The sequence below is a fragment of the Schistocerca americana genome, chromosome 2 (genome assembly GCF_021461395.2).
Source record: "Schistocerca americana isolate TAMUIC-IGC-003095 chromosome 2, iqSchAmer2.1, whole genome shotgun sequence".
In the NCBI taxonomy this organism is placed as follows: Eukaryota; Metazoa; Arthropoda; class Insecta; order Orthoptera; family Acrididae; genus Schistocerca; species Schistocerca americana.
The window spans coordinates 1,055,399,165-1,055,471,253 of NC_060120.1; positions in this window are offsets into that span (position 1 = coordinate 1,055,399,165).

The window sequence follows — 72,089 nt, forward strand, 5'->3', positions numbered from 1 at the left end:
TCCTACCCAATTTCAGTTGGTCATATTTATGCTCTTGGCTTACATTTAAAGAAAAAAAAAAAAATTCCATAAAGTGATTGACGAAGACTAGCGTTTCCCTAACGTGTGTACTCTTTAAACATTTCCAAAATCTTATGTTCTAGAGCGTTCTTTGACAAATTGCATTTACATTTACTGTGACAGCTAATATTTGTAATAAGAGTTGTGATCGACCACCGGTTTTAACTAACGTATTTGTTCACAGTGTGTAAAATGTAATGCGTAAAAAGCATTAAAACCCATAGCATCATTAACAAAAAAGTGACAAACAATAACCTCTCATAAATACATACACAAATAAAATTCTGGAAATGCACAAGTACATAAAAACAATGAAAGTCAATTATTTATTTCTAATTTCTGCTACCAGTCACTTTTTCATTTTATTCTTAATCTAACATAATACAACCCGTTTCGAACATGTTCCGTTCATCTGCAGGCGTTTATACATACATACATGCATACGTACAGAGATATGTTACTTAAAAAGAAACAATCTTAAACTATATTAATCTAGAGCTCTTTGTCCATTGTTTGTTACTGTAGCGGCTGGTGTGGCATTTAGCAGGGAGGAGGGGGGCAGTGTATGGCTTGAAATCGAAATCAGTGATGTCTTCTGCTGATTTTCTTCGTTGTGGTTGACTATGTATGGTATCACAGCCTGTATAGGATGCAAATAGATTTACATCAGTTATGTGTTACGAAAATAGTGTGAAAGTCTTTTATATGACGGTTGAGCACTTACGATTTCATCATCTTGCTGCTTCACTTGCATCACTGGTGTAATGGCAGAGCCTTTAATTGACACTACACTACTGCACATTGTATTTTGTCACTGATTGCCAACGTAAATCACTGCACAGATTGCTTCGACGTTATGCACACAACATAAGATGGCGGACTGTAGCATGTGAGTCTGTATCGATTATCGAGGTTTTGTATCGATATTCTTGGTACTGAGAGATTTTTTGTCAGTTAATCAAAATATCCACGGGTGTACTGCCAGTGTACTGTGTCCAACGGGCACAATATTTCGGCGATCATACATGTCGCCATCATCCGGTGAACTGACGGACTGAGCTCCTGTGAACGTGCCGGTACAGAGATCCGTACGCTATGGCTGCTCAGAGGGAACTGGCTTCAGTCGCGGCGGCAGCAGATTTAAATACCCTCCGCCCGCGGCGCGCTCCTCCCGCCGTCCGTGCCCCACGCCGCGGTCGTGCGGTAGAAGAGATTGCGACGGCGTCTGAGATGACGTCGGTGTGATGGCTCTGTCCGCCGTGGTCGTCACAACTATACGTTTGCTCGATTTACTCTTGATTAACCCAATCGCTGGTTCCCAAGCCTTGCTGAGATTATAGCCAAAGTCACGGTTTATGAGGTCGTCATTGGTGCGAATTTCGATGGCCTCTCTAACAACGCTGTCCCAGTATCTCGACGTCTGTACCAGAATCCTCGTGCATTCATACTCCATAGCGTGATTTTCCGACAAACAATGTTCAGCGACCGCCGACTTGCTCGGATACATCAGTCGAGTGTGCCTATGGTGTTCACGGCATCGATCCTCGACGGTACGCATCGTCTGACCAATATACGACTTGCCACATTGACACGGAATGTGGTACACGCCGGCCTTCCTCAAACTGAGGTCATCTTTGGGGCTCCTCACCAGTGCACGAGTTTTATTCGGAGGACAAAACACAGTTCCGACCCGGTGTTTCTTCAAAATGCGGGCGATTTTCCCCGAGAGTGCGCCTGTATGTGGAATAAACGCAGTGCCTAGCTCCTCCCTCGTGATTTCATCCATCTCCACAGGTTGTGCTGTAGTGGTTGGGCGGAGAGCACGTTGAATCTGCCACTCTGAGTACCCATTTTTCGAAATACGTTTCTGAGATGTTCCAAGTCCTGGGGTAGACTCTCTGCGTCAGAGATAGTGCGCGCCCTATGTTTTAAATACCCCATTCCTCTGTGAAGGGTGGTGGCAACTGTCTGTGTGCAAATACATATCAGTGTGCGTTGTCTTCCGATACATCCCATGACCTAGGGTGCCGTCAGCCCTTCTCTTGTCCAAGGCGTCAAGGAAAGGTAATTTACCCTCCGTTTCAGTCTCCATAGTGAATTTGATGTTGGGGTGTATGGAGTTCAGATGTGTAAGGAGGTCAAGGAGTTTATCCATACCATGTGGCCAGATTACGAACGTGTCGTCCACGTAACGGAAAAAGCAAGTAGGTTTCCATTCGGATGACGACAGGGCTTCCTCCTCGAAGTTCTCCATGTACAAATTCACTACCACCGGTGAGAGTGGGCTACCCATGGCGACTCCCTCCGTTTGTTCGTAGTATTCTCCATTAAAAAGAAAATACGTGGATGTCAAGACATGCCTAAAACGTCTTCTCGTCAAACTTCTGACTAATCAATTCTAGTGACTCTCGCAGGGGTACCCTCGTAAACAAGGAAACGACGTCAAAACTCACCATGATATCTGACTCATCCAACCTGAAGCTATCAAGGCGTTTAACAAAATCCACGGAATTACGGATGTGATGACGGCATTTACCCACATAACGACCTAATATTCCCGTCAGCTATTTGGCCAACAAATATGTAGGTGCCCTGATGTTGCTGAGAATGGGGCGTAATAGTACCCCCTCTTTGTGAACTTTCGGGAGTCCATATAGTCTAGGCGGTACCGGACCTTGGGGTAACAATTTCTTAGCGTCACCCTCCGGTAAATCTGCGTCCTTGAGAAGCGAACTCGTTCTCCACCTTCTTTGTAGGGTCAACGCTGATCTTCCGGTATGAATCGTCATTTAGCAGGCTCTGCATCTTATCAGTGTAGTCCTTATGGGAGACAACAACTGTAGCATTGCCTTTGACAGTCGGTAAGACAACAATTTCAGAGAGCTCCCTCACATCAGGAACGGCCGCCCTCTCTTTACTGGTGATATTTGACTTCATCGCCTTGGATTTCGTCAACGCACGACAAGTTTCATGACGTATTTCCTCAGCTGATTCAGGCGGAAGTCGAGCTGCAACCTGTTCAACAGCACTAACAATTTCTGCGACCGGAGTGAACTTGGGGGTGGGAGCGAAGTTGAGACCTTTTTGCAAAGTCCTATATTGGTCAGACGATTCGTACCGTTGAGGATCGATGCCGTGAACACCAGAGGCACACTCGACTGATGTATCCGAGCAGGTCGACGGTCGCTGAATATTGTTTGTCGGAAAATCACGCTATGGAGTATGAACGCACGAGGATTCTGGTACAGACGTCGAGATACTGGGACAGCGTTGTTAGAGAGGCCATCGAAATTCGCACCAATGACGACCTCATAAACCGTGACTGTGGCTATAATCTCAGCAAGGCTTGGGAACCAGCGATTGGGTTAATCAAGAGTAAATCGAGCAAACGTATAGTTGTGACGACCACGGCGGACAGAGCCATCACACCGACGTCATCTCAGACGCCGTCGCAATCTGTTCCACCGCGTGACCGTGGCGCGGGCGCGGACGGCGGAGGGAGTGCGCCGCGGGCGGAGGGTATTTAAATAGGCTGCCGCCGCGACCGAACCCAGTTCCACCCGAGCAGCCATAGCGTACGGATCTCCGCACCGGCACGTTCACAGGAGCTCAGTCCGTCAGTTCACCTGATAATGGCGACATGTATGATCGCCGAAATATTGTGCGCGTTGGACACTGTAGACCGGCAGTACACCCGTGGATATTTTGATTATCAAATACGCCGGGAGAAGCTCAAGAATCACATTGTAGTCTGTTATTTACATTGACATATCTAGAATCTATTGAGATAGAACGGGCTTAAGACTGTTGAAGAATTCTGAGTTTTTTTGAATTCGATTATTTCATTAATATTATCTCCATGCTTTGTATTATGTATGAAATTTTCCATTTCTTCCATGATATCCATTCTTTTACTTTTTCCTATTTTGTGTAAAATTTCGAGGTTGTTTTCGATTTACAAAGGGTGACCTGTGTCTTTAATGTGAGTTGCTACTGCTGATTTGTTACATTTATCAAGCTTCTAGCAGTCTAAATGTTCTTTGAATCGTGTTCTGAAATTTCTGCCTGTTTGGCCAATATAATATTTATTACATTTGGTGCAGGTAATTTTGTAAATGCCAGATGCATCAAGACTTGTATCTGGTGGTTTTATATTGTGAATAAGCTTCCTACTTAGGTTGTTGGTGGTGCTGAAGCGGATTTTTACTTCTGTGTTTTTGAATAGTCTTGCTAATTTGTCAGATATTGTTCCAAATTATGGCATTTTTACACATTTGACTGCTGTGGCACTGTCAGTTGTGAGTGTAGTTTGATGGTGTTTCCTCAGTTTATTTTTTATCTGTTGTGACATGTTATTAATTAGAGAAGAATCATATACATTTTTTATTGTAATATATGTAATGGTTTCTATTTCTTGTTGGAGTTCAGTATGTTGAAGTGGACAGTTGTGTGCTCTGTACATCATTGATCTATAAGCAACTTTTTTGTGGGAGGAGGGTGTCTAGAGAAGTTTGGTATTGTGGTGTCGGTGACAGTAGGTTTTCTGTAAAGATTGAAACCCTTTGGTTCTGTTTTGATATTTTTATTTCAAGAAAAGGTATGGTGTTGTTTTATTCGTGTTCAAGGGTATGTATATGTATATAAACGTCTGAAGATGAACAGAACATGTTCAAAACGGATTGTATTTTGTTGGATTAAACACAAAATAAAAAAGTGACCGGTAGCAGAAATTAGAAATAAATAATTATCACACACAGTCGCAGTTCACACACATAGCCATGATGGCCGAAAATAAGGGTGAAGGACATCGCATCATTACCAAAGAGAATATCAAACAATACTTTTACATGAATAGATTCACGAATATTTTCTTAAGACTACCGTGACAAATAAGTACAAAATGTTTGCACAGTGACAGACATCGGAAACTGTTAGTTTGTGGGTGTAACTGTTCAGTGTTCACTACATCATGCACCTTTTTTTTTTTTTAATCAAGAGTCACACACTGATTCAGATTTCATAACACACTTTCATCTTCATTTGGGTACGGGATGGAAGCTACAGTTTTTGTGAAGTTTGCGACGCGAAGATTGTTCGAGATCGAACGTGTTGCCTTTACAAGTCTGCCTTTGGACCTTCAGCCCATTGTGATCCCGTCAGGTTACCAGCCTAAGTGGGTGTATGTTTTCAAACAGCCAAGTTTTCGTCAAATTTACACACAGTATGATCGAGTTACAGTCAGGTAGGATCATTATATGTTGCCTAGAATACTTCTGCGTCGGCTAGGAGAAGTGTAATTGCATCTAGTTTTCAGTTCTTTGTGTTTCTTCTTTTACTATGTTTGTGTTCCTACTCATCTGTTCTTCATGTCGCTTCTTTACCTTGGTATAACTATTGTATTTTGGATAAGGATATCGGTAATTGTGGACAGGTAGGTTACCTGTTTGGTGACACTATACATGGAACTTGAGTCACGGTGTGAGACTCAGATCCCTCAGGAGAGAATGCCAGGTTACTGACTACTACAGATTTCGACGTTTATCAGCCTCTGTCTGGTGAAGAACTGCAGAAGAAAAGCAAACATAGTTGACAGTTCCGAACAGCTATTAGCAGTTGCACTGCAGGCTTAAGTGACTGCATTATGTGTGCAGTTGGTTTACCTCGTCTCCATCGTATAGTACAACAGTAGAGAAAAGTCATCAGTGGCCGTTTAAACACCACCCCTGCTGCTCTGGTCACATTACCTGGTACACCATTGTCTGCAGGTCTCCAGTTAGCCGATGAATAGCCCGAGTCCGCATCCTGCTTGGCAGCGTCCCTTGCTTCCGGTCCATTCCATCCTCACCTCGCATTGTTGCTTCCAGTGTGTCTCACAAAGTTTTTTGTTTGTGCATCTTGTGCCCACTAATGCCCACAATTAGTTCCTGATTTACAAAAATACTATACAATACATAACACAAAATTATTGACATTTATGAAATATAAGATATTAAGATACATTCACTAGTGAGGTCATTTACCTTTACATTCATTATTTTTCGAGTTGTACAATTAGCCAAGACACTCAAATATTTACTATTATCATTTTGATCCAAATTTCATTTGCAAAGTTAATGCTATTTATAAATGCACATACTTCACCCTATGTCAATGAATTAGTAAGTATCTGTCAGCACCTGTATACCAATAAAATACATGTTCATTAGTTGTTAATACAATAATATAATTATACTCATCACCAGATCCAATGTTAATAATTGCAAATACTACTTGTTACTATTTGTTAAACTACTGGCCAGTAGCATATTTATGCTAGCCTAACTACTACACTATTGAAAAAGCTACTCTGTCGTTGCGCATCACAAGATCGTCCGATCTCATGGCTCTTGGTTTCGTCGTGGATGTCGTCATGAATATTTGTGAACAATAAAGTGCACGTCTGCATATACAAATATACACAAATGAATGATTAGTAAGTCCACTTCTTCATTTCATGCTTCTGGCGTGCTTCCTGTGGACAATCATACTACATAGCAAGTTTAGTGCAATTACTGATAGCTTATTTAATCACACTTTTACGTACCGTTTCTCATGGTTCTTCTCAGTAATACCTTCTCTGTCGCTGTCCTTTCTTCCGGAGCTGCTGCTATTACCTTTCTTGGTGTCCTCTTCTTATATTGCTACTAAAGTTATTTTTTATTTTGACTAGTGGTACCTGCAAATATAAAGATTTTAGTGCAATATATAAAATCACTGCTCATCAACACGACTCCCATGTCCTTATGTATTCCCTCTGTGTCATGTGCTTTGAACGTACAGCTTCGTATTTTCCTTTATTACATTTTTCGTTTCTATCCCCTTATTACACTTCCATTTCATGTCGCTCTAACATTCAAATAATATTTCCGTGCGCTCATACGGAATTCCGCATAACTGAAAACCAAGTACACAAGTATTCCGTCTCTTTGAACAGCATAAATACATCATTCACATACAAATAACGGTGCGCTCTCGCGTAGACACGTGGAGCTGGTTACCTATTAAACTCCCATTTCTCTGAATGGAGACAAATCATACTTGGACATCACAGCTGCGAGTCACCGCAAACCCTACTAGCAAGTAACTCATTTATGATCCCCCTTCTAAAGTTGTACACTCAGCTTGCTGTGCACATAGTTACAGCCTACACAAAGTGACATATCCTAATTTTCTTACCCACGACGTCCTGCACTTTTATATACTGTAGTACCTCTTTTAACACGATAATATTACAGAAAATTTGATAAATCTACATATCCCATCAGTGTCATGACTTACTAACTGTATAGATTGTACTTTACTTTCGCCATACAAGCTCATTTCAATTCTCCCTACTTATTGTATGCCATTTTGGTATACTCTCCCAGGGTTAGGTGGTCTAAGTTCAATTGATCGTTCCCGATTTCTGATGTTATTCACTCCACCCCATCATTGGTCAGACCTTTGCCGAGTTCATCTATTGACGCCCCTCAATGCGCCATTCTTTTGTGGCTCCCATCTGCCTTCATTTTGTTGCCTATATTCTCTGCCATTGTTCTTCCACTCCACACCGTTCCCACTACGATATTTATGGTTCATGTTTTGGTGAGGCGGCCGATTTACATTGTTTTGACAATTATGGTCTCTATTATTCCCTCCGTTATTCTCCGTTCTTTCACTTTGAACGTCTCAGTGTCTGCGTTTCTCTCGCGCCTGATGCTCGTTGAAAGCGATTTCCAGCTATCTTAGGATACCCTTGAATCCTTCTATATCACTTCAACATCAGCCGACGAGCGTTTGCTGGTAGGAAATTGACAACTTCGTGTAACACAATCTTATGACCTCAGGCGGCGTGGATGGGTCGTCCTAATGCTGATTTCTTGGTAAGTTTTCGAAATACTGCACTGGACTACGGAACCCTGAACTCTCCAAGTCTCTGTTTTTATTTCCTGCTTGATCCTGTCCTGTGTCTCCTTCGACCAGTATTTGTTTAAAAATCCGTCAGGAAACTCTTCGTATGACGTGTACGTTTTTGCAATGTTCCGCGTGCATTCGGCCAATGTTCCCTCGATATGTAAACATACGAAGTCCAGTTGGTACATCAGAGGCCAGTGAGGAGGTAATGATAAATCAAATTGTGCAATGAAAGTTTTCAGGTGCAAAACATTACTCTCGTCCTTGTAATGCTGAAATTGTCGTACAGAGATAAAATGCTTAAAATCAAAAATTTCATTAAACTTTCTTCCCGCTCGGCCTACCACATTCTCACTTGGCGCTAAGGTTTGCTGTCTACCTTTACCTTGGTTATCCCCTCTTCTATTCCCTGTCACGTTTTCCTCACTGGAAAAATGTTCCGTGGTGCGCATTATCGGATAACAATTATGCATATGAAATATTTCATTGCTGTTCTCTCTTTTCGCAATTTGCGATCCAGTTGTGCACTGTGTAGACGCGGGCCCATATCTCTAGCGATATTTCTTTGCTGTGCAGATACGCTTTCAGTCAGTAGTTGAGGATCAACTCTTACATTCGAGCACATTCTAATATCGTCTGAGCTTGGATATGATCGTGAAGAGTTTGAACTGGCTCATTCGGTTTTTGTTGTTTCCAAATCGCCTACAATTTTTTTTCTGAGAAGTGAGTTTTGCCTTAGTTGCAACCTGACTTCCTGATATAATTGCTTAATTTTGCTTTCTATGTTCTGTTTAAATTGGGAGAACTACGCGGCCAATGCCTTATTTGGTGCAATTTCTATCTTTTGCAGCTGCGTTTTTTCGGCTTGTTTCACGCGCCTCTGCAACTTCGTTAATGCGCCACTACCTATCTTTGTCATGTTTTCTGTCTTCTCTGATGTTTCAATAGCAATCAGCTTTGCACCCCTTGCTAATAATTGTGCCTCGTTCGCGGTTCTTCTAACCTCCGCAATCTCTCGTTCTAGTTTTGTTTGGGGCGTCACTACCTCACTTTCCACTTCCCTTGTCTCAAGTTTTATTGACTGAACTTCGACACTCAAGTTCTGAATTTTGCTTTCTATTTCGGCACTATCGTTCTGAATTTTACTTCCCATTACTGAGCTCATCGTCTGCATTTCAGAACTAACGTTTTGAATTTTACTTCCCATTTCTGAGAGTATTTCATGATTCCCTCTTTTTATTTGTTGTGATAATTCAGCGCGTACTTCATCATTCCCCCTCTTTATTTGCTCTCCCAATTCACAGCTGACCCCTTGAATTTTATTTCTCATTTCTTTTAGGTATGCAATGATGTCCAACACACCTGTTTTACCTAAATCTTCTCTCTTATTGTGGCTTTCAGTTTCTCTACTCGTAGGTGATCTTCTGCCCTTTTCCCCTTCCATTTCTTGGTATTCAAAAAAGTCGTCCCCGCGTTCCCTTGATATGCTGCCTCGTGACGATGTCACTGACGGCGATCTTCCACAATTCTTGTTTGTTCTGCGTTCTCTTGGACTCCCTACATTATAGTCCCGTATTTTTACGATTGCCTCAGTGTGTCTCTGTTCCTCGTCTCTGCTATCAGATTGCCCACCACGGGCTTGACCGTGTCTATCATCCTCACAAAAATCCATTGGATCGGTACTCGCTTCACCAGTGCCTTTTTCTGCTAACATAGCTTACTCTTTGTGATCCCATAGGCTTTCTTGACTATTCCGTGTATCGGCCATTTCTATATTGTTACAACTAGTGCTCTGTTGTGCTACTAAGCGCGCTTTCGCGCTTTCACTCGGTGCCGCCACCAGTTCGGAGTCATCACTGCATCGCAGTTATTGTAATATTCATCTTTGTAACGCAGGTCATCGCCTAGGAGGTGCCAGATTGACGCTACTGCCATAGTCATCACATAGCAGCCTCCTGTAATGCGAGTCATCGCATGGGGTACGATTTGGCAACGCACTGTCATCAGCGTCCTGGGGCGCTGCATTCAAAAACATAGTGACTGGGGCCAGAATAGGGCACGCTAGCTGACGCCAGGGGATGGTGGCTGATCCAGGTCGCTGCCCCCCCCCCTCCCCCGCCGCCCCCACCACTCCACGGCAAAAGGCGTGATCACAACAGAGGCCCGTTGTGCTTGGTTCCAGCAGCCACAGTACGATCGAGAGCAAGGCCGTAGCGCCGCTCAAGAAGCAGCGGTCTCCGGTAAAGACAGCGGGAGCGCCTGTGGGCGTCCGCCAACCACCTTCGTCACAGCCAAGAATATTACAAGGGGAAGCAAACCTCATCCAGAGGGCCCACAACCGGTGTATTGTAGCTGATTAATAGATGTTGTTATTCTGTCATAAGGAGCCATCCGTGGAGACACCCCCACCATCCTATTCCTCACGCCTAGCAGAGAATCCATGTTCGAATCGGCGATGGGCAGTGGAGTCCTGCGCCTGTGTACAGTAACGGCTACCAACAGCTGTATTGTTGGAAATTAATTCAATTAATTCTGAGGTTAGCTGAATCATTTTATGGGTTTCTATCAACCTGAAGGTAGTCTCTTGAAGTGGCAAGCGAAAGCATTCACGGAAGAGGATGTTGATCACAAGGGGTTTGTGTTTTTAATAAGCATGTTAATAAATGTGTCATTCTGCATCCTTCCATTTACCACTAGCTCCCTACCACACTGCAGTGGTGGCAGAGCGTGGTTCTGATCGAGTGGCAAGGTTCTGATCCTGTCTAGTGATAGGGCTAGATTTCAGGATTAAGACTGTATGGGACAGTTTACTGTGTCACACATTTTTATCACAACTTTATACCTTACCGGAGGTGGGTACTGGATGTGAGACCGGTCGTTGGAGTTTCTTATTTGACAAAGGAACAAATTAAACATGAGATGTCTATCCGTAGGAAAAATCGGGAAGGCACCGTGTCGTGGTTGGCGCAGGGTCTGTGCGGCGAGCTGGATCGTACGCTCGGTGTCAAGGCTCACTTCGTAGGCGAGATATTTGGACAGCATGCATCAAAACATACAGCTATTGCAGGGCAGTGTGCCCACATGCGTGCAAGTATTTCACGTTCAAGCGCTGATAAATCATCTTGTTAATCGTGTTGGAAACCTTAGCATCATTAATTCGGACCGTAAGCAGAAAGCACTGACTGAAATGTTGAAGGATAAAGTAATTAAGCTTCAGCTTGAAGGGAGTCTTTTGAATTGGCAAGTGAAGGCAGCCAAGGAAGAGGATTCTAATCCCAAGGAAGATTATGGTTCTAAGGTAGTCGATACTGTGGACGAGAATCGTTTGCATAAATGGGATTTGTTTAGTAAATTGCCTAATTCTCGTATGAGTGGGCTTCAGAGCAGTTTGTCCAGTAGATTTCGTTATGAGCTTGTTAATCACTATGTTTACCGCGTCCAATGGCATGGGGATAGTGTGGCCCAATACACTGAGGAGTTTAGAATAGCAGTTACTGCATTTTGTCTTAATGTTCCCAAAGTAGATGTCGTGTAGAGCATTATTGAATGAATGTGTCCTGAAGATCGGTGACGAGTACTCTTTGTTGATAGGCTACAAAGTTTTTCGGATCTACATATGTTAGTGGTCAACATTGAGAAGTTTCGTTTTAGCGACGAGAGGCGTGGTGACATTCGTAATGATCCTGGATTAGTGGTTGGAAAAACTGTACGTAGGGAGACCCTACCAGAGTATAGAGCCACTAGGACAGGGGCATGTATTCCTTGCTAAAAGATGGCACAGTTCCTGCGTGAATGTCCAGTGCGGTGGGAGGAAGGAAAGCAGAGCTAACACCAGAAGCGTGCCGGTTTCTGCGGACTTCTGCTCTAATTAAAAGAAAGAGAAAAAGCAGAGCGTCTAGTCATTCTAATCTGCCCTCTGTGTGCGCCACGCTAGCTCAGGAGCCTATTTGTGGTCTGTTAGATTTTATGAGCTGCCTCTTGCCCTATCCGTGAATCCTGTTATTGTAGGTTACCTCGAATTTCCGAATTTCCTAGGCTTAAAAAGTGTCACCTTAAATGTCGGGGGGCCAACGGCGACGTAAGCTCAATTCTAGGGAATGGTTAAGCCGACGAAGGATAACCTAGCGAAGAAGGAAATTTCCTTCCTGAGTCACTTTGTTTCTGCCAATGAAGTAATGATTGACCAAGAGCGCACCAAAGCCAGTTTCCAGTGCTCAATAATAAGGAGGACATTGCTAGATTCGTCGGGGTTACAAACTTTTTTCGAAAAATTGTGCAGAATTTCGCACAACAGGCATCTCACCCTCCTCCCCCCTCCCCCACTTCCCCCGCATTCCCCCTCATCAACTGAAGCATTTATTTGGGTTGAATTATCCGAAGCGTCAAATTTCTGTGGGCATTATAATTTCGCAACCATCTCACTCCTCATAAAACTCCAGGACGTAACTAAATTGTAGAGGCAGAACGGTGACTATTCAGTTGATGAAAGCACTCTGGATGTTCGCAGGAGAGCTTCTGTAAAGTTTGGAAGGTAGGAGACGAGGTACTGGCAGAAGTAAAGCTGTGGGTACCGGGCGTGAGTCGTACTTCGGTAGCTCAGTTGGTAGAGCACTTGCCCGCGAAAGGGAAAGGTCCCGAGTTCGAGTCTCGGTCGGGCACACAGATTTAATCTGCCAGGAAGTTTCATATCAGCGCACACTCCGCTGCAGAGTGAAAATCTCATTCTGGAAACTCTGGATGTTGATAATGCGATCCAGAAGAAAAAGATGAGCGTGAAAGCAACGCTCAGAACAAAAAACGAAAGCAAAATGTAGCTGGAGCCCTCTACATTTCAAAATTAATGTCATCGAACCAGACCTGCAGATTTGCTTTTACACTTCGAAGGAGAGAAGCAACACTTTGTATGCATAAAATGTCCAGCTACTTTCTGCCCAGTTGTTAAAACTTTGTGGTACAAGACATTTTTGCCATAGGTGCCTCATGTCTTTTGCCAACGGAGATAATTTTGAACTTCACGTCTCAGACCGCTCAAATCAGGAACCGGTAGGTCTAAAAATGCCTACTGAGTGTAAAATACTCTTACACTTTAAGGCAGCTCTCTTTGTCGTATGGGCTGACTTGCAGTTCCTCCTAGCTCTTGTGGTGCCTAGTGAAGGAGATCCCACTGCTTCCCATTGTTCCTTCACAGAAAGACTTGTACTGTATACTCGTATAATACCAGTTGCAACAATATTCGTCAGGATAGATGTCAGGAGCGGAAAATTGTGGGCGTTGCAATAATTAAAAGTAATTAAGCTTGAATGGACCCTATTTATTCATGTAAAGATGGTACGTGGGTGCCTACGTAGGGCTGAGCAGCCCTCAAGAGGGGTTGCCGTGTGTTCATCAGGAGGTCTGAGGAGAGAGGCAGAGGCTAGAGGAGCGACTACTCGGGGCCGAGGTCTGAAGCTAAGAGAGCGCGGAGCTGTTTCCAAGCCGCCCTCGCCACTCCCGGCCGCATCCCCACGTGATACACGACTAGTCTCCGATTGGAGGGTCGATTCCGCCAACGTGCCTTGCTAGTAGCGTACCCTCGTCAGCGCAACCAACCCGTGGGACTAGAGCCTGACCGAGGAGCACGTGGCGGGAATGTGCCGACCACGGTCTTCCGGCCAGCACCTTCCACCACAGTATGCCCAAGCCGGCTACGGCCGTACATTATGAATGGAAAAAAAAATTATTTAATAAAATTTTAACGGCAATGATCCCTCTTTGGGGGTTTTCTCCCTGCACAACGAAATCGAATCATATGCCGGGTATAATATGGAGAGGTGGTGGGTCTCTGAACCCGAAAATCTCGAATAGGAAGCTGATGGATTTCTGTGCATTTATCGCAACATTTCCATGACAGAACAGCAGGAGACTGACGCATAAGCAGGCAGTTAACATTCGGACTGCCATTGCGTAGAAAAGCGGAGACTCCTCATAGAGACCGCTGTTATCTATGAGAGAAGTTCTGCAACGGAGCTTACAACACCTGCTCTTTGAAGCACCCACTGCCAAGTTACTTACCGGCATCCTTTCACATTTGGAGCAGGTACGATGCTCACTTTCTCGTCGAGAAATTGGATGAGTTCGGCTTGAAAGATGAGAAGGTCTACGTCGTTCCTGGCACCGTTCAAAAGTACATCCCGTGTTCAAAGAAATCTCACCAATAATACTGCTCTGCAATCTGGGTTTACTAGGTTTGATGCACGTGTCTCGTCAGAAACATGCTGAGACATTTTATCAGGAGAACATACAAATTACCAGAGAGATATATCCCAATGGTGCCTACTTTCAGCTTGTGATGAAGAAGGGAGCCTTCTCATACGAATATGTGGATTTAATGGAGAGACTCCACGAAACCACACTCTTCAGTAAACTAAGAAGCAGCGCTACAGCAGGTGTAGTGTATGAGCACTGAATATTTAGCAGGCTTTCAGCACCCTTATTTAGGAACATATGCAAGATTATACATGATCACCAATGTACGGTTGCTCATAGAAGTTTCTGAGATATTCCAGAAAATATGGCTGCACAGACTCTCTCTGGATCCTACTTCACCGTGCCAGGGTTTTCATGGAATGAAATGTTAAGACGAAGACGCTGCAGTATTAGACTGATGTTACATGCTGCTCTTCTTGAAACACAGAATTAATAGGAGACTTCGCCAGAGCGTGGATAGGCATGCCAACGAGAATTATCTACGAGTGAGCGTAGAGGAGCACCGGCCATCTGACGTTTTCAGTGAGGTTCTTTAATTGGATGTAAACTACCTGTACGGGCACACCTTGTAACAACCTCTGTCACTCAGAGGGTTCCAATGGCTGCCTGAAGAGGAAATCTTCAGAATTTCGGAGAGTAATATGTTCTTGTTGTATTTGCATGATGCGTATTGCGACTTGCTACTGTGTTCAGAACCCCTACTTTTGTGAAACCTACAGGTATGTCTCAGGCTGCTGATGGAACTTGCTAGAATCACCTGTAGCACCTCCTTTAAGCGTCGTTGCTGATTGAAGGAGAACATTGGTGTAAAGACGGCGACGCGTAGCTTTGAAAAATACCTTTGCAAATTAATGAACAAGTCAGTTTTCGAAAAAACCATGCAAAATGTTACAGAAAACACCTAAATTAAATTAGTTTACCTGTGGGTGCATCGTTAATGGGCAAGGGAATACACTGCCAGGCCAAATTTTGCGGGCCAACATCTTCAATGAAGGACTAGTCACTGTGGAGATGGCCAATGTTTCAATGGACTTCACGAAGCCTTTCTATTTCAGTATGTGTATTTTTGACGTGTCCAAACGCCACATTTGCTGATTCCACACCGAGTATGCGTAACCTATCTTTGGTAGTCCCAAGTTACTTTCTATGGATAGAGAAAGTTCCATCTACTGGGTGAAAGGCTGCGAGCCATTAGGTACAACAACGAAAAATTCGGCACATCTGTATGTGCGTTCCATAACTCTTTTGAAAGAACACCATAAAACAAGGACGAGGTGAATGGTTCTCAGATTGTGGAGTTTGTAGGAGTCAGGTCGAAAATGTATCCACAGCGTGACACCCAGAGGTGGCATAAAGCTGTACATCATGTGGTCTCAAAGGGTCTGATGATCGAGGACAGCAAGTCGTGCCTGTTCGAAGGCGTTCTTCTGATCAGAGGGCCATGAGGTACATACTGTCCTGCAGCCGAAAGCAGTGCTGTTGCGTGATGACAACAAATGGTTCATGTGTGGTGACGGATTGAAACCTTCCCACACCAGTACTATTTATTGAGTGAATGAGTTTGTCAATGTGTTTCTATTTATTTGTTAATGTGTGTGTGTGTGTGTGTGTGTGTGTGTGTGTGTGTGTAGGACATTTGAATGAAGTGGTTGTCATTAGTCGTGTGTGTGTGTGTGTGTGTGTGTGTGTGTGTGTGTGTGTGTGTGTGTATGGTTTTCCTTTTATCTTACCCATATATATCGTATATAGAAAAATATCAGAAACAAAAGTATAAATGGATAAATATCATGTACAGAATGCTCACAAAGAATATGATTAAAAGGTTAATACTTTATAAAATAGAGATAGGTGTGACACAAACAAAATGACAAACGGTATCTAAGTTCTTCTTCTCCCTACAAGTTTAATGAAATTGAATATACGTGACTAGATTAGTAATGCAGGTAGGTCATTAGAAAGTGTTTAAAAATTATAGCTATGCAAGTAAACAAATTGGTATAAGCCATCATAAAATAAATATTTATTGTACAACGATGTTAAGAAAACACGAAATCTTATTAATAAATAACAAAAAGATATTGTAAAACATTGTATTCTAAAAACAATTTTACTGACAAAAAATATTAGTTTATTTCTTGAATAGTTGTTATTGTTTCCAAGCCCTGCCACTGTAGAATTATTGTTAATAATAAACTTTTTTAAGTAATCTGACCTACCTCCATGATTCATACGTCTCGAATGGAGAAGGCTATACAACTGAACTCGTTAAAAGATGATAACGCGGATGGGAACTCTGATCAACCTCGAAGTCATGAGGTTGTAAAATAGACTTTTTTCACATGGAACAAGGCCACGTGACTTCAGAAGAAGTCAGGAAGGTGGCGTAGCAGGTACTGCGAGGCATTAAATGAGTCAATAGCTGTTGTTGCCCATTCAGGACTTGTGTGTTTTTGTAGAATTTATTTATTTATGTTTTTATTTATTTGCCAGATACGAATGAGCACTGTTCAAGAAGCCATAGAGCATTATAATTTGAGTTCATGTGACTGACGTTAGATAGTAATGAGATGACGAGGATTTAAGAGTAGCAGATGGGCAGGATTGCCACACAGTGAGGATTTTATAGACGTGTAAGAACGCTGCGATATGAGGCCAATTGATCAGCAAGAAATACCCTGAGTTACATGGATATATGCTAGCTTGATGACAGTATGATGCAGTAATCTTTGCACATATCCATATACTCAAGACAGGACAGAGAGCTGAAATTTTGGAGGAAAACCATAACGAAAACAAAACAATGAGAGATGATAAAAGAGTGATCTTGACATGATCCAGGTTGAAGGAAGGAGGTAGTTAATCAAGAATTTTCAATGAAAGATATACAGACCACGCATCATTGCAAATGTGAAATGAGATAAACGTTGGGGGTGAGACATTATAAGTTAGGTCAAAAGAAAACTGCGGGTAACATAAGATTTTACTTTGTAAACTTACAGGTATTAATTGGGAACCACATTATCCCTCTGTTTATGTTTCAGTTAGCAATCTTCACCACTTAGCAATAGAAATGTGATTAAAATTTAAATGTTATGAAACAAATCAAATGTAAGTGTGAATCTTGGAAAGATTTAAGAATTAACAGCAACAGGGGATAATAACTTCTAATGTAACTGTCCAAATTAGAAGTATAAACATAATCCCTTTAAAGGATAAAAAGATATTTAAGATTAAGTATAAACATTGTTAAAACCGTTGAGTTAAATTAAAAAGGAATTTAAAATATTTTATTATTGAAGGAAGGATAATAAGAAGGGAAGATGTATGTATTTTATGCTAAATGTAGTATTAATACAACTGTTGTACACTCTTTGAGGTTGCACCAGTCGTCTGTTGGAGGGAGTCATGAGAGAGAAAGAGGTGGCACACAGGACGGGAGAGGTGGAACAAATAAATGATGGTAAATGATGCGCAATGGCCGAGCAGTTATCAGAGGCACTCCCAGTCGCACAGGAGACTAGTGGAGTAGTTGAGCAGCCCAGGCGCTTGCTGTGGTTTGCTCACTGCCCCCCAGCTGTGATTAGATTGTGTCAGTACAATACGGTCTCCACCTGCATGCTTGCCTGCGAATAAATCTGACATGCAAGCTGAGGTCGCAAGGTATTTACTTCGCCATGAGCAGACACATTGTTGGGCATTCTGAGACTGAACTGGTATAGGTCTGACGTGTTCTAGCAGCCCTTTCATTCATTCAAAATTATGGTGTCATATAGCGATGGCATGTAGGCCGTCAATGAACCACTATGTGTTGCCCACGTGGTAAATTTACTGTGAATTTTATGCAGAATGATCTCCAAGACAATTGCAGTCTTTCACATGATTTCCAAGGGTGCCTTACGTGAAGGTCAGGTCCTTTGAACTTTAATATAGGACCGTCTGGATGAAGTGAAACAAATTTGTTAAGTGAGAGGATGTCACTGACCGCTTCTCAAGTAAATATCAATGACTATTCGCAAGTCAGAAACCACCTATTTTACTAAGGTTTGAAGCTCCTCTTGGTGTCTTTTCGTGTTTGCGATTTAAGAATTTGGTTGGTTTTTGAAGTTCAGGCTTATGAAAACACAGTTGATTTATTTTTATATTTGCCCAGATATGTTTCGACACCTATGTGTCATCTTCAGTGGCACAAATTTTTATGTCTGCAAAGTACAGTGTCAAATTCATAATAATTTATCTATTATAGACCTAAGGATTATAATATGTGCATTTTGGTGTATTTTATTTCAGACACTCAGCTTAAAATTACATCACTAAATGAACTGCATTATTATACATCGGTTTTAGTGCCCTTTCTTGTCGTTTCTTTGACAGTATGTCATCTTCAATCTAGCCATGAAGAAAATTATTGTGTATTTGTGAGGAACTGTTTCGTGGGTAGAGGCTATGTGCGTTTCTGTTCTTACATTTTTCGTCTTCTTGTGTGTCTCTAGTTGATGTTTCGATAAGAGCACTGTTTCCTCACAGTTTTTCACAAAATTTTCGCTCACTAGTTCACCTGCCATGTACTTTTACAAAATGTGGCAAAACGCAGACACTGTTGACTCCATAATCAATGAGAGGTGTTACGTTATTGTCGCTGTCCACTTGTTCATCGTTGGTCTTGTGTTTGTTGTGGCCCTAATTTTGAATGTTTCGTCAGAACTAATATGGTGCGGCTACTGGGAGAGGGCAGAATGCATTTAATGTGTATAAGTGTGTGTGTGTGTGTGTGTGTGTGTGTGTGTGTGTGCGGAATAAGAGAGAGAGAGAGAGAGAGTGAGAAAGCGAGAGAGAGAGAGAGAGTGAGAAAGAGAGAGAGAGAGAGTGAGAAAGAGAGAGAGAGAGAGAGAGAGACAGAGAGGGGGGGGGGGGGGGGGAGGGAGGGCTGGAAAGAGGGGTGAGGAGGCAACCGAGGAAACAGAAACTTTTTTTTTCTGTAACTGTTTGATTGCTATGTTTCATGTGAGGAGGTGCCTCTGTATAGTTCCTTGAGTGTTCGGAACTGAGTTTTGTTGCACAGTGTTTTGTTTTTATTAAGGACTCTTTCCTTGCTTTGCTTTTTGTATGTGACAATTCTGCTCTATTGTGAGTTTTTTTATAGAGACTGTCGCTTTTTCTTAAGACCAGTCTCCATGTTTTTTGGATGGTGGCTTTCTTGTATTAGATGAACTGCAACAGTGGAGTGTATAATATCACTTCTTGGGGCTCTCAGGTGTTCAAGAGTACCTCGTTTTGAAGTTTCTGCATGTTTGGCCTGTATAGACCGACTGGCGTGAACTACATGTTAACTGATATATTCCAGCTTGGGAGAATTTGTCTGCTGAGGTTTTCTTAGTGCTTGTATTTTTCTGTACCGTGTTATTTGTGAGAAATGACATTTTTAGACCTTGTTTGTTCAATATGTTTCTCACCCTGCTGACTTTTCGTTACTGTATGTTAGTATACGCTAAGCTGTATACTTTGTAGCGTTTTCCTGGTTCCCAGTGTTTGCCTGGAGTTTGTGTTCTTGGTTCTCCATGACTGCTGGTGGTTTGTTCACGGTTTGTTCTCTTTTAATTTGTTTTTTTTTTTTTAATTTTGTTGCTCAGTTTGTTTATCATCTGTGTGTTGTGGCTATCTGGTGTATCGTGTCTAGTTCCTGTGTGTGGCTGAGTTTGTCCAGTGGTGTTCTGTTGAGCCTGCGTAGCATCTGTCTGAAACTTTAGAGTTCGTGTGCTTGGGGTGGTTGTAGATGATGTGAATGGTTGTACTTGTGGCTGTAGGTTTCCTTAAAACTTCAGAAATGTGTTTGTTGTTGATTCTGCGTATGGCGATGTCTAAGAAATTAAGTCTTATATCCTCTTCTCTCTCAATGGTGAATTTTATTTTTGGATGAACTGTATTTATATCAATGTGTGAATATAGTGTCTGTTTCATCAGTCAAATAAATTATGGCATCCACATATCGGTACCAGTATATAATCTTGCCCTGTTTTCTGGGTGTGTGATTTCACTAAATATTTTGTTTCCAATATGGTTTAGAAATATGGCTGGAAGTAGACCACTGATGGGTGAGCCCATTGGAAGGCCATCATTTTGTAGCTAGAACTCCATCTTGAAAGCGAGGTAATTCTGTTTTGTTATGATCTTCAGGGTGATTTCTATTTCATCTATGTGTGCACTAGTTATGTCCTCTTGATGCTGCAGTTTTTTTTTTAAGAATGCTGATTGCTTCTTCTACTGGCACATTTGTGTACATGGATGTGATATCAAAAGATACCAAGGATACTGTTGATGGTATGTTTAGATGAAAAAGATGAAAGTTATACAGTTTCTTGCACTGATCTGCAAGGAAACGTAAATAAGAAGTCTTCATGAAAGCACCTTGCACTTAGGTTGAGAAGAAGGATTGCGCGACGGACCTTAAAAGCAGACAGATAAGCAGTTCTAGCAGAATCTGCGGAGGTCTGCTGGGCCACTTGAACACGTGCGAGGAGCCGCTGCAGGCGGTCGGACAGGACAGTGCTTTAAGCAAAGCCATCCGACACTCCAATGTCCCAATGCAGATAATGTCTACAGGTTATGCCGTGACAATGGAGACTGTTTTTAGCGAGCTGTGAGTGGTCTAGGGATCCGTGCTGTTTTGGCAGAGTCACGGAAGAACTATTGTTGACAATTCTGCAGTCAGGCAGAATTTGTGGATACACGCAGACCATTAAGATAACATTTGAGAGAGTAGAATATGAGCAAGAAAGTTTGTGGCACCCTTGAAGTTTGTGAGATAACGCCACCGTGCTCAGGTCCCGTAAGAAAATATGTTTAACGTACTGTAAGAACAGCTACCACTGGTTAAGCTAAACAGTTTAGAAGTGGGAGTAAGAAATACAGCTGTGCTCACAGAGGTCCACCCACATGGGCCGACATGCGAATGTAGATAAAAGGGTGAGAGAGACGGCTACAATTGTATCACCAAATGTAACTTTGCATGTGGCTAACCACATATAATGAGAGCATGCGAGGGAAACCAAGATTTTTTTAAGACAGCACTCGCAATATTTATCACTCAGGCAATCAAAGTTACGTGACACCATGAAAACGCAGAGAAACGAGTATTCCTATTCTGTAGTGCACTGTAGAAAGTTACTTCTCCAGCAGACTTAGAAAGTATACTTCCCACTGCAGCATCTCAACAGCTGGGTGCCACTTCGGGTGGACTTCGCTTAGGCAGCCTTAGGCTCACATCCGACTAAGTCGAATTTAGACGCAGGTTGTTGGTACAGTACCACTGACTCTTTCTGCAGCTACTTCAGTCACTACTTTCAGGTTAGCACCGCGGTGAGCTCCCACCGCAACAGTGATACGAAGTGTATCGAAAGTAGAGTCATTTTGAACAACGTACAATAATTTCCGTCTTCAGTCTTCACTTTGAAGACTTGCTTGTAGTCAGAGGCTCAACGTGCTTTCAGAACCGGCCATAGACGCAAATAAGTATATTATCTATCTCTACGCACTAACCTTCAGCCATCACCACACTACTTAAGCTAATACAACTGTTTTATCCAGATAACCGTTCTTTTGAATCGCATCATGGATTCCATGTCCAGGGTTACTAAGGACTGAATTATTAGTGTCAATGATTGTCAATCAAAATTTTGCGTTTTCATGTTGTAAAATGAGTCAGTTGAGATCCTGTTTTGATTTCACAGGTAAAAGATTCCTTGATTGTGATTCTGGTGGCTCAGCAATTTAAAAATGTAAGATATACGCAGCCATTGTAGTACATCCAATTAAAGAATCACATTTTTAAACTACCGATTAAACATAACAGGAATAGCTTATAGCATTTCCCTGTTTCAGAAACACTCTTCTTGGCATTGCCAGACTCCATTTTAAACCTCCTCCTCTACACTACGTCTCCGCTCGAATAGCAAAACTCCTTTATAACTTTCAGTCTCTCAATTACTTATTTGATTCCGTCAGCATATCATGGTTTAATCCCACTACGTTCCATTACCTTTGTTTTATACTTGTTGATGTTCACTTTATATTCTCTTTAGAAGTCGATATCCATTATTTTCAGCTGCCCTATCAAATTCTCATCCATCTCTGACAGATTTACAATGTCGTTCGGTAAACCTGTGTTGTAAATCTATTTCCAAATTTCTCCTTGGTCTTCTTTACTGCTTTCTCAACGTACAGACTGAGCAACATCGGTGACAGAACACAACCGTGTCTCACTCCCTTTCCAAACACTGCTTCCCTTTCACGTGCATTTTTATTCTTGCAACTACAGTTTCGCTTCTGTACAACTTATGAGTGACTTTTCGCCCCTTGTAATACATCGCATATCCCTGGAGCCTTTAAAATTCCAAATAGAGTATTCCAATGAATACTGTAAAAACTTTTGTGTATCTTGTCCTCTAAAGTAAGTCAGTATTCATGGTGTTTTCCGACACTTCTTCGGAATCAAAACTAATGTCCTGCGTTGCCTCTCAACAGCTTTTGCACTCCTCTATAAACAATTCGCTTAATTATATTACGATAATAACTTGTTAAATTGATATTTCGGTAATATTGACACACTTTACCGCCTGCCTTCTTTGTAATTGGTGTTATAACATTCTTTTAAATATCTGGGGCTATTCCACAAGCGTCATATACCACGTACAGTACGTGGAATAGTTTCGCCTGCTTCATTTACTGCATTTTCATTTTCTACTTCCGTAAATTTTGTCAATTAAACATTAGTTATTGCTCATAAAGTCTGTGTAAGGCTCCTGAATATTTTCTGATTAAGTAAATTCAATCAACTCAGCATTCTTTACTGTGCAAAAGTCTGTCTAAGGTAGCTGAGTGAATCTTGGGTTATCATCCTCAGAATTTTGCTTTATCATTCTGTCTACAATGTTATTATGGTGTCTGCCTCTGCGAGCATTAATACATACCTGGTTAATTGGTTTTCGGCTAGGTTTTGCTTCCTCGATTAGTGCCAGAACGTTGTAAGTACGGAGTGGTCAGAAACAGACTGAAAAGCTTGTAGGGGTGTTATAGACTGAGTTGTTCTGAGAAATAATTGTTAAGAAAAAAAAATCCTTACTTTGCGTACGAGAGTGGTAAGAGTCTTATCCCCTTATTGCTCTTAAGCAAAAGTTAAACGCGGGAGAGGATAAACACATTTTAAATCATTGTTAGTGCATATAGTAGTGGAACAGTGGATAGTGACAAAGTGAGCACATTCCATTTATGTTATGCACCAACAATGGTTTTTAACATTGTAAATTACACTTTGCGCAACGATCAATGATTAACACGGTAAATAATTAAAATACCAAAAATTACAGTATTACAGGTTACATGGATATGATAATATAGTTTATGTGGTTGTGACATTAGTTGAGAAATGTATAACTGAGCGCTAGTCACATATGTTGTGCAACAAACATATTTTTCATTGTAAATTACAGGTTAAGAGATCGATGCTATTAAAAACAGTACATTATTAAAATACACAATATTACAGAATTACAAGTTATATTGTTATCACGTTGAAATTTGTGACGTAAGCAAGTTAAGGAATATGAAATTCTATTGTATTTTAATTTTGTGTAGCAGTATGTATCATTGTGACGGTCTGGGGAGCATTAAGACACTGTATCACGTATCACGTAATCGTAAAAGTGCTGATTATTTAGAATCATCTGGAAATTTTGAGCTAAATGTTTGATTACCTCATGTGCTTCTAACAGGCTTAGTTTTTTCCTTTGTTGACTACACGTAGCATTTCTACGTGGACTTGGTAGCTGTGTCCTTCCTTCAACACATGTTTGGCCCAGGCGGTGTTTCACTTACGTAATCTCGGTCTGCCTTCGTGCTCATCAGCTTAGTTGCTGTAACCCTGCCTGTTCGACCAGTATACTCAGATGAACTAAAAATTTTGCTTAATGTCTTGTTTTTCCGTCTTTAGAACTGAATACATCATTGAGTCTGTGTGGTGTCACCGCCAGACACCACACTTGCTAGGTGGTAGCCTTTAAATCGGCCGCGGTCCGCTAGTATACGTCGGACCCGCGTGTCGCCACTGTCAGTGATTGCAGACCGAGCGCGGCCACACGGCAGGTCTAGAGAGACTCCCTAGCACTCGCCCCAGTTGTACAGCCGACTTTGCTAGCGATGGTTCACTGACAAATTACGCTCTCATTTGCCGAGACGATAGTTAGCATAGCCTTCAGCTACGTCATTTGCTACGACCTAGCAAGACGCCATTATCATTTGCTATTTATCTTGTGATGCATGTACCGTCAGACCGATGTTCACCAATTATGGACGAAAGTTGAGTATTTCAGAAGCTACGTACCTTCTTTTGCTAGTATAATTACTTTGCCTGTTCCAGACCTCACGCCAGCCTGCGTGAGCTTAAACGCGTGCCTTTCGGCTTCCTCTCCTAGTGGCTTGGCTGTCTTGCCAAGTCACAACAGTCTGCGTATCAAGGACCGAACAGTTTCTTAGTATAAAATTATAATGAAATCCAGACCTTTAGCTGCTTGCAGGTGTTGATAAATGTCAACGGGGACAGTTGAAAAATGTGTGCCTATAAGCAGCTAAATGTCAGGATTTCATTATAATTTCATTCTTCGAGAGCTGCAGGATCACTAATGGTGTCTGTACAGATACCAGCTTCATATAGTTTGTTAGTACCTTTGTGGAGGTATGTGGCATTAGATGTTTACGCACAGGTTAGGTTATTCAACTAAAAAAACGGGCCGCTGATTTTTGTACGAGGTGATGGCTCCAGGTAGCGAACAGATGGATTCCATAGGATTTAGATCAGGTGAATTTGGTCGCCGAGACATCAACGTGAGCTCACTATAATGCTCCTGAACCCATTGTAGGACGGTTCTGGCTCACACACGGACAGTTATACGACATCGACGTCGGGGAAGACAAGCACGAAGGGATGCAGGTTGTTTGTGGCTGTCAGCGTGTCTTCGATTACCACCACAGGTCCTATGCAAGCGCAGGAGAATGTCTCCCATAGCATAATATTGCTCTCACGAGCCTGCGTCAGAGGGTGACGGAGATTGTGGAGACGACCATCGACCACTATGTCGATTCACCCAACGAGTCGACGCGTTCCTATTGATCGACGGTCTACTGCCGGTTTTCCCGTGCCAAATGCCATCTTACTTGACGATGTCATTGGATCAACGTGTTAACATGTAGGGGTGGTCTGCTGCAGAGCTCCACGTTCAACAATGTACGACGAAGTGTGTGCTCTCCCGGCAGAGATGCCACAGATCGCCATCTATCCTATTTTACAGAGCAGACAAGCCTTTGAACCCCAAGTTTTGTGAATATTCGTGGACTTCAAGCCATTTAGTGCCTAGTGGTAGTTTCACTGTCCTACCTCTTTCAGTAGATACTAACGACAGTAGCATGTCAACATTCGATCAGCTTCTACGTTTTCGAGATACTCGTTCACAGGCTCTACGTGATAATAGTCTGCCCTTTGTCAATGTCGCTTATCTCAGTGGATTTTCCCATTTGCATCCCATGTATTCGCCAGAGTGATTCCTAGTCCGTGTCTGCTCCGTTAAAATACTTTTGCCACAGGGTCACGTGTCCGCAACGCCGCCAGGCTGGGTCCTATGTCGCGGTGGGCAGTGATCGTAATGTTTTGACCTATCAGTATACAATTTGTCGCGGTCATTGCAAGTGATTTTATAAAAACTATTGTTACTTAAAAAAGTCTGTTTGTCCTTGTTTGTTGAGTAAAGTACGAGCTGTAATGGCTCTTAGATAAGATGAAGTTCTATAATTGCTGGATTTGAGACTATTGGCTATTTGGTCGCGCATTGTATTGTATTGTATGTTAACCCGGGACCTAGAAACGACGGAGAGGCTCCGTCCCCGCCGCAGCTGCAGTGGTTCACAACCCCACGACGACTACCGCAGTCCACTTGACCCCTCCGCCGCCCCACACCAAACCCAGGGTTATTGTGCGGTTCGGCCCGCGGTGGACCCCCCAGTGAACGTCTCACACCAGACGAGTGTAACCCCTATGTTTGCCTGGTAGAGCAATGGTGGTGTACGAGTACGTGGAGAACTTGTTTGGACAGCAATCGCCGACATAGTGTAACTGAGGCGGAACAAGGGGAACCAGCCCGCATTCGCCGAGGCAGATGGAAAACCGCCAAAAAACCATCTACAGACTGGCCGGTTCACCGGACCCCGAGACAAATCCGCCGGGCGGATTCGTGCCGGGGACCAGGCGCTCCTTCCCGCCCGGAAAGCCATGCGCGAGACCGTCGGCCGACCGGGCGGGCATTTGTCGGGGAGCTTTCCTAAATACTGGATAGCAGGCCAGTATTTCATTACTGAAGGGAGTCGGCCGGTGTGGCCGAGAAGTTCTAGGAGCTTCAGTCTGGAACCACACGACCACTACGGTCGCAGGTTCGAATCCTGCCTCGGGCACGGATGTGTGTGATGTACTTAGGTTAGCTAGGTTTAAGTGGTTCTAAGTCTAAGGGAGCGATGACCTCAGATGTTAAATCCCATAGTGCTCAGAGCCATTAGAACTGAAGGGGCGTTTACATAGCGTAACATTTTTCTTCTTTGTTTCTTGTGTGGAATGTCACGACCTCACATACTTTAGCATGACAACCACATAATCTGAAATATTGCAAATTTTGTGTAGTTCAATTATTTATTGCATTTAAAATTGTCCATTGCGTAAAGTGTTATTTACAACGTTGAAAAACAAGTTTGCTACACAACATTCTGTGCAAGTTGGTTGTTCCTTCGCGTATAACTTTTGTTTGCCTAAGAACTAGTGTTCCTTCCGAACGCTAGTCAGTTGTTTCAAAAAACTGTTCAGAAACAAACAAAAATCAGTAGAACAAAAGTATTTTACTTGTTATTCAACATTAAATATCTAATTTTTCTACGAAGAAGTGTCGAAGAATCCATAAAAGAGGTTACTAGTGCCGAAACAGCACATCCATCTGTCTTATTCAGTTTGTCACTCAAGGAAAAAGCGACGGCAACACAGTTCATTGTGTTCAATAAACAAAGCCAAAAACTAACAGTTACACCGAAATACGAGTGTCTGAAGGCACTAAGTACGTCAGCTGAAGCGAAAAAATAGTTACTGTAGCTGTAAAGGAAGAGTGAGGAAGTTCTGCAGCGTCGGAGACAATGTGAGTACTCACTTTACAGTGATAAAATACGAATCACTGGTATTCTGCACCCGTACGAGGTTGGTTGCTACTGATAACGAAATACGTCAACAAGTGGGTAATATAATCTATGTCATGCACTTACGAGAAAAACACGAAACAAACAACCTATACTATCGTAGTACAGTCATAACTACAATACCTAAACAAAACTTCACAGAAAGAGTAGTAAATCTGTTCGAAATAGTTCATTACGGGAAGATAACGGAAGTGTTTGTAAAAGGTTTCAAATATGCCCCACCCAAAAATCTTCCAAACACAGTTTGATCTATTCAAAGTTGCAGTACAGTACAGTGTAGACAAAGACATTGCAGCCAAACACATAGTTACTCGTGACATACAAAAATGGCTTGAATCAGACTCTCCTGCATCTATGGATCAGACGCACAGAAGAACTTAAAAAAGAAGTTACTCAAAATAACAACATTATAAAGAAAACATATGAAGCCTGTACTTCGGTTCTCATGGACGAAAGTGATTACGTTGAGTGGACTTGCTCACACCCAATTCCTATCATACTTTCACCAAAGATGTCACCAAAACTTTTAACGTAACCAAAACACGCAAAACCACAATACCCGAACATGTAGCTAAGCATATGAGCCCAATTACATCTAAATCGTGTGGACTTCCTAAACTACACAAGAAAGGCAAACGTTTACGACCTGTTGTGTAAGCGTGCACCGCACCAAGCTACAAAATTACAAAAGCATTACAATTCATTATCAAAGCCAAGACAAAATTTATATATAGGTTTGCAATAGTGAATCCAGTAGACCTCGCTAACAAAGTTAAAGACCTCTCTATCCATCATAGTGCAAAACCAGTATCTTTTGACGTTAGCAGCTTATTTACGAACATTAGGCATTGTTTTGTTAATCATTTCTAAATATTTCGAGTTTTATAGATTTAACCACTGTACAATATATTAATGCTACTTAGACGTTGTTGTTAACTCTTCAGTTACGGAGTTTTATGATGAGTAAAATTCTAGATAGTTTAGAACTTTTATATAACATGTGGACACTTAAGCCATTCTTTACCGGACGCAGATCATCTTGTACATTGAAATAGAAGAACGTCTTTTACTATGAAACGTGTGTCTTAACAATCTTTCGTGTCGTGTGAACTGAATTTTGTGTCCAGTAGCTTCTATTTCAAAACGAATTTAACTTCTTATTGGTTTTCTATAATATTTATACTAAATTTGATTTAACTTTCTGATTACTGGTGTGTATCAGAGCAATAAGGCAAGAGACAGTAGATCTAATACACTACTGACAATATTTTATACGTGGTTATGTTTTTACGAAGGTTATTTTTTACATGTGATTGGTGGCGAAATTAAAACAGAGAATCCCGTGAAGCTTTGCCCAGATGTGTTGTGCACTTTCTCTAGTATGCATCCCTATGGCGTCATGTCAAACTTTTCAGTTGTGAGCGCACTGCCAAGTCCGTTATGTCTGCCATGCGTATTCTTCCTCATGACAATTTTCGGCCGCACACGGCAGGTGCAACGGAGACGCTCCTGCAGCGTTTATAGTGGGAAGTATTTGGCCATTCACCTTGCAGCCCGGACTTCGTTTCGTCTTATTTTTATCCTCTCATTCACACAAACCGCTGGCTATAAGGACAGCATTTTAGTCCAGATAACGAGGAGCTACATAGCGGCGTATGGAATGGACGGAAATCACCCTCTGACGAGGGAATTGGAAAGTTTTTAGCACGCTACGACAGATGTCTAAATCGGAGCGGCGACTGTGAATAGAAGTAGCTGGAAGGTTGGTTTTCACTGTGGTTGACATTTCAGGACCGATCAGGTATCAAAAAAAGATAATAAAATATAAAAATAGAGGTACATACAAAAAGAATATTCGTTCCTAGGTTTATCAAAATGTTGTATCTTGGAAAACGTTTTCAAATTTGGATGACATTAGTTTCTCCGGATATTTTTTTTAATTTCAGTAAAAAAAGCCGCAGCACATATAAAGTGAATGCCATGATTGAAAAATGGAATAAGAAAATATATTAAACTTGTACTACAATCAGAAGACTTAAAGTGCTCCAAGTTAGCACTCTCTCCCCTCCGCAGCCTGTGAATGTCGCGTATCGCTCTTGGTGTAACTATTTTCTCAAATGTTAGTGTTGATCTGTTCCGCGTGAGATACTTCCAAAGTACAATATTTGCTGAAGCGCCTTGTCACATTCATTTTTTATGAGGACTCTTGAACAAATTCTTGGAACAAATATGTCTTGCCCGAGCTTGATTGCTATAAACAACAACGTGTAACAACGAAAAGATTAAGAGTATGCCGAAAATATGAGACAGTATATTGTAAATCGCCTTACCTATGTGGAGCGAATCACTGAACATACTGCTACTACCACTTTGTTCTAGGTACCTTCGGCATAAGAAACTTAACGCAGGGCGAGTATGATTTTTGTGAGATTTGTACATATTATTTTACAGTCAGGCAGGTAATTTTTAGAGCTATGCGAATATTCTGTATTTACGTTTTCAATAACTTTATACGTTTGCTTTTGAAGCATCAAAAAAGTATATCGATCTGTAGGAAGAAAAATGAAAGAAGCTTATAGCAGCCAAAATTATCCAGCATCTTCATTTGTAAGGAGAACTTCAGCGTAGAGGTACAAAATTTTTAGATTTGGCGAAATAAGGCTCTGGATGACATGTTATGTCTTTCTTGCAACTGATACTGAACTGACTGGTGTTCAGGATTTCCATAACGAAGACCTGTCAACAAGAGTAATTCGGAAATACACTCCTGGAAATTGAAATAAGAACACCGTGAATTCATTGTCCCATGAAGGGGAAACTTTATTGACACATTCCTGGGGTCAGATACATCACATGATCACACTGACAGAACCACAGGCACATAGACACAGGCAACAGAGCATGCACAATGTCGGCACTAGTACAGTGTATATCCACCTTTCGCAGCAATGCAGGCTGCTATTCTCCCATGGAGACGATCGTAGAGATGCTGGATGTAGTCCTGTGGAACGGCTTGCCATGCCATTTCCACCTGGCGCCTCAGTTGGACCAGCGTTCGTGCTGGACGTGCAGACCGCGTGAGACGACGCTTCATCCAGTCCCAAACATGCTCAATGGGGGACAGATCCGTAGATCTTGTTGGCCCGGGTAGTTGACTTACACCTTCTAGAGCACATTGGGTGGCACGGGATAAATGCAGACGTGCATTGTCCTGTTGGAACAGCAAGTTCCCTTGCCGGTCTAGGAATGGTAGAACGATGGGTTCTATGACGGTTTGGATGTAACGTGCACTATTCAGTGTCCCCTCGACGATCACCAGTGGTGTACGGCCAGTGTAGGAGATCGCTCCCCACACCATGATGCCGGGTGTTGGCCCTGTGTGCCTCGGTCGTATGCAGTCCTGATTGTGGCGCTCACCTACACGGCGCCAAACACGCATACGACCATCATTGGCACCAAGGCAGAAGCGACTCTCATCGCTGAAGACGACACGTCTCCATTCGTCCCTCCATTCACGCCTGTCGCGACACCACTGGAGGCGGGCTGCACGATGTTGGGGCGTGAGCGGAAGACGGCCTAACAGTGTGCGGGACCGTAGCCCAGCTTCATGGAGACGGTTGCGAATGGTCCTCGCCGATACCCCAGGAGCAACAGTGTCCCTAATTTGCTGGAAAGTGGCGGTGCGGTCCCCTACGGCACTGCGTAGGATCCTACGGTCTTGGCGTGCATCCGTGCGTCGCTGCGGTCCGGTCCCAGGTCGACGGGCACGTGCACCTTCCGCCGACCACTGGCGACAACATCGATGTACTGTGGAGACCTCACGCCCCACGTGTTGAGCAATTCGGCGGTACGTCCACCCGGCCTCCCGCATGCCCACTATACGCCCTCGCTCAAAGTCCGTCAACTGCACATACGGTTCACGTCCACGCTGTCCCGGCATGCTACCAGTGTTAAAGACTGCGATGGAGCTCCGTATGCCACGGCAAACTGGCTGACACTGACGGCGGCGGTGCACAAATGCTGCGCAGCTAGCGCCTTTCGACGGCCAACACCGCGGTTCCTGGTGTGTCCGCTGTGCCGTGCGTGCGATCATTGCTTGTACAGCCCTCTCGCAGTGTCCGGAGCAAGTATGGTGGGTCTGACACACCGGTGTCAATGTGTTCTTTTTTCCATTTCCAGGAGTGTAGATACACCTGGTGTAGCGAAGAGACTTAAGTCGGTTAATAAGGGGAAGTGTTGTGGACCAGATTGTGTAACATATTCATGAAATACCTCCATATATGTGAAATGTCATTGTAAATGATGTCTGTCTCTATGAAAGATTTGTTCCTAAAGACAGGTAAGCTACTAAATTTACATCAACACACAAGAAAGTTAATAGAACTAATCTGCTTGATTATATACCTATGCAGCGTGAACATTAATAAAGCAGATGACCTGCGGAACGAATTTCTGACTGGAACAAGGGAAAAAAGGGCCCTATGAACATGTGATGTGTCCGGAAACCGACGGTGTGTGTGCGACGACATCAAATCGTCCTGGCACACAGTAAAGAGCTGCATCGCATCCGCGGCACAACAGGTGTTTAGAGTGGCTTCCATGGGATATCAGGTGATAGGTATAGTAGCGGTTGTCATGCAGGATACAAATAAGCGTACTTCGGGTTACACAACGTTGGCGGGCCGCTTCTCTGGAGTTTGGACTAGGCTTCGTCCCAATATCCTACAGAAACTGGTCCTCCAAATCTGATGCACGCCCAGTTCGCCGCCTCCCTGCGCGTTCGTCTGTATGAGATGACTACATATCACACAGACGCCCAAAAAGGTCTTCAAATGTTATGTGATGTCATCGGTGTCTATGGGGTACTTGTTTTGCTGTAGCCGTACTGCCTCTTGGCCGTTTCCACCTGCTTGGCCGTACAAAAACACCATCTCGGTTTGTTCGCATCTTGAATACCGGACTAATTCGTGCTTACAGTATGCTGCGTCAATTACTCAACCTGCAACAGACAACGAATACACGACACGAGGTCAAACGAAGTGTCATACGTCAGTGCCCTATACCGTGGCAACGACCCATTTCTACACACATATTCATATGACACTTTTTCCTCAGTTGCCAGTCAGGAATCCAACCTTGCAGTTTGTGGGTTCTATCTATCTTCATCCTGTACAACTGACGTTGGTCTACAATAGGATTTTGTGACATACGCTGTGGTCCAATATTATTCAACATCCCGAGCAAAACCATGTACTGACACGTAAGCAACACAGATTCAGAAAATATCGTTCTTGTGAAACACAACTGCCTCGTTACTCACATAAAGTAACGAGTGGTAATGACAGCGGAGATCAAGTTCATTGTATATTTGTACATCTACAGACGGCTTTTGACATCTTGCTCACATGTACCTTCGAATCGAATTGCACGCCCGTTGAGTATCGTCTCAGTCGGGGAGAGACTCCACATACTTCATGTAGCAAAAAGATGATGCACCTCTGCACTTTCACTTGGTTGCACATGAATATCTAAACACACATTTGACTGTACGGTGATTGATGATGGCGTGTAGTATGGCTGGTCACTGAGAGAACCATATTTTAACACGTGATTTTTTTTTAAATTTGGTTATGTCGCATTCCTTCCACAACCCTAGCAGCACGGCTGTGAACCGCTTCTGGGACTGAGTCCATCAACAGAGATGTTGCACAGTGTTTGCGAAGATTATGAATTTCGTCTACAGGTTCGTCATGTGGTTCAAGTGCATTGCGGGTTGCGCCCCTGGATACGCGGCCACCAATCTTACAGAAGTGCTTCCCGCAACAGGTACGGTCCCTGCTTTACTTTCTTCTTTCTTTATTTCAGTTTTTTGGCTTTCGTTTCGTGTCGATTCAACCACCTCAATAATGGAAAGATGATGATACAATGCAACGGTGACGATCTTCTTTATCTGTTACAACGATACGAACGTAAGGACCACACAACAGCCAGTTCGTGAGTGGAGAAAGTCCCTGACCCTGCCGGAAACCAAACCTGGGCCCCTTCTGGTCAGCAGTCTCCGGAGCTGACCACGCAGCTACCGAAGCAAACCCCTGATTTAGTTCGGGAAGTCTCTCACACACAGGAAATCCACTCGTTTGTTTTCTTCTAGGCATCGTAAGTCCGCAGCTCGTGGTCTAGTGGCTAGCGTTGCTGCCTCTGAAGCACGGGGAATCGGGTTCGATTCCCGGCCGGGTTGGGAGTTTTCTCTGCCCAGGGACTGGGTGTTTGTGTTGTCCTCATCATTTCATCATCGCCATCATCTTTCGTGATCGTGGCTAGATTGGACTGTGAAAAAAATTAAACTGTGTAAAAAATTGGGACTTTGTATTAACGCTGACGAGTTTGCAGTTGAGCAGGTGATGCAGATGCGTCTATCTGAGTAGTGGAAAAGGATGCACGCTTGGTTTTGCAAGATTATAATTCATCTTTCCTTAGTGTTAGCGGAGAGTGAGGACACGACCCTGCACTGCCCTCGCTTTGTGCAACATCCCGAAAAGTCAGATGAAATGATTAACTGTTCCAACTCTCTCCTTGGGTACGCGACAAGCATTGAGCTAACAGGGCTCAGTGCAGTGGTGAGCAGGGCGAACGACACAGAGGGACAATTTTCTTTCGATGCTCTGCCGTCTACGAAATGTTAGCTCAGCGAGCAGAGAGGCAAACGACGGCTGTTCGCTGCCGGGGGGCACCTCGCGAAGTCCGCCCGCGCGCGCGCCGGCTCACGGCGGAACTGATTATTAATCGCTGTCAGCTCCATTTAATGCCCATTCCTCCGAACTCGATGCCTTCTGAACAAAGTCCATTACATCTCTGTAAAACACCGAAACCGTTTTAATTATGGAGCTCCTCTTTGAGTCGAAAAGTGCGGAAGGAGGAAGCAATCACTGAAATATTCATTTCTCTCGGCCGTCTGAAATTGTTTGGTCAGAGCTGAAGTTTCAAACACTCACAGAGAATGGTTAATGCAATCGATAATGACTGCCTCGGTTCCGGGCAGAAGGCGCGCGGGAGGGATCGCTTCCGTAGGGTCATTACTGAAGTATTCATTCGGCGTGCCAACTTCTGCGCGAGATTACAGGCTTTCGCTTTCACCTAGCATGCTGTGTGCGTTCAGAAGCGAAGCATGTCGGTTTTCACAACTGGAATTTTTGCAACGTCATAATTAGCTTTTAAATTTCAGTCCCAGTTTCGCGGATTTTGTTCAATAATTGAGATTCAAAGCTGTGAAATTTTCTCTTAGTTCTATGTAAATTAGCAAGCTTTTTTTACCTCTGGTTAATTAACAAATAGTAGTTGTGAAATAAACTGTTCAAGGATCAGGTTAACACACTCATTCCGCTTTATTTCTGAATGAAAACAAAGTTTTGGTGGCAAATAATAAATAAGAACTGAATTATAATCAACAGAACAGAAGTGAATAAGATGTGAGTTTAGCTTGTAGAGGAGGACTATGGTGAAAAATAAATACATACTAGAATAATCTTACGTGATAAAGCTTACATTGGGAAATATTCGCATGGTCCCTGTGCACACTGAAGGGCAACATAACCTTGCGAGTCCAGCGACAAAACTTATGACTTACTGCATCTGCGGAATTAAGAAACCAAACTACTTCTCTTGCCTACTTCCATCCTGTCCGGTAAATGATACGCTTTTTTGATTTCGCATAATGCTCCACTCATTTAATTTCTGGAATCTCTCTAGAGTCTTCATCTAGTTGTGCAACTGGTACTGTTTATTATTTTGCGGTTACGTGTACTGCAGTAACAACAATAAATTTTCGAAGACGAAGAGATGAGTAGTTACTCGAGTATCATTGTCCGACCGATGCAATACTCCCAATTAATATACTGTGTTTTCCAGTAGTGGAGCTGAATTTCAACAGTTAAAGGAAGTTTATCTGTTGTGAAGCCATTATATAGTTCTGTCACGGAACCAGTACGAAGTAAGGTGCATCTGTTGTCCCGCTGTGTTATTTATTTGACGCAAAATGATTCAGGACGATATCATCCCATTGAAAAAGTGTATAAAACAAGGAGGAGGAGGAGATTAGTGTTTAACGTCCCGTCGACAACGAGGTCGTTAGAGACGGAGCGCAAGGTCGAGTGAGAGAAGGATGGGAAGGAAATCGGCCGTGACCTTTCAAAGGAACCATCTCGGCATTTGCCTCAAGCGATTTAGGGAAATCACGGAAAACCTAAATCAGGACGGCCGGAGACGGGATTGAACCGTCGTCCTCCCGAAGGCGAGTCCAGTGTGCTAACCACTGCGCCACCTCGCTCGGTGTACAAAACAATGAAAACACGAATCATCACTTGTGAAATACAGCTAAGAATCCAATCTTCTTAGTAGTTACTAAGTTTCAGTGTTTCCAAATTGTAATATGTATTGCAAGCAGTAAACACATATTGGAACGACGATTAAGCGCTACCTATGACGATTAGAACATTTGCCAGGGGTTGGGAATGTGGTATTATACATCAGTGCGCACACTTTTCTGTAAAAACGTGGGTATAAGAACGTTTTTAGGAGCTGCTATGATATGACACACAGACGTTCATAGGTTTTCGTGACAGCAGCTGTGTCGGTGGGGGCTGTGATGTATACCCAACAATATAGCACAGTCACTGGCAAATGATTAGTAGCTGTCTTCTGTTGGTAAACAGAGTTCTATCATAATGTTAAGCGCCATGATTAGTTACGAATGTTACACCACGATACGTACAATGGAAAGTTTCATAAGTTTGAAAATGCAAGTCTGCAAAGTTCAGCTCTTTCAATTGCTATCAAGACTTTAATGAAATGGCAAAGGTAATGTTAATCAGAACACTGGGAGGAGTCTTGATCTAAATAACAATTGATTTATTCATTCTTAACATCACATGACAAAACAAAGGTAAAGAAATGCCCCACAAACGTTTTTTTATTTGATAAACTCTTTCAATGATATGCGGTCTATGATGAACAAAGCGATCAGCTGAGGATAAACACACGACTGTAACCAGAACTAATCGCTTTACCTGACTTCATAAATGTGAATCCATGATATAGCCGAAAAACTACGCTACTGTCAATCATCTACACTCTACTATTCTATAAATAAAAATATGGTTCCGAGGAAAAGGGTGCAGAGAAGCACATATTGGAGCCCTACGCCGTAGCAGCGAATACTTTACCCTTCTACTGGTCAGGGAGGCACACCACGATGCGCTCGGTCAATGCAGTCATTGACGACAACAATCTGTTATTAATGGCGTGCGGCCGGAAGAAATGCAAGTACACAGTCTCGCGTTGGGCTGATTCGTCATGCAGATACTTTCCTATGAGTCTCTGAATCCCCAGTACATTCCAGTGTGCAGGTGGACAAATTTGCTGGTCTGCCAAACCAATTTCACTCCATGCCATGAGTATGAATGACGGAATATGTCATATGTTTAGATGGCCAACACAAAACAAACAAGTACAGCCGGCCGTGGTGACCGAGCGGTTCTAGGCGCTACAGTCTGGAACCGCGCGACCGCTACGGTCGCAGGTTCGAATCCTGCCTCGGGCATGGATATGTGTGATGTCCTTAGGTTAGTTAGGTTTAAGTAGCTCCAAGTCCTAGGGAACTGATGACCTCAGAAGTTAAGTCCAATAGTGCTCAGTGCCATTTGAACCATTTGAAATAAGTAAACTCACGCATCACTCGCCGTGTGCCTGATGCAAGAAGCAGTACCTCTGATTGTTCACATGGTGACTGGCACAGGCTCTAAGTGTGCACACTAGCAAAGCACACAAGTTTCACTGTCTAGGTGGAGACCTGTCATTCCTTACTAGTGAAGCACCAGTACGAGAGTGTGCTCTTGTCATTCTCTCAGCTTTCCTCCCCAGCTAGGTATCACAGCACATTTACATCTTAGACTACTCCCAATATAGCAGAAGGCAATCATGAGCTGGAGCGCAGCATTTGAAGCTAGCAGAGCGCCCCTGCTTTGCATACACAGGCTTGACCAACCAGCGACTTTAAACACTACTTGGAAGAAAAGGAAAAAACATTCAGTTTGCACCCTCTTTCCCACGTGTTTACACAGTCTCTTTGCTAAAAGCATGACCTGGATGTAACCAAAGCCCTCCACAAAAATATGGTTATCTCCCCTGTTGCGTCCATTTCGAAGTTTCCAGAGAATAGCCATAAACTCGCTAAAAGCCTCGTGCCTTCACAAAATGTTTTGTAGCAGAGTATGGACGCCTGGGCGCCACTGACCCGTGCCACGGAAATCAGCAGAAAGTCACAGCTGTCTCATCGGCTTCCTACCTAATAAGGGCCCATCCTCTGCTTTATTGCCAGTCATCAATGCTCTGCTCATAGCTCCAGCTATGAGACCGGCGGATCTGGCAGTCTGCAAACGTCTTCACTCAGATTCCACAGAAAGTACGATCTCCATGTCCCTCAGTCACCACATGCAGTCAATTAACTCGGTACCGTTCTCCTTTGAACGCAGGTAAAGCTTACCACTCTTCCTTCACTAGAGCACACAAGCAGGAGTGTTAACTACTGCCAACCATATCATAATATAAATGAAGTCAGATCGTGTCCAGTATAGCAACCAAGTAATAAAGATCATCTTCCATAAGAACATTAAGCAGCATGACTCCGTATCATAAGTGAGAGTGCCCTATAATCTCTCAAGTTTTCTGCTGGTCTATTATTTTTGAATGTGCATAATGGTATAATATTCAGAAGTATGTAATAATACGTGGCAGTGGAGAACAACTTCCGTTACATGTACACTCCTGGAAATTGAAATAAGAACACCCTGAATTCATTGTCCCAGGAAGGGGATACTTTATTTACACATTACTGGGGTCAGATACATCACATGATCACACTGACAGAACCACAGGCACATAGACACAGGCAACAGAGCATGCGCAATGTCGCCACTAGTACAGTGTATATCCACCTTTCGCAGCAATGCAGGCTGCTATTCTCCCATGGAGACGATCGTAGAGATGCTGGATGTAGTCCTGTGGAACGGCTTGCCATGCCATTTCCACCTGGCGCCTCAGTTGGACCAGCGTTCGTGCTGGACGTGCAGACCGCGTGAGACGACGCTTCATCCAGTCCCAAACATGCTCAATGGGGGACAGATCCGGAGATCTTGCTGGCCAGGGTAGTTGACTTACACCTTCTAGAGCACGTTGGGTGGCACGGGATACATGCGGACGTGCATTGTCCTGTTGGAACAGCAAGTTCCCTTGCCGGTCTAGGAATGGTAGAACGATGGGTTCGATGACGGTTTGGATGTACCGTGCACTATTCAGTGTCCCCTCGACGATCACCAGTGGTGTACGGCCAGTGTAGGAGATCGCTCCCCACACCATGATGCCGGGTGTTGGCCCTGTGTGCCTCGGTCGTATGCAGTCCTGATTGTGGCGCTCACCTGCACGGCGCCAAACACGCATACGACCATCATTGGCACCAAGGCAGAAGCGACTCTCATCGCTGAAGACGACACGTCTCCATTCGTCCCTCCATTCACGCCTGTCGCGACACCACTGGAGGCGGGCTGCACGATGTTGGGGCGTGAGCGGAAGACGGCCTAACGGTGTGCGGGACCGTAGCCCAGCTTCATGGAGACGGTTGCGAATGGTCCTCGCCGATACCCCAGGAGCAACAGTGTCCCTAATTTGCTGGGAAATGGCGGTGCGGTCCCCTACGGCACTGCGTAGGATCCTACGGTCTTGGTATGCATCCGTGCGTCGCTGCGGTCCGGTCCCGGGTCGACGGGCACGTGCACCTTCCGCCGACCACTGGCGACAACATCGATGTACTGTGGAGACCTCACGCCCCACGTGTTGAGCAATTCGGCGGTACGTCCACCCGGCCTCCCGCATGCCCACTATACGCCCTCGCTCAAAGTCCGTCAACTGCACATACGGTTCACGTCCACGCTGTCCCGGCATGCTACCAGTGTTAAAGACTGCGATGGAGCTCCGAATGCCACGGCAAACTGGCTGACACTGACGGCGGCGGTGCACAAATGCTGCGCAGCTAGCGCCATACGACGGTCTACACCGCGGTTCCTGGTGTGTCCGCTGTGCCGTGCGTGTGATCATTGCTTGTACAGCCCTCTCGCAGTGTCCGGAGCAAGGATGGTGGGTCTGACACACCGGTGTCAATGTGTTCTTTTTTCCATTTCCAGGAGTGTATCTCAGACTGTTTAATAATGGGAAGTAGTTACTTGTGTTCTCCTTGTTTTATCGAAATTCATAGTATGGTCATACAGTACCAAAATAATTTGTGTTGGCTAAATTCCTCATTTGGACAACTGGAGATCTCCATACTGATAACTAACGAAAGTAGGAAGAGGTTCAAGGTATAAGTTAATAGTAAAGTATTTCAGTTACATTGAAAATTTTTCTTTGCAAATCAGCTCAGTGCGCCAAGATTGAGACTGGTCCTGAATAATAACTGCAAAAAGACTAGAACAATATGTAATCATGACATTGTGAAAGTAATGCATTACAAATGCCGTCACAGGAGCAGTTACTGAGTTTTGCCTTCAATATAAAAGAAGAAGTTACAGGAATCAAAGATAAAGAAAAACAATTAGGAGTGAAAAAATCATAGAATATTTTGGAAAAGTAAATTCAGTTTCAAGAACTAAGCTTCTGATGAATATGAAATCGTTTCTAAAACTGAGAGCTGCTTGCCAAGAAAAAGAGAGAAATGTGTTGTATGTTCCTGGTATTGACCAGGAAATAAACAAAGGGATGCAGTTACAGTTATAAAAAGCTGCTTTGCTAGTAAAAGATATCATTTATTGTCACAGTCAGTATTTATTGAGTATCTGGATTTGCAGAAAGAAAGATATAGTGTCCATGGAGATTAAGTTATTATTTTTATCACACATGTACGTACAGTTTGGAGTGCTATAACCGTTTTTGTCAAATTAGTGTTCATGTGCAGATTGTCAGTAGATAAAAAGAGGAGACAAGTCGTTGTACAAACAATAAAATCAGTGAAGTAGATATCTCTCTAATAGCAGAAAAGAGTATAACTACATCTCAAGGCACGCTGATCTGTAAACAACAATAAAGGCAACAGCAGGCATATCTCAGAATTCGTAGGCAAAGTGATACCCAACGGTTATCTTTTTTGTACATGTCTGTATCTGTGAAAGGAATATCTACTACAGCAGATTTTGTAGTTACATTCAATAGAGTAACGTGATATGATTTTTATACGACTTTTAATGGATTTAAAATGTCTGAAACACTTTTTAAAATTTCAGGATTTATAATTAGGGGGAAGCTGCTATTGTGGGAGTAGTATATTTGTACCATTCCTAGCCCAGTTTATGGAATAATTGTGCAAATGGGCTGTCACTTTCAAGATTACCTCAGTCGATATCCTAACCCTATGTTCTCATCTCCCCAACCCCTCTGCACCCCACACACTCGTTACCTCATTTTCACTGTGGAGCAGTCTTTGACGTCACAGGGTGGCTGCCAAAGTGGCTAACTATGACATCACTAAAACCTCCATTAGACCAATTAGATGACTTAAAAATGGCAAGAATCTGCAGTTGCTACTCATCCACCATCACCTGTGCTCTGTACACCGTTGTGGAAGGTACAGACAAACCAATAAGAAAAAAATTGATTGGTAACTTTATCTTACTGCTTACTACAGAATTACTGTGGCTCATAACTAGGTCTAAGTACAGTGTTAAACAATACTCTATGGATGTGTATGAAGGGATAGCTGGCTATAGTTACACACATTATGGAGGGAAGATGAGTCAATGCATTTTCATAAAACATCACATTAAAAAAGAAAACACGATTGTGCACTGTAGCTCACAGTCCAAAGGAAGTTGGACACACACTCACACACACACACACACACACACACACACACACACACACACACACAACACAGAACACACACACACACACAAACACACCACTCGTGCCAATGACCACGTAAACTGCAGACGGCAAAACGACAAATCTCTCATAGCCCATACAGCAAGTTTCTTCCACACTGTCCCAGGAATTGTAAGAATGGGGCAAATATATCTTTAACTTTTTAAAAACCAAGAGACTGCGAAATAAATAGAATTGTATTACGCATTATAGAAACCTCCAGGAATGTTACCAAACACTGAAAAAGCACCGGAGTGTTCACGGTTTCTGAGTCACTCTTCCTTTTCTCATGACCGCATCTTCCAATCATGGCCATAATTATAAACTTCTTCTTCTTAATTTCTGCGTCTTCTTCACAATCGTCATCATCGTCTTCTTTCTCACACTGTTTTCAACGAAGAGTTCCAACAATCCTTGTAACAGCTGAGAAATAGGCTAACTGGAAGTTGCAGCGCATCATTCTTGAATCGATTGTTCCAACAAGGTTTCCTTCCTAAGCTCGCACCCTATCGATTTCGTCTCTTTAATCTGATGTGTAGTGGACTAAAAGATAATTTAAAATTTTTAGCAGCTTTTCTAACCGATAAACCTTCATAAGTTCTTTCTTCGCCGTTTTCTAATCTTCTGCAGTCCTATTTCTATCAATCTCAAACATAAAAAAATGGAGACCATGAGATCAATGGTAATTAGTAGAGAAGTATGATCAGCAGAGAAATATTCTCAGTGGTGAATTATGATTAATGTAGAATGATGGTCAATAGAGAATGGTTGGTTGGACGGTTGTAGGGACAAAAACTACTACGTCTTCAGTCCCTTTATCCTTGAAAAAGTAGGTCTATATGACTGTATATTGGAGATGGGTTACCACACAAAACCCAGGGGAACAGAACCCCAAGGCCTATTACAGGTCAACGAAGTCTAGATAAGGGTCGTAAAAGAAGAAAGGGAGACAAAAGAAAAAGGCAGGTAAGGTGTGTCACCTAGGGAGCAGCTGGAAGCCCCCAAAACATAGTGCAATGAGAGGACATACGCCTCCCATACCCGCGACTTACCAGAGATATCACACTCAGAAATTGCCTGAGAAACTATAGCAACATGGACTGGGAAAGAGAAGCGCAGATAGACAAAAGATGAACAGGTCGAACAAACCACATGAGAGAGGGGAGGAAGAATAAAAGAGCAGGTAGCGTGGGGCCGGGATGGACCACCAACCCCAGACAGCCGCAGCATGGTCCAGGCAGAGGAGGCAACAGAGTGTTCTGACAACCCCTCAACTGGTGAAGAAGGTTATGTGACCCTCCCTTAGACAAGTGGTAAAAGTTCATTCCCCAGGATCACACTGTGGCCTGGGGTCGGGATGAAAGTCACTGAGCATCCACATTGTTCAAGGAAATACAGAGAATCATGGATAGCTCTGATCAAGAGATGGTAACACTGCTGGAGAGCTTGAAAACTGCTCAAGAAATAATTGAGTATTATCCGAAAACTAATGATTATCCTAAAAACTTAATGGACATATTATTCAAAAAAAGAAAAGAAACCAATCAAATACATGCCATTCACCTACTTTGTGATGTAATAATCGTAAGCAATGTTGCATACTATCCTACATAACATGGGGATCAGCTGAAGTTCCCCTGCTGACGGAAACAGGCAAACTGACTAACACACATCATGTAGACCTTAGGTAGTAGCTATTGTTACCAGGTGACGGTACAGTATGATCCATCTAACATATGAGGTAACGTGTTCTCAGATTTCTTAGATAAGTGACATATGGATATAATACGCTGCTATTTGACGGTATATGTTTCCTGTGTACAATCTAGATTTCGACTTTCACGCTATTATCGAGTATAATGTTCTAAGACCGTTAATATCATTTTACTGTATTCCGTACAGGATGACAAATACACAGTTCAATTCATACACACGTATATTTGTCATCCTGCACAGCAGACAACAATATGATGCTAATGGTCTAAGAATATTGTACTCTATATAGCGCAAAAGCCAAAATTTTGATTGTACACAGGAAATATACAGAAACGTACACTCAAATAGTGCTGGATTCCTCCAAAAAAAAAAAAAAAAAAGGTATGACTGTGGCTCAGCACCATCGGAAATTAAATCATTTGGACGACTTCTGTCCATATTATTCTTTATTAAAAATACACTGTGAGATAGCATTCCCCCGGAAGTTCATTGGAGGTAGAGATTTATTTTCCCCAGACTTCTTATTTCCTTTACTTTTCTCAGTGAAACCTTATCAGTGATGAGTTTTGGGTAATATGTAAATTCCCTTGTTGCCACATTAAAATATGCTTCTTTTGCCAATCCACAGACCACTATATAAATATTCATCTCACTAACATTCAGCGGTGTGCCGAGCGCTGTTGGTGAGCGGGGTGCACTCAGCCGTTGTAAGACAAATTGAAGAGCTGCTTGATTAAGAAGTATCCGCATCCAGTGACGCCTATGGGCTGAGGATGACACATGGGCCAATCGGCACCGTTGGGCCTTCATGGTCTGTTCGGGAGGAGTTTAGTTTCAGTTTTTCACTAACATTCTAATGAGGTGAAATTGCATCAGAACCGTGCATTATTAAACTAGCATCTAGGGGAAAAACATCTCAATCGTTTGTGATAATGCCCACTGTCGGAATAAAAATAAAATGTAATTCTTTCATATGCATTGCTCAAAAGTCACAGCAATTCTCGTTACACCAGCTATTGATGGCACTAAACTATTACATTATTACACCAAAGAAGTCTGTAGTTGCTTGACTGTTGCTCCAAATATGAAAGTTTCACATATTAACAATACGGCAAAGTAGTCTCCTCTTTGCATACTATTATTTAGCAACATCTTGTTTTCATAGCTCAAACTGTTCATGAGATACAAAGAAGGTCATGAATATTTCATTCTGGCGTTACCGCTGGTTCACGATTTTGGGATAAAATGTTTTACATAAAATCCATTCTCTCGAGATGCTTTCCGTACAATCCATTTTCTCTAGACTAATTGTAAATAACGAAGTCCCTCGTAGTCTAAAGAATAATTCAGTGTGTTAGCTACATTTCATAACCAGCAACCAGTGACCTAGCATTATAATATATTGATTTTTCATTGATACTGTAGTGTTATCTTGAAGCTGTGAGAAAGGTGGACAGGCGCTCCAGGATGCCGAAGCAGAGACGATGTTGAGTGCAGATGAAACTAGGAGAGATATTGTTACATGAAGTAAACCGTAAGGGGAGAGAGAGCCTTGCGAAAATGCACACGCCCCCAGACGCGGTCCCAGGGCAATAGTTGTTACTTTCCAAGGGATTAACATGTAACTTCATATGTCGTCCAGACGCTGTGGCCGGTGGCCACCGTAGAACTTTATAATCAACAGGCACGTACTAGTGTATAAAGCCAGCTTGATACCAGCCCTGAGAACAGCAACGTCAGTAGGCTCTCAAGGGTTAGAAAGAGAGCGAAAACGCCAAAAACTAACTACCTAGCAGTCCCTACTCCGTGAAGCCCGAGGGGCGGGGCTAAATGATTTATAACAATAATGTTGCAAGCCCTATGCGGCAGAGCAGTTACGTTTAGCTTTCAACTGAACAATGTTGACACCAATTACGGACTTAGTGCAACTGTATTAACATCCTCGTCTTAGGACCAGTAGAGGGGACCTAACTAAACAGTGATTGGCAGTCACCTGCAAGAGACTTGCGGGATTGGCGGGGTGGCTTTAAATGGGAAAAACAGTGTCCCCACGCGACTGTTTAAAACCCCTAGATTCCGCATTTTGGAGAAGTTCTCAGTCAGACGATCTGGGCGCCGAATCCGCGTCCGTCGACTCCAGCCTCGGTCCAGCTCCGCGTAAGTCTGCTCTCTCTCACTTGGAGTGCCTCAGTCAACAGCGTCACTTTCAGTATGTTTTGTTTTGCAACTAAGTTGTTGCCTTAAGATGCTGCTAGTGTTTGCTACTGTGGTTAGTATTCACACTTAGGACTTCTGCACTGGTTTTCGTTGTAACAGTGCTATTCATGCTTTTTATAACCCTAGAACTAGCCTCCACTGTATTAGTTAGTCCTGTCTGGAATAAACAACTGTTTCAAAACCCTGTGTGTCCAAGAGGCTCCACAACGAGTTCCTACCAAGTCTCACCACCTGCATTTCTAGTAAATACCAGTACCAGTGTTGGCTCAGATAGAAGAAAACTATCAAATGTCTTCACTGTGAATTGTCCTTTTGACTTCTGCTCTCTACCTATCGGGAGATGTCTGGACACTACAACACGCACCAAACTCAAATTCATAGTGACTCCCATTTTTCAGTTCAAACTTTCCGAAATTCTTGCAGTAGTTTACTCCATCTCGAAATATCACAGTAACAATTACCATTGATGAAATGATATGCAGCTCATTGTGAAGCTAACGAATTACGCTGTGAGGTGTATGACAAGTGTTTTTTTACCAAATAGTTCTCTCGATCATCTGAGAAAAATTGCAGCTTGGCCAGCGGGTGAATGACATTCTGTTTTGTCTAGAACATTAAATACGGTTGAGTGAGCCTTGTAGGTTATGATGTCAGACGCCAAAGAGGATGCCTGAGCCCTCGGCACAGAAATCTCTCAAGGAACCTTACAGGGAAAATAGCACCGAATCTTTCGCGGGAAACACACACAATTCCTGCAAGCCAGCCAGCTAGCAGACAACACAACCTGCAAGGTGGCCATTGTGCAAGCCAGCAGGTAAGCCTACAGTAAATCTTAATCCGTGTCGCATTGACGTCAGTGTGGATTATTTGTCTTATGTTCTTTTTAATTTAGTTATTTATGACTTGCACTGTTTCAGTGTTACATTAAAGTTTTTCTTCAGGTTGTTACATTTGTCATATTGCAAAGCAGTGCCACGTGACGCAAAGATACTGTAGCCACTTGATTCTTTGACTCCATATACACTGCTGGCCACCGTAAATGCAACACCCTGAAGGAAGCATCCGAATAAAGTGAAATTTACACCATGAGTTTGCAGCGGTGAGATATGCAACTGATTAGAATTTCAGCGCAGACGCATATCACGCGCGCCTGTGGCGCCACCTCATAGCGCCATTTAAGGCTTGGGGATTTCGACGAGTGTACGTTCGGCACGTGTGTTTACCTTGTGGTTGCTTCACAAGACGATCAGTTATGCCTCGTAGACAACAGCGAACATCGTTTGATCAAGTATCCGAGTTCGACAGAGGAAGGATAGTGGCTTACCGAGATTTTGGATTATCATACAGAGAAATCGCTAGTCGTGTTGGACGAAACCAAACAACTGTAATGCGGATATGTGACCGTTGGATGCAGGAAGGTGCGACGGACCGACGTGGTCGATCGCATTCACCTCGGTGCACCACTGCACGTGCTGACAGGCAAATTGTGCGCATGGCAGTGACGGATCGCTCAGTGACATCCCGAACCATAGCACAGCACATTTCGTCTGTAACGCATCATCCAGTGTCTGCGCGTACCATTCGACGCCGTTTACAGCAGAGTGGTCTGCCCGCAAGACGTCCATTGCTTCGTCTACCATTGACGCAGAACCACAGACGTCTCCGTCGCCAATGGTGTGATGACAGACGGATGTGGACGGCAGAATGGAATGACGTTGTCTTTACTGACGAGGCACGCTTCTGTCTGCAGCACCACGATGGTCGAATTCGAGTGTGGAGACACCGTGGAGAGAGGATGCTGGACAGCTGCATTATGCACCGCCACACTGGTCTTGCACCGGGTATTATGGTATGGGGTGGTATTGGATATTACTCTCGCACGCCTCTAGTACGCATTGCCGGTACTTTAAATAGCCGGCGCTACATATCCGAGGTGCTGGAGCCAGTTGTCCTTCCTTACCTTCAGGGCTCCGCCACAGCCATATTTCAACAGAATAATGCGCGACCACACGTGGCACGCATTGTCCAAAGGTTCTTCGTCAATAACCAGATTGAAGTGCTTCCCTGGCCGGCTCGCTCTCCGAATCTTTCGCCGATAGAAAACATGTGGTCCATGGTTGCTCAACGAGTGACCCAGATTACATCCCCAGCTGCCACACCAGATGATCTTTGGCAACGTGTGGAGGCTGTTTGGGCTGCTGTAGCCCAGGAACACATCCCACGTCTCTTTGACTCAATGCCGAGACGTGTGGCAGCGGTGATCTCCAACAATGGCGGCTTCTCTGGCTACTGATTCTGGCAGGAACCACATGTCACAGACGTCTGTAAAGGCAATCATTTGATACTTGGTCAACATGTTATCTACAAAATAAATTGTGTTGTGCTATCTCTTGTCTTTCTTGGTGTTGCATTTACGGTGGCCAACAGTGTATAAATAATGTGGGCTTTACAGTTTAATCTAGTCTCAGTATTCAGTTTTCCGGGCAGATACTCCGGTACAGGCTGCAAAGACACATTGAATTATAGTACTGTCCCGTAAAACTAATGGCAGTATATAATTAGACATCCCACAATAGATGTAAAAGTTCGTCAACTTATAAAAACACGCTACTTTACTACATTTATGCTTCCATTTGTATAATCGAACTAAAAAAACTACTACTCCTGTTAGTGATTTTCATTGTGTTTTTCCCACCTATCTGATCTCCTCTTTGCGTTTAACAGCAATATTCCTTTTTATATCAGACGATCATCCTTTCCCGCATGTTGATGGATAAGTATTGGGAGAAAGGCAAGAACCTGGCCATTGTATTCCTTTATACAGAAAAAAACCTATGATAGTGTTATAAAAGGTAAGATCTGGGAACGCATGAGGAAAAAGAATGCGCCTGAAGGACTAATAAGAAAAATTCAGATGTTGTACAAAGACTGTGCTAGCTGTGTACGAATTGGAGAAGAACGATCATCATGGTTTGAGACCATGAGAGTTCAGCGTGGAACTGCACTGTCCCAACTACTACTAATCACTGTTATGGATACTATAATGAAGAACGTCACGGAGAAGTCAGGTGAAATGTATGCGTTTGCCTTTGCTGATGACATCATGATATGGGGTGAACCTGAACAGAAAGTACAGATCAGAATCGATGAGCGGAAGTCTCAGTTCCAGAAATACAACCTCAACATTTGCAATACCAAGACAGTGGTGATGACAGTCAACAGAGATGGACTACTAGCAAGTGAAAAACTAGGAGACCACCAACTAGAGTGTGGATGGTTTTCCTTACCTTTGAAGTTTAATCTCCAGTGATAATTTGATCAGAAATGAGATCACCAACAGAGTGCAAAAAGGATCTGAATCGTACCAACAAGTAAGATCACTTTCTTGGGATGACTTGATTCCAAAACCGCTAAACTACTGATTTTTAATAGCTATTTCATACCAATATTGACCCGTGGTATTGAAAGATGTACCCTCACAAAAAGAGAATCATCAAGGCTGCAAGTATCAGAGATAAAATTTCGTAGGTCCACCATCCAGAAGACCAAGATGGACAAGTTAAGGAATGAGGAGGTGGGGAAAGAAGCCGGGATAAAGACAGCCCTATTAGATCGAGCTGGTGCATCTAGACTTCGATGGTACGGGATTGTGATGAGAATTGAGCCAACTAGAAGAGCCATCATAAATTAGGAAAGACAGGTGGATGGGAAAAGATCTTAAGGAATACCTCGAACCTGATGGATGGACTTGATTCAGGCTGATCTAGTGATCAGGGGAACGACAGTGAATGATGATCTCTATGAACAGGTGTATTTGGACAGGACGAAGTGGAAGAGGCTCATCACCAGAACCCGGGAAACTGGAACTGTTAAATGATGATGATGATGATGATGATGATGATGATGATGATGATTCTTTCTGATTTCTTCAAAATTTTCTCCAGCCACTTTAGCTTATATTCCATGCGCTTCATAAGATTTTATTTGCATGTGAACTATATTGCTGTACTCCTGTTATCCTGAACTTTTCCGTACTTACTTTTTCGTGGATAAACTGAAGTATTTCTACCGTTAACCAAAATGTTTTCGCTTGTTCCTTTCTTATTCCTATCTTTGTGTCTAGCGTATGTATTTACCGTCTTCAGGGATGTGCATTCTTCTTCCATAGAGCTGTGTGCCGTACTATCCAGCACCGCATTATCTATAGCCTAAGTTTCAAAAGGACATTACCGCTCCTGAAAATTTCGGTACACATTTAATTCCTGCTGACCGTTTTCTACTATCATCGTCATCATCATCGTTAAACTGCGACATGAGTCTACATCTTCTCCACAGCATGCCTCACAATCCAGTATCTGGTTTCGGAATCTTTGTCTCACAGTGACATAAACCAGTTGGTATCTTTCTGTGTCTCCTGACCTGTGATAAGTATACCTTTCCCTCTTGTCCTTGTGCAACAGTGTATTTAGTGTTAATCGAGTGAAGTATATTGCAAAACTCAGTGAGTGCGTCTCTTCCTTGATCTTGTTGGGCAGTCACCATTCTCTTACAACTGTGTGTTTCACTCTCTCCCCTGCTGTAGCGTTCCTACTTCGTACCCTACATGATTATTAGACTTACAACACACTATGCATACTGAATCACTCGTTTAATTCCGCTATGGAATCACTCGTTTAATTCCGCCACATACTCTCTCTGTCATCATCTGCTTGTTATGTAGTCATATGCATTGAACTACAGTACTTGAGGTTGCTTTGGGCTCAATCTCGATAAGAACTATCGGTAAGTCACTTCTTAGTCGACCTTCTTATTCGTAATAAATCAGACATGTGGTACATAATTCTATGCCATTGTTGATGTTACCCTATGTTGGTACTTCTACCTCACTTGACCGACTCCTACTACAGCTAGACAGAATCTTTGCATTTACCGTTTCAGATATTACAACTTCCATACAACATTCTGGCTTTTGGCACTCAACGCTCCGACCAATAGAATATTATCCTCCCATTGATTTTTCAATCTTTTTCTGGTGGTCACTTTCTTTCCATATTATGCTCTCGTGGATTCCAATAGAGGACTATTCTGCAATCCTTTGGTAATCGAGAGAAAATCATGAGAGACAGTTACAGGCCACGCTTCACATGGTTAAGCAGCATGCAGCGGTTGTCGTCTTTGCATCCTCATTCTGTTGATAACTACTGGGTCTCCCTCCTTCAGGGATAGTTTCCCATCGCAAGGGCAAGAAAGTACCATCGACGTCTTCTCCCTCGTCTTTTTTTGAAAATCCTGTTGGAAGAATGATGGTTGTTGACTGCATACGTCGGAGGCTGTTTTGGTTACCACACTTCATTATTTTTATTGACATCCAAGCTCCAAGTTGTTGGGATAGACAAAGGACTCACGGCTTCTCTATCGGTATTCAAAGACTATACTAATTTTTGTCGGTTATGTTGTTGTCTCTGCCTAAAAGATAAGGTGAGCAGTTTCTAATGTCCAAGTTATTGCTTTTTTTGGCAAACGTTCTGTAGCAAGGTGCGTGTGCAGAATTGTCTACTACTGTCTCACGTCGCGAAGCCATTTCTTATGTTACGCAGTCCAATGCTATTAACATTCAAAAAAATGTTCAAATGTGTGTCAAATTGTATGGGACTTAACTGCTAAGGTCATCAGTCCCTAAGCTTACACACTACTTAACCTAAATTACCCTAAGGACAAACACACACACCCATGCCCGAGGGAGGACTCGAACCTCCACCTGGACCAGCCGTACTGTCCATGACTGCAGCGCCTTAGCCCGCTCGGCTAATCCCGCGCGGCTTGTTAACATTCATTCAGCTGACATACCAGGAACGCTGACTGTTCTGCTCGTGGTGCAGTGCATTGACTGCTAGTTAACGTCGCGATCGCGTGACAGCAGGTACTTTATGTAATTAAGAAGTCGCTTCCCGTCTCACAGCAGATTCACACTTCATCAGTAATATTTATTGACTGCCCCTACGTATTTGTTGAAGGTGGCTTTCTCCCTGCGCTGGTGCCGTTACGGAATGTTCATGTTAAATGCTGTAAATCTACATCTGCTGCATCTACATCTACATGGGTACTATGCAAATCACTCAAGTGCCTGGCAGAGGGTTCATCTAACCACATTCACAATAATTCTCTATTTTTCAACTCACGAAAACCGTGAGGGAAAAACGAACACCTATATCTTTCCGCGCGAGCTCCGCTTTCCCTTATTTTATGATGATCGTTTCCTCCGATGTAGGTCGGCATCAATAAAATATTTGCGCATTCGGAGGGGAGAATTTGCTGTTGAAATTTGGTCAGAATATTCCGTAGCAACGAGGAACATCATTGTTTAGATGATGTCCACCCAGAATCCTGTATCATGTCCCCAATTTCGCGATAATACAAAACGTGCTGCTCTTCTTTGAACTTTCTCGATGTACTCTGTTAATTCTATGTAGTAAGAAACCGATACCGCGCAGCAGTGATCCAAAAGAGGACGGACAAGCGTGGTGTAGGCAAGGAACCCATTGAACTTCGGTTACTAAATAAATCAATCAAATCGAAAGGCTGTAAATTCATTTAAATACCTAGGAATTACAATTATGAACAACTTCAAGTGAAGCGGACACATAGAAAATATTGTGAGGAAGATAAACGAAATAATGCGACTTATTGACAGAAGACTGAGAAGACGCCACAGATCTATTAACTCTTTAGTAGATCTGTGGCGTCTTCTCAGTCTTCTGTCAATAAATCGCAGTATTTCGTTTATCTTCCTCACAATATTTTCTATGTGTCCGCTTCAATAGAAGTTGTTCATAATTGTAATTCCTAGGTATTTAAATGAATTTACAGCCTTTCGTTTTGATTGATTTATTTAGTAACCGAAGTTCAACGGGTTCCTTTTAGTACTCATGAGAATGAACTCGCACTTTTCGCCATTTGCGGTCAATTGCTATGTTCACATTCCTCACTGAGTGAGCGTGCCGTCTTAGTACACATCACTCAGTAGACCATTTTATAGAGTCGATTGGACTGACAAGCTCTCGCATTTCCCAAGTCGGACACAGCATTTAATGATGCCTAAGCGCAGATTCTCCAAACAATCTACAAGAATGTATGTGTAGAGAGCCGATCACTTTAATGCAAAACGGAATAAGTTTCGTTAGCCTACATACGCGTTTCCCATCTACATACAGACATCACTGCCTAAAGAGATAGTGAACCTTGAGAACATGAGTTACTGGAGGTCAAAGTGGCCGATTACTATCGATCGTGTCAGGCCATAAGTGCTCCACAGTTACACGAAAAAACGGTAGCAGCATGATTATAAATACACTCCTGGAAATTGAAATAAGAACACCGTGAATTCATTGTCCCAGGAAGGGGAAACTTTATTGACACATTCCTGGGGTCAGATACATCACATGATCACACTGACAGAACCACAGGCACATAGACACAGGCAACAGAGCATGCACAATGTCGGCTCTAGTACAGTGTATATCCACCTTTCACAGCAATGCAGGCTGCTATTCTCCCATGGAGACGATCATAGAGATGCTGGATGTAGTCCTGTGGAACGGCTTGCCATGCCATTTCTACCTGGCGCCTCAGTTGGACCAGCGTTCGTGCTGGACATGCAGACCGCGTGAGACGACGCTTCATCCAGTCCCAAACATGCTCAATGGGGGACAGATCCGGAGATCTTGCTGGCCAGGGTAGTTGACTTACACCTTCTAGAGCACGTTGGGTGGCACGGGAAACATGCGGACGTGCATTGTCCTGTTGGAACAGCAAGTTCCCTTGCCGGTCTAGGAATGGTAGAACGATGGGTTCGATGACGGTTTGGATGTACCGTGCACTATTCAGTGTCCCCTCGACGATCACCAGTGGTGTACGGCCAGTGTAGAAGATCGCTCCCCACACCATGATGCCGGGTGTTGGCCCTGTGTGCCTCGGTCGTATGCAGTCCTGATTGTGGCGCTCACCTGCACGGCGCCAAACACGCAAACACGCATACGACCATCATTGGCACCAAGGCAGAAGCGACTCTCATCGCTGAAGACGACACGTCTCCATTCGTCCCTCCATTCACGCCTGTCGCGACACCACTGGAGGCGGGCTGCACGATGTTGGGGCGTGAGCGGAAGACGGCCTAACGGTGTGCGGGACCGTAGCCCAGCTTCATGGAGACGGTTGCGAATGGTCCTCGCCGATACCCCAGGAGCAACAGTGTCCCTAATTTGCAGGGAAGTGGCGGTGCGGTCCCCTACGGCACTGCGTAGGACCCTACGGTCTTGGCGTGCATCCGTGCGTCGCTGCGGTCCGGTCCCAGGTCGACGGGCACGTGCACCTTCCGCCGACCACTGGCGACAACATCGATGTACCGTGGAGACCTCACGCCCCACGTGTTGAGCAATTCGGCGGTACGTCCACCCGGCCTCCCGCATGCCCACTATACGCCCTCGCTCAAAGTCCGTCAACTGCACATACGGTTCACGTCCACGCTGTCGCGGCATGCTACCAGTGTTAAAGACTGCGATGGAGCTCCGTATGCCACGGCAAACTGGCTGACACTGACGGCGGCGGTGCACAAATGCTGCGCAGCTAGCGCCATTCGACGGCCAACACCGCGGTTCCTGGTGTGTCCGCTGTGCCGTGCGCGTGATCATTGCTTGTACAGCCCTCTCGCAGTGTCCGGAGCAAGTATGGTGGGTCTGACACACCGGTGTCAATGTGTTCTTTTTTCCATTTCCAGGAGTGTATATTTATTCATCTATGTCTTTGTTTATATCCGATATATACTATTCATGAAGAAATTTACTGTTTTAGAAAGCACAGAGACATTAGGCTACTGAATTACTTCTATTCTTTTGTTATATGTTTATTTAATTGCTTATGTATTTAATGATGAGTGTTAGAGCGTGGTTAAGGTCCAACCGTAGGAATATTTATTTAATTTCAAGTTATTTAAATGTAAATCCAGTATTTAGAATGTGTTTCAAAATGTTTGTGAGTGTACATTGCCTTGGAGACATGGTGGGAGCGCTCTAGCCTATTACAGCGCTCGTTACTAAGGGAGTGCGGCGCGAGGGGAGTGTGGCACTGGACACATGATGTGCTCAACGCGACGGCGCGACACGCATGGTCGCAGGAGAGACTTGGAAATTGATGAGTTGTTTGCGCCTGGTCGCGGCTGATAGAAATACTTCGGAATGCCGGCTTGTGCGCTTGAGATATTTCCGTGGCTTCTGCAGTGAAGACGTAGTGTGCGTTTAGAAGAGAATATCTCGCGAGCAATGTTATTGTTCATAACTAATTGCATGCAGTAGAAATCTATTTTTTCCCTGTTATTGAACTTATATTTTATTTAATTGCTGGACCATCGACACCAATAAGTGTTTTGCATAAATAAACCACATTCTCAAAAGTACTTCTACTATTGTACTAATCATTTAAAGTCGTTAAGATAGTAAGTGCAGATTTTATTTCATTACAATCTTTCATTTATAAATTTCTACGTTACATCCGCAATTGCCAAGTGATAGGAACCTTCGACCATTCGATTTATGTGTATATTGATGGTTCAAATGACTCTGAGCACTATGCGACTTAACTTTTGAGGTCATCAGTCACCTAGAATTTAGAACTAATTAAACCTAACTAACCTAAGGACATCACACACGTCCATGCCCGAGGCAGGATTCGAACCTGCGACCGTAGCGGTCGCTCGGCTCCAGACTGTAGCGCCTAGAACCGCACGGCCACTCCGGCCGGCGTGTATATTGATATTGTATACTGTAGACTCAGCAGTGTTTGGCTTGTAATGCGACAACTATGTATCTCAGCCCCTAGACAACAAAAGCAGCCAAAAGTTTTAATATTTCAGCTCTGAGTCTGAGAGTACGTAGTTGAGGGCCAAACCACCATCACATTTCATTTATGATTTGAAAGCACGCAATCTCCTCATTAAGCACAAATAAAATGTAAACCTACTCCTTCAGCTCAAATACTATGAAATTTTTGCATGGTGGCTGTAGGTTCCAATCAAGCTAAAGACGAAACGGTTGAAACTTGAGGGAGAGAAAGTGTTTCATCTAGGGTGAACACTGAACTCAGTTCGAATAATACTTGTGATGTGATGAAGTCATAGTGACACGAACGAAGTGTGACGCTGTCCTAGCTGGTTGCCATAAATAAATTCAAAGACTAAATGTACAGAATACGGCGTTGTGCTGCTCAGCATGTTCTCCTTCTAGCCACCTCCTGAACTTTCACAAAGAGCCGCTTTGATAGTTGAGAGTAAAAAATCGTGTCTCCAGCACTTAGGAAGCGGCTATATGGACCTGTTTACCAATGTTTCCGGGTACACCACAGCCGGCGCAGCAGTCGTGACATCAGTAACATCACAGCATATATGACGGGAAGCTCGTCAGAAATTCCACACATTTTGACTCGGAAGTGTGGCCTTTCTGAAGGTTAGTGGCCAACAGACAGTAGCTTCCGAGAGCACCATTGTGCAGCACAACGGAAATTCCGTCACGACTGTTTGCCTTTCCATTATTTTTACATGTACAATTTTTATTCATGTTGGTCCGAAACAATCTGCAAAATATATTAATTAAATACTAATAGTTAAAGAGATCATCTCTTGTGCGCATGCGACATCCATTTCACATTGATTTCAGTTGCGATTAATAAATTTTGTGTTAGCAGAAGAGCCAACACCGTATTACGAGTGGAGGCCGAAATGCACGCGTTTTAGCTCACGCAGGCTGGCGTGAGAAGAACTATACTGACGTGAGGTCTGGAACATGAAAAGGCATGAGAATTCAGAAAGCGAACGTAGTTAGTTTGATACTTAACTTTAATCCATTAATGATGAACGTCGCTCTTGACGATACACGATTCACAGTATTATCTGTTCAGAATACATTCGTAGTAACTGAATATGGCAACTTGCTAGGTCGTAGCAAATGACGCAGCCGAAGGCTATGCTAAACTGACGTCTCTGCAAATGAGAGCGTATGTAGACGGTGAACCATCGCTAGCAAAGTCGGCTGTACAACTGGGCCGAGTGCTAGGGAGTCTCTCTAGACTAGACCTGCCGTGTGGCGGCGCTCGGTCTGGAATCACTGATAGTGGATCCGACGTATACCAACGGACCGCGGCCGATTTAAAGACTACCACCTAGCAAGTGTGGTGTCTGGCGGTGACACCACAATAAAAACGTTCCCTTGGCGTGCAGTTCCCGCTCATTCCGGACTAGGCCACGCGGTAGCTCTAGCGAGGTGCGACCTCTGCTGCCCGTTGGACCGAAGTCAGCGTAGAGAAGTCGCCCCGAATTACTACACATGCTTCTGCGCCAAGGACAACGGCAGCGCAGCGACGACGCATTTTCTTCGCTGCTGAAGATGATGTGAAATAAAATGACCGGCGTGGCCAGAAACTTTATACATTCACATTCATGGCTTTTTTTAAGGAACAAGTTTGATAAACAAATTTAAGAAAAGACAGATAACGACCGCTGTTGCCTATGGTTTCCCTGACTTCGAATCACTTTCAGCCGTACTTATATATATTGTGAATACTAAAACATTGACATCGCTTGTACAATTAGCAAAATGCAATGAAGCATCACAAACGGGTGATAACGTTTACAACCTCAGAATAAGATACTTGTTAACACATTTCCATCCTTTTAGCTTGTAATGTAAGACACTGCTGTATGATAAATTATCTGCGCCAAAGTAGCATTCCACAGTACAGGAAAAGAGAGGCGGTCTTGCCTTGCGAGTGAGACCTGCCCCTTTGCACTTTACACCCGCTTACATCTCGCCTCTTACCCCCTGCCCAACTCCAACTCCTACTCCTGGTAGTTGAGGAGACCCTCAGTGATGTAGGCAAAAAGTCATTAATGCTCCACAGGTTGCAGAGGGGACACTTAAGGGAATACGCCAACTTAAGAGTGGCAGGAACAACCTTCGATGTCTGATGCTGGGCGGGATTGAAAGCAAAGTTGAGTCAGTTTACGGTGCCATCCCATGTACTCGGAGAATTAGCATGGTATATGATTAAGGCTGCCTTAATCATATACGATTACGATTGACTCCCACTGCGAAGTGCGCCTAAGCATAATTCGGCGCGGTTGTAATGTGCCTACTGGCATTGTGGAAACAGAACTTTCCAAACTATCTGGAGACAATGGCAGGGGCGTTATCGCTCACTAGGACCTTGGGAGGGCCAAACCACGAAAACGTTAGGTGATGGATGGTAATGACAGCTGTAGCCCCTCGGATAGGGAGCAGCTAAATAAACCGAGAGAACGCATCACCAATAACGAAGATGTAACGGTTGCCGTTGATGGTACGTGGAAGGAGTCCTACGAAATCAGTAAAGAAATCATCCATAGGATGCTTATTTTGTTCCGACTGCACCAACACCCTGGGCGAGTTAGTGTGCGGTTTACTCCTCTTACAAGACTCCCACTCATTAACCAAATAGCGAAATCCCTGTACAACGATGGCCACATGAGGTGAGCATGTACCTTCCCCAAGGTTTTGTGAAGGCCTAATAGACCACCCACCATGGAGTTGTGGAAGTAATGAAAGATGGAGACAAATCCTTGGCTCAACGAGTGCACCTGTTTGTTTGTCAAAATCCCATCCTTTAAGAAATACTTCAGGGCACACTCTCTGGGCAACAATTACTTCATGGCGGGTCTCCGCTTGGCCTTAAGGGTGCCAAACAATTGCGGTGCTTCGGCTAAAACACAGCACACAATACCATGAAGCTCCCCCAACTTTACCTTCGGCTCCCGGACCCTCCTATTCAAACATGCGAGTAAGCGCGCCTTCTACTTGGTTGCCTGAGCCTTTAATACGGTGTACCATGAAACCTAAGGATGATATGCGGACAGCCCATCTTGCAATCTACCAATTTTCCTAGGCCTAGCCAGAACCCCACTCAACACCTGTTGTCGGTTTCTAAATTAAATTGTCTGTGTTCAAGACAAAATTTGAACTTTTCAAGGGTGAATAGAATGGCTAAGGTCTCACACTTATACGCCGAACACCTAAGTTCTGGACCAGCCAGTCTCCTCGAGTCTAAAGCTAAAAAACGTCTTTCACCCAGATCCCTTGAGCAGAATCGCGGCGACGCCAGCGTTCGAAGAGTCAGTCTGGACAATAAGTCTGTTGTTGAAATCAGGCACAGTCTAGACTGGAGGATTAGTGATGGTGGTCTTAATAGCCTCAAAAGCACACTGCTGACTTTCTCCCTACACAAAACTCTCTCGTTTCCTGCGCAAATTATTAATGGAAGCGAAACTGGGAACGAATTTATTATAATAATTAGCCATTGATATAAACGTGGCCACCTCCTTTTTACTCCAAGGTGGGGGAAATTTTTTCAGGTCCGTTGTTCATCACTGACGATCCTGAAGCCATTACCTAAAACTAGGTGACCCAAAAATGAGATCTGGTGCCTGGCGAGGAAATCTTGGATGGTTCCACTGTTAACCCAGCAGAACGAAGCCTGAACGACACCTGACCAAGGTGAGTAATCTGTTCCTTGAAAGAATGCCTACAGACAACCACATCATCAAGGTAGTTGAAAACACACACAAATTTCAAATCCCCCAAAACATGATCCAATAATCGAGAAAGAACAACGGCTCTAGTTGCCAACCAGAACAGCACTCTATTAAACTCATACAGATTGCAGACGGTGCAAAAGCCGACGACATGCGTAGATTCTTTGGTCAGGGAATCTGGTAATAGGCTTGATTCAAGCCAAGTACAGTGAAGCAACTACCTCCAGAAAACTGCATATAATAGGGTTGGACAATTCGGCGAAGTGCACAGAGGGCAAACTACCAAGACCACGGGCACTGGACCGCTTATCATCAAGGAGCTGATTACAACTTAAAATTTCCTGCTCCGAACCCGCACTCTCCCTCTCTAATCTCAGGGATGTCGCCCTAAGTGATTAAGTAACTGTTTAATCCCTTGAGTCTCGGAATTTTTAAGTTTTCCATTAAGTGATTTGTATTAAGTGATTCCACAGTGTGCTAGGTGCGCCTGGATCCTAGAACCATGCTTATAGGTGGGTTGGCTGCCCTCTATGGAAGCACATTACGTTGCACATTCTTTAACGTGGCTGAAATAATAGGAAGAGAGGTACCTACCTCCTCAATGCTGACCGAACAAAGGCAAAGCAGACTGTCCACCGCCTCGTGCAACCTGGCTGCCATTTCCTTCTATACCTACTATAGACAGGCGACGAAACCTTAATACGTACTGCAGGTGCCCCCTCTTAAGATGCGAAATCACGGAGCATCCCCTGGAATCCATGATAGGAAGTGAAAACAACCAAAAGTATTAACATAATAATACAAGGAATAACGACTGTATTAGCAAAATAACAAAAAGGACGTCAAAGGGTAGACAAATCAACCTCCTCCCCCCCCCCCCCCCCTCCCCATGATAAGCAGAATGTAACCACGCTCTGTGGTTCCCAATTAAAATGAAGTACCACGATTGGGGTTAATTTAAGGAAAACACGTGGAGGTGTGGCCCAACCTGGTGCGTCATTTATTACTCCCGCACAAGTATTTTTATTCAACAACGGTTCTATCATGAGCTAATTGACGCTTGCCAAAAACATACAAATACAAAGATTTTTAAATTAAATCCACAGTGTGTAAGGATATTTGCGTACTATATAAATTACAAATAGTACACGAAGAAATCTTCTACTGTGCAACACACTGCTGGCCTGGTTGCAAACAGTTATTTGATTAAATCGACCTGCGGCGGCACTCTGCTCCCGCAACTAGATCACAGCTATGGGCTGAGACCACAACATGACTCGAATATTAGTTCAACAAACATTAGCACCTTGTATTCGTTGATCTTGGAATCATTGTACGACCTAAATCAGAAGCAGCACATCTCCATCTCAACACTCACACTACCTTAAGGAAGTCAATACCACTCATATACTCTCGCTCCACTGTAGCATATACCGCTTCCTGCAGACATTGTATGTGCATGACACTTTGATGCTTTAGCAGTACGCTGTGTGATGACTGCTGAGCTGTTAATTTTAACATAGCAACACCAAACGCAACGAGTAATGATGTACCAACACTGGTGCTGTCAGAGACGGGAATTCTGAGACAGAATGTGTTGTACTTATCTGTAGCCTCAACTTCATACCTCACAGTACCTTCTCAGCTTCTGCTGTAACTTTGAGGTCATTTTCAGCTGCTGTCCCCACATTCAATGAATAGACCCGTTTGTGGTTAAATGATACATACTGGTGCACAGTAACACCGATTCGACATCTCAACATCAATCGTGTGAGCCCACATCAGTTCATGTTACATGGTTGATCCACAAACCAAAACCACCGTTTGAGTGCTGCTAGGATCGTCTAGCTTGGCATACTCCATTCAAGTATGTAATGAAGGAAAAAAGATATCTGGGAAAGACCTATTTCTCCCAGTAGCCTGAATACAGATTAGGTTATGTAAGGAAGTATATAGACAAACCTTTGTTTACTCACTCAGTGTGTGACATTGGAATAGAAGGGTAATCCATAATCCTGGTGCACTGTATCCTCCACCATGCACTGTACAGCGGCATGCAGCGTGTTTGTTTTAGGAGTAGGATGTTCGAAGGTGGTGGAGTTTTCTGCTACCAGATCGCTGGTTGATCTGAAAATAACTAAATCTGTTGCACATTAATAGGACTAGCAATCTCGTGAACTGTCATCGAAATTGTTAAATGCAGTGAAATGTCTCGTACTAAGCATCTGGAGTGAGCTGAAGACGTATGAATACGTTGGGGTCTGATTCATTTGCTACGAGAGTTGACTGCAAAGTAATGCCTCCACCTTCGTAAATCTTCAACGGTTGGCAGCAGTGGTATGCGGCAGATACTGGCTTGTTCCGTAACCTCTTCTCTACAGCTCCCGTTAGAGGGAAGCCTTAGCATTGGACTGTTGTGTTATTACAGTGTAAAGTATGGAATCCTACGCAGACGACTGGTCAACGCGATTTAAGCAACGTGCACTCACTGAATTATTGACAGCAGAAGGTGTCACCCCAAAAGAGATTAATCAGAAAGCAGTTTGTGGTGATTGTGATGATGTGTGTGTTGTGCGTTGTTGGGCGAGTAAGTTTAAAGATGTCGAGCCGGGAACATCTGACCTACGTGACAAAGATAAAGTTGGACGTCCTGTGACAGCTACTACCGAGTTTCACAAGCAAAATGTCGACAGATTCATTCAGGACGATCGTCGTATCACTCAGAGAGAAATTGCAAGGTCAATTGGCATTTCAATAGAACGTGGGAGTCACATTTCCTGCAACATGACAACGCCAGAGCAGAACTTCAGAGACTGAATCTCACTACCGTATGGCATCCTCCATACAGTCCAGATTTACCACCGTCTGACTTCCATGTGTTCCCGATAATGAAAGACGATCTGCGGGGGACATCATTATGCTTCTGATGAAGACGTTGAGAGAACTGTGAGACTGTTGTTGCGGAAACAACTTTTTCATCGTTGGCAGGATGTATCCAATTGGCTGATGATTATATGGGAAAGTGAATATTGGTAATTAAAGATCACATTCTAAGGATTATTTCTGCATTTCACTTATTAAAATATTCCCACCCAAACGCAATTAACTAAGGTGGAGGCATTACTTTTCATTCAACACTCGTAGAATGTTAAAGGAAGCAATCGAAACACTGAGGTCAGTGATCTATAGCAGAACAATACGTCACGCTCAAATTCATTTGCATGGATTTTTAAGGGGGTGTGACCTACATACTAAGAAATGCCAGGAGGCAAGTGGCTATAATCATCCTGTAATGTCATCACTGCGACATTGCAACATGTACATCATGGGGTTGGGAGGGAGAGGCATGGCATGGTCTGTCATCCTGAATGAATTAAAGGTGGCATAGTTATCTATTTGCCCCACTACTCCTACATGCTCTTAAACATGCTAACTCCACTCAATATCTGGCTTCCTCCTGTTACTTTTACCCCCAAAGCTTGCCTCCATTTTTAAACCTGCCATCCTTTGAAGCGTCGGAAAGTGTACATTTCATTTGCATACAAAGCTGCACCACAAATTGTGCTCTCAGCAAAGACTTACTAATTCAGTTGTGTCCGATGTCTACAAATTATTCCCAGTCTGCGTTTTATATACTAGCTGCTGCTTCGGATATCGTCAGTCATTTTACTGCCAACCCCGTCTCTTACTTTCACTGTCTAATTTCTTAATCTTATACTGTGTGATTTACTCGTAATTCGTCTACAATATATTTCTTCTATCGTCATTATGTGCATGGTCATTTTATAAACTCTTTTCAAGACATTATCCATTTCGTTCAACTACTATTCCACGGACCTCAAAGTTTTTATTTCTTCACGATGCTTTCGTCTAATGCTTGCTCACCCTGCAGGTTTAATAATATCAGGGACAGGTTATAGACGCTGTATTTTATCCTTGTTACCTTCAGAAATTCAAAGTGTCTATTCCAATCAACATCGTCAAAATTTCTCTCTAAATCTACAAATAATATGTACGTAAGTTTGTCATTCCTTAACCTATATTCAAAGATTAATCACATGGTGATAACGAGTTAGAAGTTTCAAGATTTCTCTAAGACAGGCACTGATCTTGGCCGTGTTCGGCTGTCTTCTCATTCTTCTTTGAATAATTCATTTTAGAATTTTGCTTGTATGATTGACTAAACTGAAGATTCGGTTGTGTTCACGTCTTCCGCAGCTGTCTTCCTTGGCATTACGTTCATTACAGTCTTCGTGAAGTCTGAGGGTATTTTACTTGTTTAATTTATATCGCATACCGGAAGGAATAATTCCAGTCGTCTACTGCTGATACCTGTGCCTTGTTGTATCATCTCCATGTGTGTGTGTGTGTGTGTGTGTGTGTGTGTGTGTGTGTGTGTGTGTGTATGTGTGTGTGTGTGTCTGTCTGTCTGTCTGTCTGTGGATGAATCGTCTTACCGTATTATGGTACAGGCTAGTTAGTGTACATTATCACATCTGTAGAAGATCAGTGTGGATGTGGGTGGCGGGAAGGGGAAAACGGTGGCGGGAGGGGGGGGGGAACAACTGACAGCGCTAATGGGTAGGCAAAGATATAGAAAAGTATGATACTTTGACTTAATGTCGTACCCCACCACATAATGCAGGTTACTTAGTGGTCTGCGTAACCTATGTCACTTTGTTTCTCATTGTTATGAAATGATGTAAATGGGTATTTCAGTATCTCCGGTCTAGCACGTAGTTCTCATATGGTTAATACCATTATACCACATTCCTGCTACATATTACCTACATAGATGTGACCACGTAATGCTTGTAAGACACTTTTGTTGCGACTCCAGGTTTTCAGCTGCAGCATTGTTCCGTAAGTTATTCATCTTTGTCACACAAGAGTACCATACCGTGACTTCCCTGACCTCTATTGATATGACTCAGTGGATTCCGAAAAGGAATACAGCTCCGTCGCAGTGTGGTACTCAACTATTCCGTACAGGAATTTCTTGCAGGAACTGAGAAATTTTCTCTGTAATGTGTCATTTATTCGTATACTCCCTCACAATGTTTTTATATCTGTCAATTCTTTCATTTATACATGTTCAAATCAGGAGTGTGTAAACTAGGTACTGATCCCTTCCATGACCAAGTAGCTGAGGCTTGCATAAAACAATAAAATGGAGTTACAACACTCCGAAACCTGTGTCAAAAAAAAAAAAAAAAAAACTTTTGGTCGCTGTTGCGTGAGAAATATTTCATTAGACTGCGAAGATATTTGACAGGCCATAACAGTTTGTAACAACAACTGTACATATAATAATTTTTTTCTTCTGATTTTCGATAAATTAGTGTAAGCAATGTTTTAATTTCATTTCTTTTTCTTTTCGTGTCATTATGTTAACGAAACTGTAAGCAACTTTCGAGGTGAATATTAATATTTATGTCAAATTTCAAGCAATGCTATAACAGAATTGAAGTGTAACCCATGTTGAATCTATTGTAACATGTTTAAAATTGTAATTGTGCGCCTGGTCCATACGTAAGCAATGTATTAGGATATGTGGAATGTAAAACCTTTGGTGAATACGTCTGTAGGGGAGCGGTAAAGGGTGGATGGCAGGCGAGCGGGGGAAAATGCACACGGGCACGGCATAACGGGCTCAGCAATACAGTCGGAGTTGGGCATCGGTCTGAGGAACACGTTCCGGATCGAGGAGGCTATCCTGGAAAAAGTGGTTTCATTGAGCCTCGGATGTGCCGTTTCCGACGACTATACAGCATGGCTATATTCTATAGGCACTGAATTGAAAAGGATTGCGACGCCAAGAAGAAGCAAAGTGCCGATACAGCGAGAGCCATAGCTGCGATTGTATGTGTGTTGTGCGCCTCGCCATCTCGCTGCCCGCCAACCGCCGCATCGACTCGAACAGGTTGAATCTTTAGAATTGTATTCGTGTGGGACAGTGTTAATTTTGTTCCTGACTATTCAATAATAACTTAACTTTTACCAGAATTGCCCTATCAATTAATTATCCTCATCACTAACCGAGACAGGGTCCTTTCCACATGTTGTGCAATCCGAGTGTCCCGAGATGAAGATTTAAAGTTTATGTTAATAAGAATTACCTGCAGACCTATCTATGCTAGAAAGATGTTTAAGGAGTTTTATTGTTAATGAAAATATAAGCAAAGAACAAAGGTCTGACAAAGTTGGAAGATAATTTTGGAATTGGTTCAGTAATGAAACTTAAATAATTTGAGACAAAAATAATGGTAGTTAAATGAGGAAGTAATAAAACTAAAAGAGTAGTAACTCATATGTTGTAAATCTTGATTGCTTAATGTTTCCAATAGTTAATAGTTTCAACACAGTGATCATAACAGTTTCAGGCCCCCCTCCCCTCCACTCTTTTCTTTTTATTCATTTAAGTTCTGAAGTGTACTGAACTGATTTGACCAGCAAAGTTAAAGTCAATATAAAACCTAAATTTATCAGTGTTTTACCCTTCTTAAAATTAACATTGTATGTGTGTTTCAAAAGTGCTATTTCTAGGGTAACCTATGCCCGATTTCAGTCGGATCAATAGACAAAACGCAGTTTGTAGTAATCATTATAGTGTAATTTTGTGTATTTATAGCTTGTCCAAATTAGTACAGAAAGGGAAAATATTAGTTCAGTAGATTTTTCTGGTTCTAAAATTTACCATATAATGCAGTATTACTACGTCTTGTTATGCTTGTACGTACATCCACTTGTACAAGGAAAAAACTCACTTAATGCCTAATTAGGCTGGCGACCGTATTATTAATAATTGGTAGCATCTGATGTGTATGTTTCTTGCCCGTCCTAACGTGTAGTTGCACTTTAGACTTGCTTGACGTATCATTGTTGTTACTGAGTGGGTGTAAGTCCGATTTTGCTCCCATTCAAGTACACGCTGTCAACATATTTACTAAAATCCTTTCTTATAAGGTGAAGCCGGTCAACTTACCATAGTACAGGCTTTAAAGAGTTAACGTACGCCCGAGCGTAGACGTTACAAGTTGTAACTACACTCCTGGAAATTGAAATAAGAACACCGTGAATTCATTGTCCCAGGAAGGGGAAACTTTATTGACACATTCCTGGGGTCAGATACATCACATGATCACACTGACAGAACCACAGGCACATAGACACAGGCAACAGATCATGCACAATGTCGGCACTAGTACAGTGTATATCCACCTTTCGCAGCAATGCAGGCTGCTATTCTCCCATGGAGACGATCGTAGAGATGCTGGATGTAGTCCTGTGGAACGGCTTGCCATGCCATTTCCACCTGGCGCCTCAGTTGGACCAGCGTTCGTGCTGGACGTGCAGACCGCGTGAGACGACGCTTCATCCAGTCCCAAACATGCTCAATGGGGGACAGATCCGGAGATCTTGCTGGCCAGGGTAGTTGACTTACACCTTCTAGAGCACGTTGGGTGGCACGGGATACATGCGGACGTGCATTGTCCTGTTGGAGCAGCAAGTTCCCTTGCCGGTCTATGAATGGTAGAACGATGGGTTCGATGACGGTTTGGATGTACCGTGCACTATTCAGTGTCCCCTCGACGATCACCAGTGGTGTACGGCCAGTGTAGGAGATCGCTCCCCACACCATGATGCCGGGTGTTGGCCCTGTGTGCCTCGGTCGTATGCAGTCCTGATTGTGGCGCTCACCTGCACGGCGCCAAACACGCAAACACGCATACGACCATCATTGGCACCAAGGCAGAAGCGACTCTCATCGCTGAAGACGACACGTCTCCATTCGTCCCTCCATTCACGCCTGTCGCGACACCACTGGAGGCGGGCTGCACGATGTTGGGGCGTGAGCGGAAGACGGCCTAACGGTGTGCGGGACCGTAGCCCAGCTTCATGGAGACGGTTGCGAATGGTCCTCGCCGATACCCCAGGAGCAACAGTGTCCCTAATTTGCTGGGAAGTGGCGGTGCGGTCCCCTACGGCACTGCGTAGGATCCTACGGTCTTGGCGTGCATCCGTGCGTCGCTGCGGTCCGGTCCCAGGTCGACGGGCACGTGCACCTTCCGCCGACCACTGGCGACAACATCGATGTACTGTGGAGACCTCACGCCCCACGTGTTGAGCAATTCGGCGGTACGTCCACCCGGCCTCCCGCATGCCCACTATACGCCCTCGCTCAAAGTCCGTCAACTGCACATACGGTTCACGTCCACGCTGTCGCGGCATGCTACGAGTGTTAAAGACTGCGATGGAGCTCCGTATGCCACGGCAAACTGGCTGACACTGACGGCGGCGGTGCACAAATGCTGCGCAGCTAGCGCCATTCGACGGCCAACACCGCGGTTCCTGGTGTGTCCGCTGTGCCGTGCGTGTGATCATTGCTTGTACAGACCTCTCGCAGTGTCCGGAGCAAGTATGGTGGGTCTGACACACCGGTGTCAATGTGTTCTTTTTTCCATTTCCAGGAGTGTATATATGGCTGACTTCAGCAGATGGAAACCAGGAGTTGCTCTCCGACTAACCAAGTGTCGTTGTCGATCTCATATGGTACATCGTTGGTATCTGAGCAGTGCAGAGTTTGCGTCAATACCAGTTTGCCCCATCTGCCGCTTTCCTTCCTTCCGATCATTGTCCCCAGTATGAATTCGGTTCTGTAGCCCAACTGTACTTGTCTCAGTCCTGTCACAGCTGTGAAATTTCACTAAGAGAACGCACGTTAGTGACGCGAAATAGGTCCCCCGTCGCTACATACTGCACAGGACAGGCAGAAAGTAGTTCACATAAGCAAGCCTAACAGTGTCAACACACCAGGTGGACAGCGGTGCACCCATGGACGCAGGCAGAAGGTCATCGCTCTGTGATAACATGTCTCTACGTAACGCAACTTAGATGTGTTATAAGACATCGGAGAATGTTTCTAATCAGTCTCAGTTCCTACAGATTTACGAAGGAGCCAGCCTAGAATTCCTTGTCACTCAATTCCTGGCCGCAACTAGCGGTGACACAATCAGTGGCGTCCATCGGGGCAACTAATTTGGAAAATCGTGGTAAGGTCTTATGGGACCAAACTGCAGAGGTCATCGGTCCCTAACCTTACGCACAACTTAATGTAACTTAAACTAACTTACGCTACGGACAACACACACACACATGCCCGAGGAAGGACTCGAACCTCCGACGGGGGGAGCCGCGCGGACCGTGACAAGGTGCCTGAGACCGCTCGGCTACCCCGCACGGCTAGGGTCCACTACTCGCAGATGTTACAGAGAAGCATTCAGGAAATCCAGAGTTCAATATCCAGTTTTCTCCAATTCACGAAGCGTGAATAACTGAAGTGCAACAGCGGTTCTCTGGACTTAATGCTGTGTCTCCAGAGACCTCAACGTCACGCTAATCATCCTTACTCAGGATATTTTAAAATCCCTACATTAATGAATGTAATAAGCATTGTCATGGCTACTGACTTCCAGTATGCATTTATGTGAACAATTTGTGGTATTAACCAAATCGTTACTCCAAAAATAAAAATTCAGCTACTGCCATGGGTCATCGTTTTATTCACACTATCTCAGTAGATGAGAATTTTCTGCATCACGTTGAAGCATAGACTTTTTAATAAAGATAATGAGTGTATCCAGTTGTTAAAATAACTGTGTTTCATCATGAAATGTACTAATAGCATTATTCCATAATATTAGAATAAAGAAAAACAGAAATTCATAATACGCTTTCACCACATCTGTTAAGATGTCAGGGACATAGTCGTGAATAACAGAGAAAAAATTGATCAATTTTTTTTAAAAACATATTTTGACAATTAGTAACAAAACTAATAATAAACCATAAATAAAATGGTAAATTAGCTTCTAGGTATGTAGTAGTAATGAAACCTGCGTGGAGCTGAGGGTATATCACTGATAAAACGTGTTTTTCTTATTTCTTCACCTACACATGTTTACAGAGAAATTTCGCCGCCATCTGTGGGCTCCGTTCATTTTTGAGCTGAATTTGTAAAATTTTAAAATGTTACATGGTAATACCGTGCACACAATTTTGGGGTTGCGGTCATTATACGCAAACATTTTTAACAAATGGTACACCACAATGCCACGTACTACAGATCATCTAGCTGTCTGTCATACGCTGGTAAAGCTGTAATTTTGGTGCAGTTTGTCATCTGCAGTTAGTAACTCTTTCTTTCCTGTACGTTGCTACTCATGGAACGAAAGCATTAAGACTTAAACGCCCGCATCTCGTGGTTGTGCGGTAGCGTTCTCGCTTCCCACGCCCGGGTTCCCGGGTTCGATTCCCGGCGGGGTCAGGGATTTTCTCTGCCTCGTGATGGCTGGGTGTTGTGTGCTGTCCTTAGGTTAGTTAGGTTTAAGTAGTTCTAAGTTCTAGGGGACTGATGACCATAGATGTTAAGTCCCATAGTGCTCAGAGCCATTTGAGCCATTTTCAAGACTTAAACTAATTTATTGCTGGTTCGGATTCTATGCGCTATTTTAATGTTATTTATCTTACTGTCAATTTTCATTTGTTAATTCCTGCTGCCAGCACTGCCATATTTAAAGAAATTCTTATAGAAATGAGAAGCAGCTGTACGAATATCACAAGCTGAAATGTAAATCCAGTACTAAGAACTGAAGGGAAGGCTGAAAGGTGGGAGAAGTCTGTAGGCGGACTGTAGAAAGGAAAGACACTTCAGAAAATATTACGGAAAGGTAAGACGCATGAAATAAAAATGCAATGGGAATTATGATACTCCGTGAAGAATATGATACAGGACTGGGAAATCTACGTCGAAACAATACACGGAGAGTAAACAGCGTTCTCTCAGAATTAGTAAGATATTTGGTGAACATACCACGACAAATCTATTTCTTCTAGTATGCAAGTTATAAGAGGCAGGCGTAATAACTTCAGCATATGCTGACGGATTGGGTCAATGTTACATGGTTCATAGATCGTTGCCATCGTTAAGTGTTTCGATAGTAGTTGTCGAGCTCCTTATGATCTGAAAACTTAAACAATTTTTAGTGCCGTCTGCAGTTCTCGTGAACCTGTCATAATAAAACATATTTTCATAAAAGATACCGCCAACATTTGCCAGATATAAATAGCGAAACTTTCTTCTCCAAAATTCGGAGTGAAACTTTTAAATAAAAGACACCTGTAGGTTGCTTAAATCTATCAGAAGATTTTACATATTCATTTGCCGTTCATGCTATTACCTAAAAATCAGATATCGAGGGAAACTCGTTAATATTCCGTAGACTATCTTGCAATCCTTAAAACATGAACTGTTCAGTAATCACAAAATCAAGTTCTGTACAAGGCAGTGGTTATCAGACGTGTCTCCTCTGGGCCCCCCATAATTAGGAAATATAATATTAACCCTTAGCCTAGTTTATTAATATAAACAGTAATTTTTTATGTTTTCTTTTCTTTATTCTCTGTTTATCAAGTTGAATTTCGAAGAATTTTACGAAACAATAACCAAAACTAAATGAAACATTGCAAAGAAGATACGAAACAAGATGTTTATCACATTTTCATTTATTCAAGAATTATGACGTGAAGAATATTTGCAATTCAGCAGTCAAGTACTACAGGAGCAGTAAACATTTAAATTACAAAGTTCAGTGTGATGGATTGTTCTTGAGAAGAAAGTTTTTCATCACATGGTGTAATAGCAGAAACAGCAATTAGAAGTTCTTTGCTTACATTTAGCGTTGAATGGCGCTTCGACTTCATAGTTGCCAAAACTGAAGAGCGTATCGCACAAGTATCTTGCTGCTGAAGTAATTAGGATCTTCATTGCATTTTCGTTCAGCGATGGGAATTAGTTTCTAACATGTATCCGAAACTCCATCATAGTCACATAATTAAATTCATTTTTCTGTGGAGTATGACATCAATAAGTTGTTCTTGCTCCTTCCTGATTATATATGATGATCTAGGAGCATTTTAAATGAATTTTTAATCCAATTTGAATTTATCCACACCGTCTCTGAAATACTTTTCGAGGGGAACTTTTAGTGTCATAACATGAAGGAGACTGACTTTTATCCCCATTGGAAGAATCGGATTAACTTTGTCCGCTAACACCAAAACTATAGTAGGGAATATATTTCTCATGCCATTTCCCGTTCCGTTTTGCCAGGCTCCTAATTACGTTATGAACGCCTTCACTTTCTCGTTCCAAGTACAATTCTCTGATTATCCTGCAGTGAAGCGCTAAGCGAATTTAGTTTCTCAAAAATGTCAGTGATGTAAGCCACTTTCAATAGACAATCTCTGTTGCTAAAACAGAGAGTGACTTTTCTCCTTTAAGAAACAGAATACCTATTCACCTTTTTAGTGCTTTACTCCTTGAAAGCCATCAAGCACTTGTAAAAAATCGCAGTTGTGTTCAGCACAACACTCTTCACGTAGCAGTTAAAAATGCCTTAACAGTATGATCTGTTTCTATAAATGTCAAGCACTTTATGAAGGGGTGGACTAGGTTCTTTAGTGAAAAATCCATCGTGAATTCCACGCACTGAGTGAACTCCATCTGGGCATACTCCACTGCACCCGACCCATGATGTCCCGTTTTGATTAAAAAATATATTGATCATGTCAAAAAGTCTTTGGGCTGTAACTGTTTTCAGTATCGGCTCACAGAAGAGGAAGCCCTCTCGAACGTTAAACTCATCAACGAAACGAGCATAAGCAATCTCAGAAGCCTCTTCATGAATATCAGTCGCCTCGTCCACTTGAAAAGCCGTCTTTACTGTTACGCAACTTATCGATTAACTGCTCAAATAAACCATCAGAAATTTCCAAAATCATTCTACATATTCTGTCATTAGAGAAAGACCTTTCAAACGGGTCACCAAGCATTGTTGATATACCGACTGTATCAATGGTTGCTGGTGAACCCAGAGTTCATGCAACCGTGTGTGGTTACCTTGAATTTAACAAGCATATTAGAAATCTGGTAAGAGGCTAAACGGGCATTGGAAGTAGACGATGAAACATTCGTTTTCCTGATAAAAAGTACTTTTGGTTCTCCCGTTAATTCAGC